Source organism: Rhinopithecus roxellana, chromosome 2, assembly GCF_007565055.1.
Source record: "Rhinopithecus roxellana isolate Shanxi Qingling chromosome 2, ASM756505v1, whole genome shotgun sequence".
NCBI classification, from domain to species: Eukaryota; Metazoa; Chordata; class Mammalia; order Primates; family Cercopithecidae; genus Rhinopithecus; species Rhinopithecus roxellana.
In genome coordinates this window covers 192,866,027-192,938,115 of record NC_044550.1, presented here as the reverse complement: position 1 = coordinate 192,938,115, position 72,089 = coordinate 192,866,027, and positions in this window count along the sequence as shown.

Genomic DNA, 72,089 nt, shown 5'->3' with positions numbered 1-72,089 from the left:
AGGAACAACAGCAAAGTCAGTTGCTTGCATGACTCAGCTTTCAGCTTAATTTTTCCCTTTTGGCATAGTGAATTGGGGTCCCAGTTTTTATTTTCCTTTCGCAATAGAGATTATAGAAATACCTCAATTTTACTTTAGATTATCATTAATCCAATTATTCATTTATTGTGTCAGACATTCGGTATTATAGGCAGGATCTTGTAGTTCAGTCAGAAGATACTCTACAAATAAATAATTATATGTAATGTAGTAGATGATGCATTAAAGACAATTTAGTATGCTGAGTAAGAGCACAGACTCTGGAGTCATTCAATCCCTATGTCTGCCAGCTACCTGCTGTGTGAACCTGGTCAAGTTGCTATACTTCTCCAAACCTCAGTTTCCCAAAATGGGGATAATAATGATGATTAAATGAGACAATTCTTTGTCTCATTCTTAAGAAATATTTAATACACGTTAAGAATTGAGCTCAATTATGCTCTTAGATTTGCTATAGGAACACAAAAGGGAAAAGCCAATTGCTATCTGCTTAATTCCAGGAAGAGGAGGTCCAAGGAAGTGTGATATTTGAGCTGGCTTTGAAAGAAGAGAGGAAGTTAATTGTGTAGATTAGAGTCAAGGGAAGTGCGACCAAGATAAAATACACACACATTTACTGAATTAAGAAGAACGCATTCTAAGTTAAGGGAATGTAAATGGTTCTTTGGCTGGAGAAGTACGTATGTATGTACTGGTATAAAAAGAGAGGGTTTGGAAATTGAGGCTACCGCTTTAACATAAATGTGAAATGCTATGAAATACCTTGTGTACCAAGAATTTGGAGTTTAATCCTTCTGGAAACATCAGTGAAGCACCCAAGGTTTCCACATAGTAGTAGGATGACAGTATCAAAAGACTTACTGATGTAGAAAGGTCATGTTCAAGACAGTACGGAAAACCGATGAATGGAATTGAGATTGGCAACAGTGAGACGCCAGTTAGAATATTCCAGGCAAAAACTGATGGAGGCCAAACCCAAGGTTGAAATAGTAGAAATGGAAGGAAGAGAGATTTAAGAGAGAGTTCTGAGGTAAATAGATGCATGTATTAGGGTTCTCCAGAGAAACAGAAGCAATTGTATGTGTGTGGGAGGCAGGGAGAGAAAGAGACAGAGGGTGGAATTTATTTTAAGGAATTGACTCACATGATTATGGAAACTGTCAAATCCAAAATCAGCAGGGTGAAATAGCGGGCTGGCAACTCGAGAAAGAGCCAGTGCTGTGGTTTAAGTCTGAAAGCTCTCTGCCAGCAGAATTTCCTCTTGTCCAGGGTAGGCTGGACTTTTGTTCTATTCAGACCTTCAACTGATCGTATGAGGCTCACCTACGTTATGGAGGGCAGTGTGCTTTACTCAACGTCTACTGACTTAAAGGATAATCTCCTCCATAAACACCCTCACAGAAACACCCAGAATAATGTTTGACCACATATCTGGGCACTGTATCCCAGTCAAGTTGGCACATAAAATTAACCATCATGGGCATGTATTGATGATTAATTGGAGAAAACAAAAATGAGGAGAACAAGAAGCTGAAAATGAATAAGGTGTCCTTCTTGGTACAGGAAGAAGTATTATCTGAAGTAAGAGAAAAGGAAGAGACAGACTGTGGATGGAAGAGTTAGAGTTGAATAATTTTGATTGATTATATTGAATTTGAAATGACCGTGGATAATCCAAGTGAAATGTTTCTTAGAAAATTTGAGGTATTGGTCTGAAGCTTAGATAAGAAGCCAGGGTTAAGAATAAAGACTCAGACTAATACCCAGCATCTATATGAAACTTAAACAAATTTACAAGAAACAAACAAACCCATTAAAAAGTAGACAAATACATGAACAGACGTTTTTCAAAAGAAGACATACATGCAGCCAACAATGCTACAAAAAAAAAGCTCAACATCACTGATCATTTGAGAAACACAAATTAAAACCAAAATAAGATACCATCTCACACCAGTCAGAATGGCTATTATTAAAAAGTCAAAAAATAACTGGTGCTGGCAAGGTTGTGGAGATAAAAAGGAATGCTTATACACTGTTGGTGGGAGTGTAAATTAATTCCACCATTGTGGAAAATAGTATGGTGTTTTAATGAGCTAAAAACAGAACTACCATTTGATTTATTAGTGGATATATATGCAAAGGAGTATAAATCACTGTATCATAAAGACACATGCACACACATATTCCTTGTAGTACTATTCACAATAGCAAAGACATGAAATCAACCTAAATGCTCATCATGGTAGACTGGATAAGGAACATGTGGTACATATATACCATGGAATACTATTCAGCCATAAAAAAGAATGAGATCATGTACTTTGCAGGAACATGGATGAAGATGGAAGCTATTATCCTTAGCAAAATAATGCAGGAGCAAAAAACCAAATACTGCATGTTCTCACTTACAAATAGGAACTAAATTATGGGAACACATAGACATATAAAGGGAAACAACACACCCTGGGGCTTAGTGGAGGGTGAAGGCTGAGAGAAGAAAGAGGATTAGGAACAATAGCTAATGGGTACTAGGTTTAATAGTTGTGTGATGAAATAATCTGTGCAGCAAACCCCCATGACCCAAGTTTACCTATGTAACAAACCTGCACATGTATCCCGAACTTAAAATGAAAGTTAATAAAAAAGAGAGTAAAGACTCAGAAACCAATGGTCTATTCAGCTGAGAACATAGATAAAATTTATGAAAGTAGTGATTCTCAAACCTAAAGCTCATAAGAATCATCTGTGAAGTATTTTAAAAATACAGATTCTGGTCCCCACCCTTGGAAACATTAAGTCAGAATTTTCAGAGCTGTAGCTTAGGCATTCAAGTTAGCAAGTCCCATAAATGTAGCCAAGTTTGAGAGACTGAGAGACTCTAGCTTAAAATTTGAAGACTGCTGGCTTAAAGAACAGATCATGAAGCAAAATAAGAGACCAAGGAAAAAGGATAAAATGTAGGGAGTAGCATATTTTAAAGAGAATAGATTAGGAGAACCCATAAAAGTAATCAGCAGGAAATCAAGGAGGAAGAACGTTATCTGGAAACCAGATTAAGGAGGGCTGGGCTAACAGTATCGAATGCGGAAATTATGTCAGTAAAGATAAGGAATGTGAAAGACATTCAACTTAGTTTTCTGCAATTAAAGCTCATTTTGATCTATTACTAGCAAAAAGAGTATTTGGGTCTTAGGAGTAGTAAACTCCATTTTCTATTTCCCAGTCCCACTTTCATGTTCCCCAGAACCAAAGGCAGCTTTTTTACCAGATGGCAGCTGGCCAGGACAGGTTTTTTTTGTTCCACTGAACTAGGAAGTAAGACAGGCACAAAACAAGATATAAAATCAAAGAAAGAGACTAAGTAAACCATGTCATAGACGTCAGCCTGATCATTATGTTTAGAAACCAGCAGGATGACACAAAAAACTCACTGTATGTATCTTCCAGCTGGAAAATGTTTCTAAATAAAGAAAGGAGGCCAGAGAATTTTCAAAAGAGTTGTTGAGACTATAAGCAGTAAAGGGAATGTCACAAGTCCTACCTCAATGTCACTACAACAAATATCAGCCTTATGTCAAAAGCATCCTGCATTCACTTTGCCTTACATTAAGACTTTGCCTCAGAGCCAAGTCCTAAAGGGAAGATGCTATGGAACCACAACTACGATATAATCAAAACTTGGCTCTGAAAACTTAAGTCCATGCAATTAAACTTCCCAAAGTCAACCAGGCCATTGTCTCCTCTGCAGGAGAACAACCATTCATAACATTTTGCCCTCACTCTGGTAGGCCAGTAGTGTCTGCATTACTTCAGTCAGGAAATTAATAGAAATTCACTGGAATTGAACACATAATTGCACTCTGATCCACCAGGTCCTACCCACTGAAGTAACTAGTACCTTTGAAACATAATTGCGACATTCAGAAAGTCATCCCATACAGAAAGCTGGGATACCTGTACTTTACTAAATCTTTAATTTGCTAATTTAGAGGCATATATATAAAATATATAATATATACTATATATACTATATATTATACATACTATATATTATATATACTATATATTATATACTATATATCACACTATATACTATATATTATATATATACTATATATCATACTATATACTATATCATATACTATATCATACTATATATACTATATGATACTATATACTATATCTACTATATAATACTATATATTACACTATATACTATATCTACTATATAATACTATATATTACATATACCATATATGACATATTATACTCTATATTATATATACTATATATACTATATATACTACATATTATACTATATATTATACATACTACATACTACATACTATACTATATATTATACATATTATATACCATACAGTATATTGAATGTATATATTATATAGTATATATAGCATATATAGCATATCAAATGTATATATTATATAGTAGATCTATAGTATATAGTAGATATATAGAATATAGTAGATATACTATATATAGTATATACATTTGATATACTATATATGCTATATATACTATATAACATATAGTATATATATTGCATATAATATATAATATAGTATGATATATAATATATAATATATAGTTATATGTGTACATATAATATATAATATGTGTATATATTATATAGCATATATAATATATAATATGATATAATAGTATATATAATACATATATTACATATGCATATTTTATATATGTATATATTATATGTATATAGAATACATATATTATATATAATATATATTATATATACAGTTGAGAAGTCTCTTGCTTGAAAAAATGAGTGAAGAGAACCAATCCTGTCTTCCACCTTTTGTGATATATATATTTTTTAACTGAGAGGAGTTTCGCTCTTCTCACCCAGGCTGGAATGCAATGGCGCAATCTCAGCTCACTGCAACCTCTGCCTCCCAGGTTCAAGCAATTCTCCTGTCTCAGCCTCCCAAGCAGCTGGGATTACAGGGGTGATCCACCACATCCAGCTAATTTTTTGTATTTTTAGTAGAGATGGGCTTTCACCATGTTGGTCAGGATGGTCTTGAACCCCTGACTTCAGGTGATCCACCCTCCTCGGCCTCCCAAAGTGCTGGGATTACAGGCGTGAACCACCACACCTGGCCTGTGATAATTAATTATATTGGAAACATTTCCTGCTTTGGAAGACCATCTGAAACAAAATTTCACCAATAGTAATATATTAATGAGAAAACGTGGCTGGTTTTAATTCAGAAGACTCTCATTACTGTCGATATCTTTATTATATCGGTCAAATTAAATGGTTCTGGAAAGCATCATCAATCCACTCTTTCAATATTTCTCTAAGTCAGTCAAATGTCTATTTCCTTCTAATTCAGTTCTTCTCCTATGTAGTAGAGGCATAATGCTGAAGCTAATGCTTTCTGTATACCAGAGTTTAATCAAATAAGCAACATTCAGGTACTGATTTGAAAATCGGGATCTTGCCTGATAAAATGAGCTCCTCCTCACAATTCAAGATTGCATCATTCACTGTCTATGTTTTCCTAAATTACTAAGAGTAAGACCCATACACATGCAGTAAACTCCTACACAAATGGTCTGTTTATTATGCATTAATGACTGCCTTAAATTTCAACCCACCAGGATGTCACTGCAGATTCAAATTGATAGCCAAAGGGGGCTTTGGTGTTCAATTCAAATTTTTGAATTCATAGATTTGAATGAGAGAATTGAAATAGAGAAATAACTTGTCCAGCATCCCACATCCAGTAAGGGATAGAGCCAGGACTTGAATTCAGATCTTCTTGAGTACACATAAGCTTTCTTTTGCCTACTATGTCAAGGTACTGCTATAATTCTCTAAGCAATTTATGACTTCATGCTTCTTCCCTGTCTGACAAGTTCACACTGCCCCAACTAGCATACATTTTTTCTTTTTTTGCAGTTCCTTAGCATCTGCCTTTTCATTTTGCCCCTCCAGAAACTCCATTCTCCATCTCTTCAATGTGATTTATTTCTCAGTATGTCTGAACACATTTACATTTCTATCCTGAACTTCAACCCTGTCATCAAAAATAATATTTTGCCTAGTTCTTTTCTCAGAGGCAGATCAGTTTTGCAGGGATCTGAGGTAATCTGCACTTAAAGTTTTACTCTGAGGTGACCCTAGTCTCTGCAAAAACATATTTTCTATCTTGGTCTTTGGGTTATGAAATTCTTAGTGGTATGATGGAAAGATTCAGGAGAGCTCAGAAGTTATCATGGATTTTATATATTTTTGCATGCCCAAAAATGCAGAGCCATGTTATATTTAGACTATTGGGATATAAAATAGTTGTTTATTGCCTCATATAATGTATATGTTAAATGCCAACTCCGATTTGAATGGAAGTGTATTTGTTCCGTGATAGATGTTCTCCTAATTCTAGAACTCTAAGAAAGAGAATATGACATGAGCAGTCACTCACCTCATAACTTCCAGAAACTTGTTCATGTGTATTACAGGGTTCCGTTGAGCTTCAAGTAATGGTAGAGACAGACATATATATATAGGTTCACCTAGATATAAAAAGTAAGCAAACAGTAATATACATTTATACTATTTAATTATAAAAGCAGGCTTTTTGTTAATTTTACATTAACTATCCAGAAATGTCCAAAGTATTGTTACTGAAATCTCAGTTTTAATTACTAAATAGTTAAAAAATATAAGGTTTATGTATTTACACAATTTCATTCCTGTAATCTAGTCAGAAAAGGATAAGGGAACAATGGCTGAAAGCTTGGAAACCCTTGCATCATCCACAGCTGGCTTAAGATAAGAAATCAAACAAGGTAGCTTATAAAAATCAAGAGTGGAATTTTAAAACTAAAAATAAGTAAGTTAAAAATATATTCCTTTAGAAAAAAGATAGACCTTCACATTCAATAAAATTCACTTACAATACTTTTATCCAGTCACTTGAAATTCGCTGTGGGAATGTTTCACGTGTAAATCCTCACACTCTCTCTCACTAGATACCTCATAAAAGAAGCAAAACAGCAACAGCAAACAGGCCATGTGTGCATCCTGGAAAGCAGCCTTCTCCTTGGCCTTGATTAATGATGACAGTTCAAATCTACCTCAATCTCTCCCATTGCCTTCTTAATGCTGAAGAGCTGCTTGTATGTTCCCTTAACCCAGCCACAGGGGATTTATGGGTGTGCACACATACCGGGTAAGAAAAACAGAAGGTTGGCAGACCCGAGTAAAGGCAGCAGATGCAGTTGTAGACACCATGGTTAGCATTAACAAGCACAGAAAAAATATTTCTATTTTCCTGTGAAGCTGAGCACAGACTGAACAAGATAGACATACAGATAAAGAAGACCAACCACAATAGCAGTGTACCAGGAAATATAGTAGATGCCCATCCAGTTGTCTTACGTGGTCAAATACAAAAGTAATCTGCGTACAAGGTCAATGGTGGCCTTCATTCCTGACTTTTTCTGGTGAGATTTTCATTGAAACCTGAGTACTCTTCCCACATTAAAATGTCTGCTTTTGAAACTAAATTACTACTTATATGGAAACATCAAAGAGGCATTAGCATGAAAGAGGGAAATATCACTATGTCATCCAGCTCACTTCCTTGCCAAGTAATGAATATCGCCCTCATTCTTCTTCCCAAAGTATTGGTCAAATCCTGTTTTTAAAGCCTCAGAGATGGGCATCCATCCTCTCCCTCAGAGGATATTTATTCCACATTTTAACAGTTTTCACAATTAGGAAACTTTTCCTGAAAGTCTGTCCAATTTTTCTTTGCTTAATGTCTTTCCATGGCCATTTAGTAATGACTTAGAGTTCTGAAAATCTTTCAAAGGCAGTTGATCTGGAAAAGGGTGACTGAAAGTGTGCATGATGAGACTGGGGGAAGCAAGCTGATCAGGAGCATCTGAAACCGCTTGGATTTCCACTATGACTTCTGTGTTTACCTTATCACATATCATATCTACATATAAAACCATGAACTTGAGTTTGTAGAAATTATCAGAAATCTTCCACAGAACACTGTTTTTTGGTTTGAAAAAAAATTAACACAGGTCATAGAATAATACTAGGGAAAAAAATCAGTTATTTGTAGCCAACTTATCCAAGTGTGTGGTGCTGTTTTTTTTCCACTATAGTGGGTGAAGGTTGGTGAGGGCATTAAAGGAACGAGTAAACCAGAGAAATAATTTACTCCTCAAAACAGTCTTAAATACCCAATTCAAGGAAATCAAAATTTGGTCATCTAATGAGAAAAAAATGGACACATTTTGAAGAAGTCATAACTTAACGCTCTACATTGTTGGATTTTATCTCTCTAAGCCCTTCATTTATCCTAGCTTCTAACCAACTAAAGACAAAAATAACAATAAAAACTCAAAGCATAAAAATGCCTTAATTGAAACAACAAGCATTTCTGGTCATTTATAAAAGTATAAATGCCTAGAATACAATTACAAATCAAATTTAATACTTTGTGTCATTTTATGTTTGCCTTTTGAGGAATTAAAAGATATCCAATAATAGAAAAGATATCCAATATATTTGGCCATAGAGCGTCTTTGGAGGGCATAGTGTTATTTTCTGTATTGCGATTTTATCTGTTATATCCATGTGATTTGATATAACATGTGTTTCCACCAATCCCTTAATAAATTTATTAATTTAAATGGTCCCTTGAAAGCAATTCAAGTACATAAAATTAGTTTTAAAGTAATTTTGAGTGCTTCTCATTATAAACCATTGAAAATGTAATAGAACTTTCATTAACTGCAATATCAGGATCCACAGTCTTGTTTTCCTAATTATGACGTTTATTCACGATGACTTCAGATACTAAAAATTCTTTTTCATTGTTTGCTGACCTTTGCATAACCTTTCTAAAGCTTATCAATGAACATTTTCCAATCTCAGGGAGTTCCTAGGAACAAGGGGATTCATCCTGGTGCAACATTCCATGCTCTTGAGGATGCCAATATGCAAAAAGTGTCAGGGTCTGTTAAAGTTGCTGCTAACACAGTTGGCAAGTCATTGTGCAGCCTAGAAAGGGGCACTTTCCTGTGGCACAAATGAGAAATATTGCAAATAAGTACCTCATCTGAGCAGACCAAATAGAGAAAAATGCCTGCTCTTCTGGGCTGAGGCAGAGTCCAGATAGGACACAGAGCATGGTGAACAGAGTGCTCCCTGAGTTTTAGCTCATCATACCCACTTGGCCAGGTGCCTCTGTTCAGGACATAGGGTACACAGCCTATGCAGTGGCTCCAGATTCCACATATCACCTGAATTACAAATCAATCTGATGATAGGCAATTTCAGAATGCTCAAAAAAGACTTCCAAATCCTGTGTTGCCTAGATTCTGTTTTGTAAAATAGGATCTAGTTCCATTGTAACTTGAAAATTGTGATTTTTAAACTGAAATAATCAGACACAGTCTCTTCTCTGAAGGCTTTTATCAGCATAAAATAGTGGAACAATTAAGTGCTTGGAAGTTAGGTAAATTTGTAAACCAAACTTTAATATGTGTGGTGAGATATTGGTCAAGTTACTTAAAACTCTCTTAACCTTTCCTGATACATAAAATTGAGATAATAATGGCTGATGGGAGGACTAAATGCAATAAAATATGAAATGCTTGTTAAATAGTCCATGGAACATAGTTGTATACAATATCTGGCTTCAATCCTACATGGAATAAAGATAGATATATAATCATCTGGCACATAAAGTTGACTGTTCCTTTCATTAAAGCCTAATTTTGAATGAGTCATTGTGCAGTTGCTATGGAAATCAGTGAATAGTAAAGGTAATTACTTTAACAAATTCTTTTGTAGCACATTCACTGCAAAATGCTTCTGTCTCTAAATAGTCTGAGGTATTTGGTTTCTCTTGGAATGTTCTCTTAAATGTTCTAAGTATTTAAATTCCTTCTCTCTTGTCCCCAACCCTCACGCTGGACATGATATTTATTAATAAAAACAATAAATTAGATATTCTCAGAGATTCACAGGTAAGACTAAATGAACCCTGTCCTTTTATATGTATGTTTAACTCTGAACAAACTATCTAATACTTTGACTCTGCTTCTTATATATTCTGCAGCACAGTTTAATACGTCTTCCCAGTCAATTCACTGATATTGCTGAGTGGATGGGGTTGAGGTAGGTGCACATAGTAGATATTTATTGTCTGCAGGAAATTAGCCTAGCCAAGTACATAGTACTAACTAGTTATTTAGTGTCTTCTTTTTATAATTTGGTTTTATTGTTACCTTTCTAAAAAAATACTTGTTCTTTCAAATTGAGTTTATATTATAAACACATAAAGGTTGAAGAGTGTTTTATGGGCTTCATGACAAATAAGCTATATTAATTTTACACAATATCTTTAAAAGTCATATCTGCTTAAATGTTTCGTGTTTTTTTTTTTTTTTTCCTACTAAATAGAAAGGTTAATTGGTTAAAAAGTTCTGATAGAGGAGAACCCTACTGAGAGGCTGGCCTTAGAGGTAGAATAATAATAGCAGTAGTCTGAGAAAGCTATAAAGAAAGCGAGGTATTTTCTTACCTATACCTCTTGGTCCACAGCAATCAGTCCTGCCGTGTACATGTAGAAACCAATATGTTGTGAGAACTATCAATGATCACGCGAAAAGTAAGCATTTATGATGATTCACTTTTTTTTAAAGCGTGTTCTAACATTTTAGTTTACAAATATAAAGAAGGAAGAGCTGGATGTTTCTGTTATTCTCTAAGATTTTTTTAGTTGTGCCAATATAATTAGAATATGGAGTTTTAATACATAATTACAATACATATTTAATACTTCTGTCAAAGATTCATTATCCTCAAGATCCTTAAAGGAATTTTATAGTCATATGTAAAAAAAAAGAATTACAAAACAAGTTGTGTTCATTCACTCAAAAAATATTTATAGAGCCCTTATAATGCATTGTGACATTTGCGTGAGGACATATGTTAAGTAAAGTCATCATCCTGATGTCCGCCTTCCTGGGGCTTTCAATCAGGGAAGATCCTCATTAATTACAGGATCACATAAAAACGTACAATTGCAATTCTGTGAAATATTCTGAGTATGTGGCATGCAGTTCAAAGTCCCTGGGGAAGGGAGAAGTATAAGGAACTAAGTAAACCAGTGAGGCTGAATCCCAGAAGGCAGAGTTTTGGAGAACAGGTTACGGCTTTACATAAAGATCCTGTAAGAGATAAAAAGCCACTGGAATTATTAAGCAGCAGAAACACTGGATTTTTCTTTTGAAAAAGTAATTCTGGCTGCAGAATGGAGAATGCCTTGGAGAGAGAAAGACTTAAGGCTAATGCAGTAGTTCAGATAAGAGACAACCAGATTTTAATCTACACATCTCCATCAGAACTCTTTTTGCACATAGCTCCATGGCCTTGCTGCCCTAGGCAATAGTCAGCAGGCAGCCAAACATGTGAGTGAGCCACAAGAACAACTTGGCCCAACCCCACATAAATTGTTGACCTATAAACATAAGCTAAATAAACACATTTGTTTAGCAATAAAAGAATAAAAAGAAGTAACTCCTCTTTTTAAGGTCACTGATGACTACCACATTGATTAATCACATGGTCAAGCATTTGTTATATTACCCAACTGCTCAGGGGCATTTGATGCAATTGATCACTCCTTCCTTCTTCTCCTTCTTCTTCTCCTTCTTCTCCTTCTTCTCCTTCTCCTTCTTCTCCTTCTTCTCCTTCTTCTCCTTCTTCTCCTTCTCCTTCTTCTCCTTCTTCCTCTTCTTCCTCTTCTTCTTCTTCTTCTTCTTCTTCTTCTTCTTCTTCTTCTTCTTCTTCTTCTTCTTCCTCTTCTTCTTCTTCTTTCTTTTTTTTTTTTTTTTTTTTTGAGAGAGAGTCTCACTCTTTCACCTGGGCCAGAGTGAACTGGCCACAATCTTGGCTCACTGCAACCTCTGCCTTCTGGGTTCAAGTGATTCTCCTGCCTCAGTCCCCACAAGTAGCTGGGATTACAAACACCCGCCACGACTCCTAGCTAATTTTTTGTATTTTTAGTAGAGACGGGGTTTCACCATGTTGGCCAGGCTGATCTCAAACTCCTGACCTCATGATCCGCCTGCGTGGGCCTCTCAAAGTGCTGGGATTACAGGCATGAGCCACCGTGCACAGCCCACTCCTTCCTTGTTGACATTACACCCCCTGTCCTGCTCTGATCTTCATTGTTGTTCCTCTCAATCTTCTTGGCTTCTGCTTCTTGTTGTCCATGGTAAACTGCAGTACTTTAGGGCTTTTTTTTTTCCCCTCACATATTTATCTTCTCTCTTTATACTTTTCTTGGTGATCACATCCAATCCCATGATTTTTAATACATCAACACACTGAAAACTTAAATTTTAACTTCATTTCTAATGTTATCTAAACTAAATTTGTATCATATGCCAACTATGGCAAAATATATCTTGAATCTGATCTCCACTGCTGACACTTTATTTCAATCATTCAATTCAGATAACTTCCTACACTGTCTTCCTTTTCACTCTTGCTTATATTCTAATTTCAATACAGCACCAGAATGAGTCTTTTAAAATATAAATCATCAGGCAGGGTCTTCCCCACCCTCCCCACCTAGTGACCCTCTGGCGGAAACCCACAGCGCAGCCTTCTCTCCTGCATCCGTTGTGCTGATTGGTTGTAGCTCCGCATCTCTCTGGGGTGGAGCCCCAAGAGAAAAGTAAAAGACCCTTGGCCACAACCACTGCTAAGGTCCCTTCCTCTGCTGTCTCCAAGCTGGGGAGGGAACATAAACCCTGAGATTGCCCCAGAGTTGTGGTGGGCAGGCCAGGAGTGCCAAGCCATGAACACAGCCAGCTCTCAAGTGGGGAAGGAACCCACATTTTCAGATCATTGATGGGGAGCCTGGCTGCAACTGTGGGGAAATGTAAGGGAGCCACAAGACTGAGCAAAAGCCTGCTGACTGACCATTATGCCTAAGCACCACCTAGTGAATCACACCCCAAAGCTTCAACACCAAAAGTGCTTCGTTAGCATACCAGCCTGTGTACCAAAGACAAGAAGTCAGCTACAAATGAAGACCCTGCACAAAGCTTTGGCCCTCTGGAACATCTAGAAAAATATAAATCAAATCATATTACTCTTTTGCTCAAAACTTCCTAAAGTCTGTTAGTCTTCTGTTTGTTTGTTTGTTTTTTCTTTTTTTTTTTCTTTTTTTTTTTTTTTTTTTTTCCCTTTTGAGACAGTTTCCCTCTTGTTGCCCAGTCTGGAGTACAGTGGCTGAGATCTTCACTCACTGCAACCTCTGCCTCTCAGGTTCAAGTGATTCTCCTGCCTCAGTCTCCCAAGTACCTGGGGTTATAGGCATGTGCCACCACACCTGGCTAATTTTTGTATTTTCGGTAGAGACGGGGTTTCGCGATGTTGGTCAGGCTGGTATCGAACTCCTGACCTCAGGTGATCCACCCTCCTTGGCATCCCAAAGTGCTGGGGTTACAGGCATGAGCCACTGCGCCCAGCTTTCTTTTACTTACAAGTAAAATCCAAAATTCCTACCACAACCCACAAAGTCTTAAAAGCTGTGTAATCGAATATCCCTGTATCCTTTGTATCTCTTCCTTGCTAACTCTATTCCTTTCTAGTTCTGAAAAAGCTAAGCAAGCCCAGGGGATTTTGCATTTGCTGCTCCCTTTACCTAAAATGTCCCTTCCCTCCAATGTCACAAAGTCATTTCCTCCAATTCTCTCATGTCTTTCCTCAAATGTATTTACATGTAAACTTTATCGACCACTCTTGATAAAATCATACCCCATCCAAATCACTTCCTAATGCTCTTACTTGTTTTTTTCATGAAATTTATACCACTATTTATCTCACATGGAATTTATAACTCACTTTATTTATGTATTTATTTGTTTATTTTATGCCCCCTTCCTTAAAGATTGTGAGCTCTATAAGACCAAGGAGTTCATTTTAGTTGTTACTGTATGAGACAATATATATTGCAGGCATCTAATATAATATCTGTTAAATGAATACATGAATAAATATATAAAATCAGGTTAAACATAAATTGCTGAGGATTTTTACACTTGCATAAAGTGTACACTCAAAAGATTACAGTTATAAATAATTATCCATACATATTATTATATTTAACTTTCAAGAGTCCCCAGTAGGTAAAGAATATTAGTCTATTTTGCAGATAAGAAAATTGAGGCTCAAGAATAATTGGAAATGTGTCCAAGATTCCACAGAATGCATGTGTTTGAGTATAAGACCTATGTCTTACAGTTCCTTTTCACACTATCTCCCATAAACAACCTGAATATTGCAAGCAGTTTGATTGACTTTGTGTATTCAGGTACTTACATTTCAAAATCCCGGTACAAAAGTAAGGTAATCGCTTGTGGAACATGAGAGGGATAGAGTCAGAAAAACTTCCCGTAAAATTCTGGCTCAAGCAATAACCCGGTTTGTGACCTTGAACGCACCTTTCACCTCTCAACTTCAATATTTGCCTCTATAAAATGATAATCTTAAAATGTGCATATTACACAGTGGGATACGAATGATTAATGGTTACTGTCTGCAAAGAATTATCTAAGTGCTAAATAATATTATGGTTACTAACAGGTTTGGAATTCTGGTTCGGAACTTTTGGCTGCTTATTCAAACCTTATCTAAACTATCTTAAAATCTTGAGTCTTTAAGACTGGCCTTACTAAAGCTTTTTCCTTGCTTATAGTCTAAAATGATTTCTTAAGAAAAGAATTTATCTTATGAATCTTGTGAAATTTTCAAATTTCTGCTTTTAAAGTCATCCTTCAAAAGGAAGATTAGAGGCATTTACTAGGAAAACAAAACAACCTACTGAATAAGGGATTGCTTTTGACCTTGACATTGGTGTCAGCATCCCGTGGTAAATGCTGCTAATTTCTTGAATCAGTGGTTGAGCCAAATTTCACAGTGTCAGTAAAATTTATGAACACTTTCTGCTTAAAGGAATATAAAATCCAGGTACAACAAACAGGAGAAGAACCACTAGGAAATGGGAAATTTTAAAAAGCGTTCAATTCAGTAACTTTCCTTTATATGGATTTTAGATAATTCATTATGATGTCAGTCTAAGTACTATTTTTCTCAATGCAGAAATTATTTTGACAAGCATATCATATCACATAGATCACATATCATTTACTTAGATATTTACTGATTGCTTAATGGATGGCAAGGACTTGTTAGACATTGGACATATAGAAATAAAGACATACCAAATATTACATAAAAGTGTCAATGGAAGTAAACACAGGAACTGGAATGAAATTACCCAATTTAAACTGAGAATATAACTCCTTTGGCTTTTGAGAAACACAATAGATTTAAGCAACAGAGTCAAGCCAAATTGCCTAGTTCAAGTTCCAGCACTGCTACATATTAGCTGGGTGTCGTTGGACAAGTTATTTAATTTCTCTGTGCCTCATTTCTCTATTACAAAACAGAGATTTTAATAGAATTTACCTCATAGGGCTGTTGTGAAGATCAAATTAATTAATATGTATAAATAACTTGGAAAATCTAGCAGAAAAAAAGACTGTATATGGCTAATGGCTTTTATTATTATTTCAAATATAATGGTCTTTCCATGGTAGCAACATAAAATCCAACATCTTAGTTAAATATAAGTTGGAATAACTATATAACATCTCTAAGTAATTGATAGTGTTAATAAATTATTAATATGATTGAATATTTATGAGTTTTATTTGGGACTTAACCACTTATTAGTTGTGTGAACTTGGACAAGTTACTCAACCTCTCCATAATTCCATTTTCTCAACTGCAAACAGGGGGTGATATTTGTACTTAGCTCCCAAAGTTCTGATGCAGGAGGATTAAATTAATTAATAAAGTAAAGCACTTTAAGAGAACCTGGCACATTGAGCCACTGTGTTAGTTTTTGTTATTATTGCTAATATCAGAAAATATATTACAATCAAAAGGAAAGCAATCAGAGTTTGATAAGTAATTAATAATAATCATCAAATATCAAAGTATGAATCCTTAATCTGAGACAAACATAATTATTAGTAAAGAATGATGAATGAAAAATAAATATTTGTGACCCCTATAGTCAATGGAGTAATAAAAAAAAAACTTACCAGCTGACAGTTAACAGATAGTATGATCTTTTTGGAGTATCTTTTTGTAGAAGCTTCTCTGGGTAGACATCAGTCTTTTCACATTACCTAGCACCTACCAACTAGCCTGAAGCCCTTAACAAGCTGTTACGTGGGGTGGTTTAAAGTAGTAACAAGAAAAGGAAAAAATTAAAAGCCAGAAGGAAAAAGTGCATTCTGTTTTGCTGAGTTGCACAACCTGGCTGATCGCCTAGGAACTACACTGGAAGTCACTGAGTCTGGTTTAAATGCTTAACTCTAAGTCCCAAGGAAGTTAGAGAATCCAATGTCTACCAATATTTTAACATAACTTACATAAATCTTTAGTAAACATCAAGTATGTTTGGGGGAGATAAGTTTGATTACTTACTGGCAATGTGTAATTACAAATTCTCCTTATATTTTCACAAATAGAGTTATTAGAATGATCACTTCCCACGTTGATGTGTGTAGAAAATACGACTCCACTTATCTCCCTATCCACTCACCTCTCCTGTTCTTTCTAAACTTACTATATCGTTGTTTATAGCCTCTCATGCTCCAACATATTACTGGCCTACTTTCAGCTCATTCCTAAGAGGAGATAGTATTTCCAGATCTGTGCATACTGAAGATATTCCAAAAAGATTTCACCCTTGTTAAGTCCAGAATGATAGGAAATTTCCTAATACTGTAGTAAATGCACAGGCTTTTATTTACTCATCATGCTTGTTGACAGCCATTTCATGCTGGAATGGACAGTCTAGGGGTGGCCTGGCTCAGAATCTAAACGCAGAATAGCTTTTGTGGGGCAGCACAAATCTTGCCAAATTATGTGTGGTTTCCCCTTAAAAATTGTTTATTAAAAGTCTTACCAATAGTGAGGTGTAACCCAGAGACTTTGGCAATGAAATTCTACTCATACAAATCATAGAAATATGTGTCTTTAGGATTTTTGAAAATAAAAATCTCAAATCAGTTTATATATTTTTGTCGCATTTACACTTGTTAAAAAATTTAAAAAGGTAATCAGGGCCTCTTTTTTGTTACACAGCCAATAACGGTTACGATCAAAGTAGTTTTGATTTGGATAAAAGGCAAATTGCGTCTCCATGTCTGCAATAAGCCTGTAAAATTCATGAGTGAAGCAGAAACTAATCCTTGATCTGCTTCTCCTCCTTTCTTGTACTGCTGGGGTGAGAACATAGCAGCAGTTATAGAATCTGCCTCTATGTTAAAGAAAGCTGTGAGAAGTTGACATAAAAACTGCTAAAAACCTCATATATATATGTTTATAAAGGTATATAAAATTATAAACCTATATACGTACATATGTTTTTGGTTTTTTAACTTTCTTGTTTCCTCAATTTCTACAAACTCTCAGTTTACTTTAAATTAAGAGTTATCAACAACAATAACAAAAAAATGGTAACCCTGCACTCCTAGCTAAGTAGGTTTTTCTACTCCCAATATTATTTTGTCAGTATAACTCACATATTGCTGCTTGATAAAATAATTTTCAGACAGCCACTTGGTGACAATGAAATCATTTGGAAAGAACCAAGTAGGTATGTGGAAAAATATTCAAGAAAATGTTTAAAAGAAAATAATTGGCCGGGCGCGGTGGCTCAAGCCTGTAATCCCAGCACTTTGGGAGGCCGAGACGGGCGGATCACGAGGTCAGGAGATCGAGACCATCCTGGCTAACACGGTGAAACCCCGTCTCTACTAAAAATACAAAAAAAAAAAAACTAGCCGGGCTAGGTGGCGGGCGCCTGTAGTCCCAGCTACTCGGGAGGCTGAGGCAGGAGAATGGCGTAAACCCGGGAGGCGGAGCTTGCAGTGAGCTGAGATCCGGCCACTGCACTCCAGTCCGGGCGACAGAGCGAGACTCCGCCTCAAAAAAAAAAAAAAAAAAAAAAAAAAAAAAAAAAAAAAAAAAGAAAATAATTAATGTTTCTTAGTAATCAAAAAGTTGACTTTGAAAAAAAAGATGAACACATTATTTTGAAAATGTAACTTTAAAGTGTCTAAATGCAAGCTATCATTATGGAAGATATCTAATTTAAAAGATTAATGTTTACAGTGATCCATGCAAAAGGTGCCTTGCTAAACAATTGCACATAAATTGAATTTCTAAAAGTTGAGTTAATGTATAATTTCTATTTACGGCAGAGATCTTTTATTAAAAGAAGGATCTTTATTTGTTGTTCTTGTTTTTGTTATTTTCTGTGATAATCTTCTATCAGAATATTTTAAAAGTAGACATTTCTATAATGTAAAAATAATAAAAATTATGGGACAAATCCATGTTGTAATATCCATAACCTATCCAGTGATTATAATAAAAGGTATCTAAAATTGGAAATGGCTGGAAAACGTTTCTTTGAACTTTTGATCTCATAGAATTTTCCATCTTCATTCACAAAAGGCATTTTGAAGTTGATGTGGTTTTGCTACCTGTGAGCAGCTCCAAATTCCGCATGACAGTCCCCAAGCTGCTTTCTTGGAAGGGCCTTCAGAAATGGTTTCTGAATCAACAAATGTTGAATCTCCTGCGAATAATGGGCCAAACCATTATTCTCACCTGCCTGCAAATAGAAGTTAATGTATTTTCCATGAGGACTCAGTACAATGTCATTTAAAAAAAAAATAAGCCAGCATTATAGGGAGTATTAGGAAAATACGATATTTTTCAACACTGGTAATGTTACTGTTACTTAGATGCTTTTTTCAAATAGTGACAGAATGTACTTTTATTCCAAGAAGGATTCATAAAAGTGTAACAGGTACAAATAATTATAAAATACTGTATGTTTCTCAGGGTGCAGCTTTTACAAGATTGTGTATACTAAGGGCATTTAATCACCATTAAGTATAGAAGTACTTCCTTTCCTCCTGGCAATTTGGGCCAGAAAAACTGTAATAGTAATTGGAATATGAGTCACAGGATGTACTTTAGGTCAAGACAACACTTTAGGAAGGCCAAGTCAATACTTTTCCGACTGTGAATGTTTGGGGATTTCCTTTTTTTTTTTTTTTTTTTTCTTTTTCTTTTTTTGGTTTGTTTTCATTTTTTAATGCATTGATTTTATGTTTTGACTCAAAGTTCTTCATATTCCTAGAATTTGGGCTAGCACACACACACACACACACACACACACACACACACAACCCAAAAAATGAGAAGAAAAAAAAAAAAAGGCCCTAACCTTTTTTGCTATTAATTTTTGTAATTTTAGAGAATCCCCTTATGTGTGCATATGGTCTAGTCTCTCCTTGATCAAAGGACCTCATCCAAAGTTCAAGATTTTTTAAAAAAATTCCAACTTGAGCATATTTAGGAAATTGTGGCCACAGCATATTTTATGGAATAAATTTTATTCAGCAGTTCCAAATAACTTAAATTATGTTTCTAGATATCTTTCATTGAAATTTTACTTTGAAAATCAGAATTCCTGAGATTGGAAAGCCTTTTAACTCATCTTACTGATCTGAGTCAATGTGAAATGAACTTTCGTGGTAATTGTCAGGACATGTATTATGTTTAGAGGCAAGTATTGATACGATATGTTGTTGGCATAATAGAGATTTGAAGTCAGGAATCAACATTATGGCTGGTAACATCTCCTTTATTTTCCAAGGCACCTATCACCATGACGATAAGATCTGTAAACAGACATATTAACTTAAAATCTATACATAATATAATGAATCTTGTTGCTGCAGGATGCAAGAACAGGGAGGGAAAGGAAGAATATGCCATAATTGGAAGAGGTGACTAAGAGTGAGTGCTTTCCTCGGTCCCTGGCTTCCCCATGATGGTATATTTTCTCTAAATAGCCTGATCTTGGTTCTTTGGAAAGGGTTGGGTATTGGCAATCAGAACACAAATGAGCCAGGAATTCTAAGTGCATTCAGTAAAAATTATTGCAATTAGTGGTAGTGGCTCATCACTTTATTTTTCAGCATCTCTCATTTGGCAGACCAGGGTCAAGCTGGAATGTACAGAATAACACATTTTCAAAAATTAAAATACGGTGGACTTAATTCTATTTTAGAGAAAATAAGCTCTTTTCACAGGGTATTAACAAGAAATTTAGGGTATGTTATAAAATCTGTATCAGATAATATGAATTAGTAGTATCATCTGTATTAGTAGTTTATCAATTATAATTCTAGAGTGGACAAAATAAAAAATTGTATTTAAATAAGAAATGACTACAGATTATTGTTTAGTCTCCCATAAAGAAGAAAATAAAATGTGCCCATGATTATTTGCTTATCATGAATATTTAGTGATTGCTAAATTATGTCTCTCTACTTGTTCCATAATGTCTCCAGACATGTGGTGGCAGTATGCATTGAAGGATTGCCTGAATGGAAAAAATGTTCGTTCATAAATGAATAACCCAAAGTAAGTCGCTTGATTTTCTCATCCCTCAGCCCCAGGGAGAGCCATATTGAGTTTCCTAATCTCCAGAATTTCCTTATCATCTTATTTTGAAAAATGCACTGTCTTTAATTTCTGTGAATCTAATATATAACAAATACTGACCTTTGTTTCAAGTTGAAGGAAATGAATTTAGATTGGCATTTTTGGTTGTATTCATCCCTGCTGAAGGCAGAGAAAACTTCTCTATTTTCCTTATGATGTTCCTTTTTTCATTTTCTTGTCCATAGAATGATTGAGGGAATCTGCCATTGTACCCAAAATTCTAGTTAACAAACATCCTATCCAGAACTTTGTAATCATCTTAACTCACTGATTATAAATCTTCCCTAAGCATGTCATTTCAACAGTTTGCCTCAGTTCTTCTTGCTACCATTTAACACAAGAAGACCCTGCTCTTAACATTAGTCTTGGTAGAATAATGATGGGGATTTACTCATTATTATGAATATTTCTATTTTATATGCCCAAAAAATTTCCTTTCCTCTAAAAAATCATTCCCCTCATTAAGAAATAATGGAAACTTTGCTTGTAAAAGTAATACAAACTCAAAATAGAAAATCTGTTTTAAAAAAGTAGAAAAAAGAATTTTTTTTTAAAACCCAAGTAAGTCTACCTAGAGACAATCTTTTAATTTGTACTTTTCAATGGATCTTTTTAGATAAAAATAAAAATATTGTGTTAATACAAAATATGCAACATGTAATTTTGCATCTTTTATTTCTTAATTTATGTTATCTTCTTTTCTATGTTGTTAAATATTCTCAGAAAAGATATGTATATATATTTATATATTTTATATATATATAGTGACAGGGTCCTACTCTGTTGTCAGGCTAGAGTGCAGTGGCACAATCATGGCTCACTGCAACCTCAAGCTCCTGGACTGAAACAATCCTTCGATGCAGTTAAAACTACAGGCACATACCAACCACACCCAGCTAATTTTTAATTTTTTTTGCAGAGATGGAGTCTCAGTATGTTGCCCAGGCTGGTCTCAAACTTGTGGCCTCAAGCAATCCTCTTGCTGAGTCTCTCAAGGTACCAAGATTACAGGTATGAGCCACTGTGCCCAAACAGGAAATATTATATTTCGTTATATTTGAATGAATATAAAATGACATTGTTTAGATATAGCATTCTTTTACTATGTTTTAATAATTTAATTTTTGCATTTTATTATTAATATATTTGAGATTGATTTTGTTGTATAATGAAGTGAGAATCTAACATGAACTTAAAAAAAAAATGTTTTCAACCACTTTCTTTTAAATATGCTCTTCCTAAGTGGTTTCATACAACTTTCTTATCTTTGTATCTGACATTCTCAAATCTGCACTTATTCTTCTTTAATCCAGGGCATTAACAGAGTGATCTTTTAGAAATATAAATTTGATTATATGCTACATTGTCTGAGCAATTCATGTGATATAAACAAGATGGCAGAAGGGGTGGACTTTGAATAGAAAATAAACCAGTATATCAGCTTTGAAATTTTGAGTTGCTCATTAGATTTCCATATAGAGATGCTAATGTTGGTGTTAAGGAATGGGTAACACAGATAATTCTTAAAATGCATTACTGTATTGAAAACTTTTTGGACAAGTTCAGGGCCTGAGTCCTAGAGCACTGCACTGCTTAGAGGTAAGGCACTTGAGGAAGAGCTGACAAAGAGGTTGAGAAGGAGCAGCCCAAAAAGTAGAAAGAGCGCCAACAGAATGATGTCCAGAAGCCAATGACAAAATGCTCCAAGAAAGAGAAGGTACCAACTGTGGCTGCTTAAGGTAAAGCATGATGAAGTCTAAGAACTGACCCTTGGATATAGCAACTGATAGCTGATGAGCTTGGGGCATTAAGCATTTTGGTAGAATGTCTTTGAAAAATCAATTGGAGTAGGTTTAAGAGATCAGGGAAAAGACTGGCAAAATGAGTACAACCCCTTCCAAAGAGTACTGTTGCAAAGGTAAACAGATAAGTGGAGTGATAACTAGAGTTGGCTATAGAGTCAAAATAAAAAAGCACTTTCTTTTTTTAAAATGAAAAATAAGGCATATATGTATTCTAATGGGAATGATTCAATTAAAGGGAGAAAATTAGGATACAGAAAACTGGAATGAGTAAAGGGGCACTTTGCTGGGAAAGAGACCTAAAATAAGAGAGAAGACATAGAATCTATTATACTAGTGAGGAGCTTGGCCTTAGATGAGGAAGAATAGTTTACATAATGTAAGGAGGGAAGCAGAGCATATGGGTGGCACAGGCAAGTAAGTGTGAAGATGTGCTGGTGGGGCGCGTGGAGGATGTTTTATGATTACCTAATTTAATTTTGGTCAAGTATAAATCAAGGTCATCAGCTGAGAGTGAAAATAGTGAGGACCTATTGGAGATTAGAGAAGATGTAAGGTCCTGAGACTGACTGAGAGAATAGAACAAGAATATTCAGCCAGTAGCTCTATGGGTATTCCAAATCTATGTCAGCAATTTCAAGTAAGGCCATTCAACATGGTTTTGCATTTTTGCACCATTCTATTGCATGGCTATAGAAATTGAGTAGGCAGAGAGTTGGATTTAATCAGGGTCTAGGTTTTGCCAGGCAGTTGTGGCAAAGGTATAGGGAAGACAGGAGTTGGTGGTGTACAGGTGTGATTATAATGATTGATGCTAAAACATAAGCTTAGGAAGAGGGAAAGTGGTACTTGGAGAGGGTAGCAAAAATGTTTCATGGACCATAAGTTGCTGGAGAAGCAGAATAATTGTCTACATGTGTTGGAGAGAGTGAGATAGAGCAAGTAGGGAGTAGGCGGATAGTGACATTTCTAAATCTGAGGTCCCACAGGGGATGTTGTTTCAGTAATTTTACATCATTATTTATGAATATTGGAGTGGATGCTTGATAAGGAACTAAGAGGCCAGGGTGTGAGAGGTATCATCTATGTGAATTTCCAAGAATCAAGAATCATGCGAGGAGAAGTATTGAAGAGAATGGTGGTAAGCCAGCTATGATTAATTCTCAAGGAGTCAGAGAGGGGTGACCTAGAGATCTGTTGAGATCATCTGAACTGTGTCATTTGAAAGGTTGTTTAGATATTTTTCTTAACTATGTATTTAATTTTTCCATTGGCTTCAGTCTCTTTTTCCAATCTTCATAAACCATTTTATCATTAACATTTTTGTTATTTTCTAATAAATTCAAGGAGAGTTTCTTGCTATTGTTCTTCACTTTGTTAGTATCCTGTAATGTCATTTATGTTTTTCATTACCTCAAATGGAGATTTTAATTCTCTTAATCTTGAAATATTACCCTTATGAATTATCATCATTTTCTTCATTTTTTTCTCACATTTTCATTTCAACTAGTCCTCAGATTACAGTTTTCTGTTCCTATTTCATAGAGTCCAGGTCATCTTGTAAAATACTGAAAATGAAGAACAGCTTCTGAAATATCATGCTCGTTTCTATCGTGAATCCTTTCTGGAGGTAAACTCCCCCTTGAAATGTTTGGGTGATGTTTCTTTTGCTTCCTTCTGTAGGACAACATCATAGGCTCCAGGCAAGTTTTCTTTAATCAACTTGTCCTCATTGAGAAGAGAAGTCCTATATCCAGTTTTGTCAGCAGACTATGTGACTAATTGAATCTGTCTTATTGAGTAAATGTACTTGAATCACTTTCATGTCAGCTGGATCAAAGACCAAAATGTTTGCTCTAATTGCCAGTTTAAGACATTCTTTAATAAGCACATGAAAAGTTGCTCAAGAGTATTAGTCATTAGCAAAATGCAAATAAAAACAAAAATTAGATAGCACTTCACACTCGCTAAGATGGCTATACTAAAAAAGATGGATGATAACATGGCACATGTATACATGTGTAACAAACCTGCACGTTGTGCACATGTACCCTAGAACTTAAAAAAAAAAAAAAAAAGATGGATGTTAACATGTGTTGGTGAGGATACAGAGAAATCAGAACACTCATACCAGCATAACTTGTTTTATCTTGCTTCATTTTATTGCACTTTGCAGATAATGTTTTCTTTGGATTTTTTTTTTTTTTTTTTTTTTTTTTTTTTTTTTTTTTTTTTTTTTTTTTAGCAAATGAAAAGTTTGTGGCAAAGGTGTCAAGCAAATATGTCAGTGCCATTTTTTTCCAAAAACATGTGCTCAGTTTATGTCTCTGTGTCACACTTTGATAATTCTCACAATATCTAAAATTTTTTCATTATTACATCATGGTAATTTGTAATCAGTGATTTTATGATACTATTGTAATTGTTCTGGGGTACTTCAAACTGTGCCCATAGAAGACTGCAAACTTAGTTAATAAATGCTGTGTGTGTTCTGAGGGTTTCTCAGTCTAGCTGTTGCCCCATCTCTTTCCCTTCTTGGGCCTCCCTTTTCCCTAAGATACAACAATATTGAAATGAAGCCAAGTAATAACAAGATAATGGATGCTAAGTGTTTCAGTGAAGGGGAGAGTCTCAAATCTCCCACTTTAAATCAAAAGATAGAAATGATTAGGCTTAGTAAGGAAGGCATGTCAAAGGCTGAGATAAATAGTTTAGATGAAGCTAACACAATATTCATTCTGCAGCCCATGAATCAGGAGTCTTATGATTCAAGAAATACATATTGTAAGGCTATAGCTGTTATAGACTGTGATTCCACTGATGAATCTGAGGAGAGTAAATTAAACATCTTCTAGAAAGAATTTACCATTCTAGATGCCATTAAGAACATTCATGATTCATGAGAAGAAGTCAAAATATCAGCATTAATAGTAGTTGGGAAGAAGATAATTCAAACCCTCATGGATGACTTTGAGGAGTTCAATATTTCAGTGAAAGAAGTAACGGCAGATGATGGAAAGAGCAAGAGAACTAGAAGTGGAGCCTGAAGATGAGATTAAATTGCTGCAACTTCATGATTAAACTTTAACAAATGAGAAGTTGCTTCTTATGGATGAGCAAAGAAAATGGTTTTGTGAAATGGAATCTACTCCTAGTGAAGATATTTTTATAAACATTGTTGAAATGACAACAAATGATTTAGAATATTACATAAACTTAGTTGATGAAGCAGTGGCAAGGTTAGAGATGACTGACTCCACAATTTTGAAACAGTGGATAAAGTCCTATCAAACAGCATTGTATGCAACAGAGAAATATTTCATGAAAGAAAAAAATCCATTGATGCAACAAACTTCATTGTTGTCTAATTTTAAGAAATTGTTTGTTAAGACTCACTGAAGGCTCAGATGCTGATTAACATTTTTATCATGAAGTATTTTTTGATAAAGGCATGTAATCTACTTTTTAGGCATAATGTTATTGTACATTTAATAGACTATAGTATAGCATAAACATAACTGAGAAGCCAAAAACATTGTGTGACTCACTTTATTATAATATTCACTTTTTTGCAGCGGTATAAAACTGAACCTGCCATATCCATGATATATGCCTGTACATTACTGGTGGGAAAGCAAACTGATGTAGACCCTTTTGCTTTTGACAATCTGACTATAATGTGTTTCAGTGTGGATCTCTTTTAAATTTATCTTACTTGGAGTTCTTTGAGCATCTTGTATGTTTAGAGTCATGTCTTTCATCAAATTTAGAGAACTATGACCGTTCTTTTTAAAATATTCTTTTTGCTCTTTTTTCACCTCTTCCACAGAACTCCCATTATGCATATGTTAGTGAGCCTGATAATGTCCCAAAAATCTCTTAGATTTCATTCATTTCCTTTATTTTTATCTTTTTTGGCTCCCTGGAATAGATAACCATAATTAATCTGTTTTCAAATTTGCTGATTCTTTCTTCTTTTTTTTCAAATTAGCTATTAAATTCCTCTAGTGAACTTTTCATTTCAATTATTGTATTTTTTGACTCCAGAAAGTTTGTCTGGCTCTTTTAAAATAATTTTTGTCTGTTGACATTTTCTATTTTGTGAAGCATTATTTTCCTGGTGTCCTTTCATTCTTTGTCCACGGTTTCATTTAGCTATTTGAAAATATTTGAATAGTTGATTTAAATCTGTCTAGTAAATCTAATGCCTGGGATTCTTCAGGAGCCTTTTCTACAGTTTATTTTTTTCCTATGAATAGGTGATACTTTCTTCTTTCTTTGAATGCCTTGTAATTTTTTCTTGAAAACTAGACATTTTCAATATTATAATGTGACAGCTCTGGAAATCAGATTATCTTCACTCTCAAGTTTGTTGTTGTGGATTTTTTTTATTTTTTAGCAACTTTTCTAAATTATGTTTTTATAGTCTGTATTCTTTGTCTTGTGTGACCACTGAAGTTTGTGTTTTATTAGCTTAGTGATCAGCTAGCATTTTCACAATTTTCTTAAACAGGAGCTGGAAAAAAAAAAAAAAAGAATATATATATATATATACACACTTTTTTAGTCTTCACATATCACCTGTTTTTACACTTTTTCAACTCTTTGACAAACTGTTTACCACTCAGATTCAGCCATCACTTCCTGACTGTGTGGTGCCTGAAGGTGAGCCAGAGGTAAAAACTTAGGGTTCTCTCAGACCTTTTGCCTATGATATTTCAGACTGACTAATGTAATAATTTAGAAATCAATTTATTGTTAGGACTAAAGAACCTGATCATTACTCAGCAAGCCCTTTTGCTTTTTTGCTGCATAAAAACAATCACCTCGAATCTTAGTGGCTTAAAACAATTTATTATTTCTCATGAGTCTCTTAATCAGCTGAGTGATTCTGCTGATCTGAACTTGTCTCGACTGATCTTGTCTGGGTTCACTCAAGTGTCTACAAAAAGCTGACAGGTAATCTAGGGTTGATTGGTTTAGAAAGTCCCAGGAAGGGAAGCCTCGCATCTACTATAAGTAATCTGTTACTCTAGCAGGCTAGCTCAAACTTGTTTTGGAGGTTTATGGCAGGGTCAGGAGAGAGAGAGAGAAAGAGAGAGAGAGAATGTAAAAGCAAGCTAATTTTCTTGAAGAGTGAAAACTGTGAGAGCATTCTATTGGCAAAATCAAATCATAAGGCCAGCCCAGATATATATCTGGAGATATACATATATATATGAGGGAAAAATGTGCCATTTCTGTAACTCAGGGTCTGTAAAGTCATGCAGCTGAGTATAATGCTCAGGGGGTGGAGAATATTTTTATAATCAATTTACCAAATAAACTGGATAAAGCTACATGCTGAACCTGCAAAATACATTATATTCAAGTTGACTAGTATTTTTTTTTTTTGTATCCAGTGATACTCTAGAAGATTCTGAATTCCCTTTGAAAGATATTTTAGAAGACTCACATTAGAGCATTTAATACTAATTATATATCTCACAATGAATAAATCATGCTGCAGCTGAGCACAGTGGCTCATGTTCATAATACCAGCACTTTGGAAGGTGGAGGCAAGAGGATCACTTGAAGCCAGGAGTTTGAGACCAGCCTGGGAAACAGAGTGAGACCTCATCTTCACAAAAAATAAAAGATTAGCCAAGCATAGCAGCATGTGCCTGTAGTCCTGGCTACTCATTAGGCTTAGATGGGAGGATCTCTTGAGCCCGGGAGTCCAAGGTTACGATAATCATTGCGTGCACCAATGCTTGCCAGCCTGGGCAACAGAGAGAGACCCAGTCTTGAAAAAAAACATGTGATGACACAGTCATTTGAAACTGGCTAATTCAGGGTTAATTTCCAAACAAATACTTGGTAGGAAAAAAAAAAAAAAGTGTAGGTTTCATAAAGAACAAATATTCTGAGTTTTTGAGAATTCAGTCTGTCAATCCTGCCAAATTTTGCTCTGACATATTCCATGTAAACAGACAACTATAGCAGGCTTGAGCAGGTGCTATTTCTGAAATATAATAGGATTAATTCTTTGTAGTTTAACCAGCACACGCCATATTACAAATCAAGTCAACTCAATGTCAGTCTTCTAAGGAATTATTTAGCTTTAACAAATGATAATCTGTTGCTAAGAGAGATAAAATAATAATAACAATTATAGCAGTGAAATGTTTTAACCTTCTGACAATGACCTTATTGACATTTCGGTTTCTTCCATGAATTAAACTTGTCAAGTTTATATAGACAGCATTTGAACGGACTACATTACACATGTGCTATTGTAAAGCTTATGCTGTATTTTTTAAATAAAATGTAAAGAAGTGTGTCAAACAAGGTGGAAAATCCTGGAAGGATATGTGGTAAACACTCATAATAGGTCAAAACAACAGCTTTAACTATGTCATTTTAGTGATATAAAACTCAAGACTTAAATGGAAGACAGTTTATGATATAGTTCAAGGTTATTTATTTTTTCCAGTTTTAACCAATGTTAAAGATTCAACATACTTAATTGAGAAATAAGCTGTATAGTATATCCTATAGCTTTACAGAGCCAGAAGTATGCTCAGAACATTTCTCTTGTGGAAAATAAAGAAAGTATACATACTGAAGGTGATTAAATTGAAGACTGACAGACCTGCAGCCTTCAAGAACAGATGATTGACCACCATTTACCCTTGGTATATTACACACAGGATATGCTTCAAGTGTTGTCTAAACAAAGAGAAATTTCACAGTGCTCAACAGTGTCATATTAAATACAAATCTTCTGGGGTAGAGCCTAAGCAATTGGATTGCTATCAAGAACAGAATGTGTTACCTCTAATGAATGTCCTAGCCAAGCACATGGTTACAAATGGAACCCAAGATTACTGTGTTAGGATTGACCAGAAGAAGATGAGGTTTCTACCAAAAGTCAGAATGATTAAGTGAATAAATTAGAAATAGCCTGAAGGATTGGTGAGTTTCACTTTTAAAAGCCTTCTTAACAATAAATGCAATCAATACATTCCATGCATTAGTTACTCTTCTACACAGTTATGCCAAATAACTAAATGGTCTTATGACTTTGAAAATGCTATTGGTTATACTCTTGGCACTATCAGAGGTTGTACCCTTTTCCTGTTAAATACTACACAAATTGTCTATAACCTCAATACCAAGCATGTTTTCCACTTATTTAAATAATTGTTCTTCACTTTGATTTACCACTGTGTCTCATCTTTTCTGTTGACTTACAGTTGTCATGATTGAACTACAAAGGGGCCAGGAAATTGTAATAAATAGGAATACACATGCAATAAATAGCATCTGTTTTAGAGAACTACCTACCACTTGGCTAGTTTTATTTCCTGAGAAAATAACTATAATCTCTTTATTATAAACCTTACCAAACTCATGTTTAAGCAGCTATGAAATCTGTGTATTTGCTCCACTAAGGGATGACTTATTAACTATGTAATTCATCTCCTTTCTCTAGCTCTTCCTGGCAATAGAAAAGGTTTCAACAAAACACCTAGTAACATAATGTTCAAGTTTTAATACTCAAGCCTGAAAGTAGTCACAAGAGTCTGCTGTGCGATCGTTGTGAAAGCTTGTCCTTGGCTGCTTGACTTTCAATTATACATGTGATCTATAAAAATACAGGAATTTTATTTGAATAAAGAATTGTAAGGTCATCCAGATTTGTGTATAGGATTCTTAAATACTTCCACTTGTTCTGTGGAATTGAAAGGTAAGTGAAAACAGGACAAGATTCTAAAAATAGCACATCATATGCCCTTGTACAACTCCTATTTTTGAATGCTGTCCCCCAAAATACAACCAAGTCTGTATCAAAGTAATATGGTTGAACTAGTAATTTTTTTATGTAAGAAAATTTGTAAGAAGATATTCTTGTGTGCATTATAGTTCACTTAAGTTTGCTTGTACCTTAATTAGTAAACTGAAATTGAACAACAGTATTTAGTGTTGATTAAGTAGCTTTGTAATTATGACATGTTTTATATACCATAGTGCCATAGTTTCATAGTACTTCAGCTTGGGGCATCCTTAATATGAACACCAGGCCATTTCAAGAAACCGTTTCGGCCTTCAGTTATGAATTATATGTTTTAGTAACTCGACTCCCTCTCTCTTCCTAGTAATTCCCAACAATCTGGATACTTACTCAAAGGTTTGTTCAGGAAGAGTCCAGTTATGTTAGTACTCTACTTCTCTCTGGGTTGTACTCTGGTCATCATTCTCGCAGAGTACCACTGATGAACAATTGTCTTTCCCCACAGTCTGAAATTGGCTGACCATGGAACATCTAACCCGAAAACATGCATATCCCTTTCGGAGGGCAAAAGTAAGTACAGGGTCTTATATTGTCTGGACTGCTCACTAAATCAATTTTAACTTTGATTAGTAGAATGGGATATCATAGCAAAGAATCATGGTAACGTACGGCATGTAAATGTTAGTGTTTAATTAGCAACGAAATTACTATTTCAAAAGCTTCTAAATGTGGAAGTATTGTCATTTTAACAGACAATATACTGATTTTCCACTAATATATTTTGATATTTTTACTTCCTTTATTATTTTAAGAAAACTGGTATGTTGTGTGATTACTTTTAAAAATTCAAACCATAATTTTACTCAATTTGAAATTTACTTTCCTAAATGCAATTTGCATATCAAAGTGATTTCCAGGGATAAAACAATTCATAAATTAAAGTTTTGTACTAACACCTAATAAGGAAAATTGTTTCTTCTAGCCTAACACTAAACTTACTTATTCTTAAAACTCACCACTACATATTTATTTCATATACAGTTGGGTCTCCATGTCCATGGGTTCCCCATTAATGGATTCAATCAACCACTGATTGAAAATACATAGGGAAAAAAATGAATGGTTGCATCTGAAGTAAACATGTGCAGACTTTTTCTTGTCATTATTTCCTAAAAGTGTAGCAAAAAAACTATTAACATAGAATGTACATTGTATTAGGTATTATAAGTAATCTAGGTGTGATTTAAAGTATATAGGATAATCTACATAAGTTATATGCAAATACTACAACGTTTCATATAAGGAACTTGAACATAGGTGGGTGTTGGTATCCATGGGAGTCCTGGAAGCAATTCCCCAAGAAACTGAGAAAAGACTATATATTGATAGATTTAAGTTTAAATGAGTGGAAGCATACTTAGTTATACTTACATACTAATTTTATGAAAATTATAAATCAGAGCTGAATTTTAATGACTGATTGATTTCCTTTTTCAATCATCTTCTCAAAATAAATACCTCAAAATCCATTTGCATTGCATACCACAATTTCTTCTTTATTCTATCCTAAGACTAAATCATTAATGCAGTCATTTTATTTTGAGGTTTTGAGTAACAATTAGATTAAAGGTTGAGAAACATAATTTTATTTTGCTTTTTTAATGAAGATAATTCAGTCTTTTGAAACTCAGTTTTTCAGATGGTTAGAAAGTATTTTAGAAAAAAATTTGAAAGCACATTTTCTCCCCAGAGTCGCTGCATTTTATTTATTTATTAGCATAACAGGATTTTTACATCAGTATTATAAAGTGAGAATGGGTATGTTAACTTTCTAAAAGCTAAACCAAATCAAACAAACAGTATGAATATCCCTTAATTTTTAGCATGAGGTCAAGGTACAAAAATAAAGATGCTCAAAATCTGGTCTAGGAAATCCTAAACTACTCTAACTTCTTGGTGATCTTCCTACTACTTGTATGAAACTTTTTTAAGGTAAGAAGCCATTTTCCTTATAGGAAAGAACTGTTTGTTCTTTATCATACCAACAAATAACCACCAGAACCAAGCTGTTAAACATTCAAGTAAATATGTATGTGTCAGTCCATTTTGTGTTGCTATAAACAAACACCTGAGCCTGGGTAATTTATAAAGAAAAGAGGTTTATTTGGCTTATAGTTCTGCAGGCTGTACAACAATGGTACCAGCAACTGCTTGGCTTCTAGTAAAGCCTCTGGAAGCTTTTACTTGTGGCAGATGACAACAGGGACCAGATGTGTCACATGATGAGAGAATGACCGAGAGAGAGAAGGAGGTTCCAGGATCTTTTAAACAACCAGCTCTCATGTGAACTAACAGAGTGAGAACTCAGTCATTACCCTGAGGACAGTACCAGGCATTTCTGAGGGACCCACCCCCGTGACCCAAGCAGGCCCACTGCCAACATTGGAGGTTACATTTCAACTTGAGCTTTGGAGGGGACATACATCCAAACCATATAAAAGTGAAATCTTTCTTCTGTAACCACGCCATAGAAAGGCAACCACTGAGTGGCAATCTGTTATTTCTGAGGTCAGCCAATTAGCGGTAAACTTACTGAGTAAATATATTTCTGCAAGTCAACTAATCAGTGATAGTCTCAATCAACCAGTTTCCTAGCCAAAAAACAACAACAACAACAAAAAACAATTCCTAAATATTTCTGCTTCTGACAGTTCATCAGTACTTGAACACCAAGCTTCCCAAGCCCCTTTGTAAGCTCTCAGTTTTCTCAGAAAGACTGTGCCTTAATAGTATAACTACATTCAGATTTTCTGTTGGGTACTGATTGATTGTCTTTTTTACACCTATAATTATGATAAGACAAGGTGGGAGGTAATATCACTGACCCTTTAGGAATAGTTATAATGAGACTTAAATAAGTAAAGGCTTTTCTATTTCTCTGGTAACAAGGAATCTCGAAGTAGAAAGAACTAGGTTCATAACGGGATCAATGAAATAATTAAAAGTCCAGTCTCCTTCTATTTCTCCGTACAGTAATCATTGCTGATATCTTAGTACAAAGAAAGAAAAGGATGAATTTGGGATAGGCAACTGGAATAGTAGTGACTGCCACAAAATTATAGTGGTTAAAAGTCTGGTCTCTATAGTTATATTCCCTGGGTTAAATTTTGGTTTTGCAACTTAAGTTGCATGACGTTGGATAAATTATTTAAGCTTTCTCTAAAACTTACTTTTGTTTGTGAAAGGACCTGCCATAGAGAATTGTAGTAAGAATAAATTACATAATACATGTAAGGCATTTAAAACAGTAACTTAATAATATTGATATTATTATTGCTATATAAATATACTTATGTTCACTTCTATTGGTTTTTCATGAAAAGTGGCATCACAGGTAATTTTCTGTTGTAAGTTTTCTATGTAGAAAAGAATATCAAACTAAGATTTTTTTTTTTTTTTTTTTTTTGCCTGCCAAAATGGACATAAAACTTTTTTTAAAAGTGTAAGGAAAATTTGCACCAGATCATACTTATAAAAAGTAAGCATAAGATTGTCTGCATTTTACCTCCTTGGCTTTCATCCGCATGTTTTCTTTTGTAAAGAAATCTAGTCTAAACACGGTAAAAATTATTGGATAGTCCTATTTCCCACCCTCTTTCAAAAAAATCAGCCCACACTGATGAAAGTTTATGAACCTTGACAAAACTTTTGCTGAACCAGTCTGAGTTTCACGTTTACTTGAAACTGAAACCAGGTGAGTCAGATTATTTTATGAATGCTTCACAATGTTCTACAAATAAAACATGATTTACGTAACATGAAGTATTTGATCCTTGCCTGTTTGTAAGTCTTCAAAATTTCTCAGTACTTACAGCTGAATTTTATGCTTTACATAGCATTTTTCAGCCTGAATTCTTCTTATATATTTTTAAGCCTTATCATTGGAAACAGTGATAAATATATTCTAATACAATAACTATATTTTTGTAGTAAATGAGTCTTTGACAATTCCTAGAAATTCACTCTTTTCTGAAGAAGTGTGTCATTGAGTAAGGGTTTCTTCCTCTTAAACAGCCTTTGATAAAATTTTATATAATGTTTTTCAATCTTTATGCTTAGAATTCCACATTTATTAATCTCAAGTTTATCAGTTGAGATTAATAAAAGTGTAATTCTAAGGATAAAGATTGAAAATTATTTAGGGTTGTTAATTCTCATGAGCTCTCTAGACTTTAGTTTTAAACATTCTTGATTTCTTGATAAATATCATACTGATTATTTACTGACACATCTTTTCTTGTTTTAATATGAAGGGAAGAGAAATAGCAACAAATGTGTCATAATGTATATTTCTATTTGTTCAGTAATCTTGTATTATATAAGACCCAGAGACAAACAATATTTTATTTTTTATAATAATGTGTTTCTTTTTATATTAGAACAAATTAATGAGTAATCCTTGTGAATACAGATTTTATAATTATGTTAGGTGAGTACCTAAATTTTCATGGGCTATAAAATTTTCCTCTCCTAAGTAATATGATATAGGCAGGAAGAGAGCATGCTTTAGTAATTTAACAGCTATTCAGTGGATGGTTTTTCTGTTGTAAAATACATGGTGAGAAGGACAGAGGCTCATTTAAAGGCCTTGAAAGGCAATAGTATAACATGTATATTAGAAAATAAATCAGTGAGGATGAAATTGTATAATACAAATTAGATATGTACTAAGAAAATATAGTCTAAAAGCAGGAATAAAATCAGTTTGATTAGGTTGCATTAAAAAGTTATCTGTCACATTAAAGAGTGTTCCTGTATTTATTTTTTCAATGATATAATCTAAGGCTTTTTATTGAAGGATATATATACACAGAAAAAAGAACAATAAAAAAATGTAAAGCTCAATGAACCCTCACAAGGTGAACACTCCCACTTACCAAGCAGTGAAACAGAAATAGAAAGGTACCAGCTTCTTTGAAAGTCCCCTTGAGCCTCCTTCTGATTAGTGCCCATCTCATTTTCAAAGAGTAATTACTGATGTGATTTCTCACATCACAGATTTGTTTTCTCTGGTTTTGATATGTACATATGTGGAATAACTCAGCATGGATACATTTTGCATCTGATTTCTTTTACTGATCATAGCGGTTTTGAGATTTATGTTTGGAGTGTGGCAGTAGGTTTCTTATTCTTGTTTTTGTATAGTATTCCACATTTGTTTTATCTATTCTATTCTTGATGGACGTTTGCATTGTCTTTTGATGTATATTTATGACTCTCTATTGTGTACTTACCTAAAGTAGAATTGCTGTCATAAGGCATGCATATATTCAGCTTAGGGAATATTGCCATGCAATGCGTTGGTAGAAGTGGGTTTTACCAATTTTATTCTCACCAACAATGTATGAACATTCCTCCTGTTCAGTGTCCTCTCTCACATGGTCTGGAATTTTCATCTTAGCCATTCTGATAGATAGATAGCAATAGTCCATTATATTTTTAACTTGAGCTCCCTTTCATATATTTATTGGTCATTAAGATATACTTTGTTATGCAACACCTGTTAATCCTTTGCCTGTTTTATTAATTAAGTCGACTACCTCTTAAAATTAAATTTTAAGAGAACCTTTCATATTTTGAATATAAGTCCTTTGCCAGAAATATTAATTGCAAATATCTCCTCCTTTGATGTGTCTTGAAGTTTCACTCTCTGAAAGTTGTTTTCTAACAATTGGAAGTATTTAATTTTAATATAGTAAAATTAAGCAAAATTTTCTTTATGATGAAAGCTTTTCTATATCCTTATTCATTTGTTTGGCTCAAGCCATACAACATAAAATAACCTGAATATTAAACAAGTGGGCAGATAGTTTGTGAGTTCTGCTAGGCAGTTAGCAAAAAGATTGAAGTGCATTTAAGAGAGAAATATAGTCAACATTTTGTTTTAGACAGACTCATGATATTGACTAAAAGAGATTTGTAGGAGAGAGACTTACATCTGGTAGATCGATTAGAGACTATTTCAGTCACTTGTGTGAAAGATAATAAGGCTGCAAGGTAAGGCAATAGCAGGGAAATAGGGAGGACAGAATTAATTCCAGAATAATGTAAATAATCAAATTAATAAGACCTGGTGGTGACCAAGGAAAGGGAGAAAGAAAAATCATGAATGATCCTGGGTATCTGGCCTGAGTGATTAGTTAGACAGCAGTATGGTTAACTAAGACCAGAGCCTATATTTTGAAGAGAAGATTTCAGAATATTCATAGCTTAATGTAGGCTATATTGAATTTGAAATGCCTATGAGATATATAAGTGAAGATATTCTATTCAAGTATGAAATGCCAGTGTATTAGTCCATTCTCATGCTTCTAATAAAGACGTACCTGAGACTGGGTCATTTATAAAGGAAAGAGGTTTAATGGACTCACAGTTCCACATGGCTAGGGAGGACTCACAATCATGGTGGAAGGTGAAAGAAGAGCAAAATCACGACTTACATGGTGGCAGGCAAGAGAGCACGTGCAGGGGAACTCCCATTTATAAAACCCAGATCTCATGAGACTTATTCACCATTACCACAGCAGCATGGGGCAACCACTCCCATGATTCAATTATCTCCACCTGGCCTCACCCTTGACACATGGGGATTATTACAAATCAAAGTGAGATTTGGGTGGGGGTACAGAGCCTAACCATATTAACCAATCTAGGTAACTGCTTTTTCTTCTTTTTTCTTTTCATTTTCTACTTTTAAAAAATAATTAACATACTAAATTGGTAATAAGACCAACAAAACAACAAAAATGCATCTTCCTCACTCCTCCTTCCATCCAGATAGTAGAATGTGAAAATGAGTAACAGCTCACTGTCCCAGCATCCTGCTATTTAGTTGTCACTTCTGGAACCCGTGTGCCTGAGGCCTACTCATATCTTCTTCATGGATGATCAGATTCAGGATCCATGGCCCAGCAATTGGTCGTTTCTATGCAGTTTGTAAGGCTAAATAATCAGCAAATCTTTGTTATTTTCATACACTAGGAAAGCTTTGGCCTCATTCTCCTGGTCTGGTCTGCTCTGTTGCCTGGTCAATGTTTCCAGCTCTTTCTAGGTCTGCGGCTTCTTCATGAATTTGTTTCCATATGGCTCATTGTCAACTTCATTCTTATAAGCTCCCTCCTCTGGGGTTTAGGATTGTCTCTCATCTTCATAAAACTTTGAAGAAGTCAAAACTAAATATTTGCCTACAAATGGACATTTTGTTATAACTCCCTGCCTACTGTTTACAAACCACAATGTTGAGTGTTTAATGTCTTTTATGTGTAGCATTTCAGTAATAATTTACGTTAGTTGCTTGTACCCTTTAGCCATTTCGATTTCTTACTCCATCAAAGCCAATACAATAAAGAAAAAGAACCATTGCAGCATGAATTATAAATTTAGAGAAAACTGTCCAGTATTGTTAGCACATGAGTTGTCCAGTTACTAAGTTGACACTGTTGCATTGAGCAAAACCATATTTCCTGATGAAGCTGCACAGAGAAGGAGTCAGATTCAATTAGTTCTCAGAAAATGGTCATTCTCAAGAGAAAACTGGTGATCTATGTAGCCTCAGAAATACTAATTTCTTCCTGCAATAAAAATAAATATATTTCCTGACTCTCGGAAAAGCACAAAATAGAGGAAACAAAAAAAGAAATTTGGAAGAATCTGAATGGCCCTGTGGAGGAGTATTTCAGTGAAAAAAATGTTGAGAGAAAATGATAAATAGTTACCTGCATTTTAGGGTTGTGATACCTCCGCCAAGATATTTTATAGTAGGTATGTTACCCTCAAAACATTGGAAGAAAACAATGCCCCAGATTCTCCCTTTATTTCATGTGTCACCCCATTCCACCCCTGACAACAGACAGAGAAAAGCATTATCCTGTGATCTTGATACATAAGGATTCCAAAAATCTTGACCCTCGACTGCTGGTGCCCTGGGCTACTGCAGAGATCTGTGCAAGTCATGCCCTCCCCAAGTCTAGAAGTGCCATTCACCTGGCCTAGAGAAGGGCAGTCACTAACCTGCCAACTCTGCAGCCTTGCCAGTGTGAATTAACCCACACTTTTAATAAATGACATTAAATCAAAATTCTTCTATGGGGTTGTCATTTTTTAGTAGTATGAGAATATAATTCATTGATTATCACATAGTAAGAAACATTGCAAATAAGTGCTTAGGCCAGTTGAGTTGGCAATATACTCTTTCTTAGTTTCCTTCTCCCAACTTCTACTTTCTTAACTTCAGTATTTTTATTCCTTTCTCATATGTTTCAATTAACAGTAACAAGAACTTTGAAGCAAAACAACTTTAGGCTTCCAGCCACCTCAACTTACAGGAAACACTTTTAACCAAGGTTTCCCGGTGTCTCAGAAAAAAAAGCCAGCATCACACACCCCTCCCCGCAGGCCGTTCTTTTCTCAAGGGTTTGGTCTGGCTGGAAGGCAGCACCCGGCATCTGACCTTCATACTGCACATCTACACAGGTGAGATTGAGAAACAGAAGAGAGTAGACCTGCAGACTGGATCAGAAGAAGGAAGAGAAAGAGACAAAAACAGTTTGGGATCCAAAGAGCCTAAACCCTGTTTGGTTTGGCCTTCAGTCATGGCAGCTCAGCAACAGGAAATGCCAGCTCATTAAAGCCTTCACATGGCATCATCAGACGACAGCCATCAGCCCCCTTGGCAAGATTCTCAAGATCACACAGAAGAGGAAAAACAATAGGAACCAACATGAATGTCTAGATTTCCCTTCTAAGACAGGAGTGTTTACTAGGCTGGCTGACTTAGCAAGCTGTTAGCAGAATGAATTTGATTGCCTTGGCAAGGATGAGAGGATGCAGGAGATCTCCCAACTTTGACGCCAGCTTTGAATTCCAGTGATTATCATGTATGCCGTGGACCTAATGTCATTTGAAGGATGAAGGTGGCTTGGGTTGGGGATTGCAGAAACATCACCAAAAGTAACCACTACTGATTAACATTGGTCATTTATAGGTGTAAGGGGAACAGGGGTTAGAGGCAGGCAGTAGCCACCCCTGGACACATAGCTTTTTGGATCCAGTTTCCAAGAAGGTGTATTTGTCATGCTTATCACATCTTTGAATATGTCACTTGGGTTATCACCTTCAGTAGGGGATCACTTTGCTCTGAAAACTTCTGGCTAAAAGCCTTCCCTGTGGGGGGATGGACTCTACTTATCTACAGCTCAGAGTCTGTTGAAGAATTTGTTGCATTAACAGAACTTCAGTTTTTGTTTCCCAGGGGAAGAGGAAGAATACTCACCTGTGGTGCTACTTAAATGGCACCATGTGGCTTCATCCTCTGGGAAGGAACAGGACACTGAAGTAGCGACATATTTGTAAACTGCATGAAGCTCACCACTGACTAATATGTGTGCTTTTGTTTCCCTTGGCCCACTTGATCAGCAGCTTTGCTAACCAGTTTCCACAGCCTCTGAAGTCTTGTTGATATCGAAACCCGTAGCCAAACATGAAATGAAGGCACAAATAGAAATCACTACAGTCCTGTCTTCTGGAAGATTTTTATAATATTCCCCAAAGAGCTTCCCCAAAGAGACTAAACTTCATTGTGAAATGCATGGCAGCGAAGCAGCAGACACACAGATTCATTCACCATTAAAGAACTTGCTTTTGCTTTCAACATCCCAGCTGGCACCCTTAACTCCTCTTGGCACCTGTCTCTTTTAATCACACCATGCATGGGCAGTGAGGCCAGGCAGATTTAGGCATCCAGAAGGCCCACTGGGATCTGCTACATGCACGTAGTAGGAAACGGAGGGTGTGTATGATTAAGCAGGGACCATTAGCCTCAATTGTATCCCATGTGCGTGCAAAGACTGTGGTCCACTTGTGAATTTCTCAAAGAGGCTAAACTTCTCAGGCTTTGGTTATTACTGCACAAGGCATCCTAGGTTCTGAACTACATTTGAAAATACGATCTGCTCCTCCAAGGGAAATGTATCTCCTTTGTTTTACACTGGTCCACCTGTCTAGGGATACCTTCTCAGTGCTGTAACAATGGCTACCATTGTAAATCTGCTCAAATACCCACTACTCCTTATTTGTTTATATAGTATTGGTGGTAAGGCAAGGATTTAGGATATATTAAAATGGATGATTTACTTAATAGTATGAGTCATACTCATTGTTGTTCACTCAGCAAGAGTATTTATGTCATTCATACTATTTGTGCAAGTCACTATGCACAGGCAAAAGGAAGATCAATTAAGAAGTGCTTGACTAATGTTTCAGGCACTGTTTAATGGAAAAGCTAAATTAAATATATTATCTCTTAAAAGGCTAAACTACTGAAGATTAAAACTGATGTTTATTCTTCATTTGGTGGGATCTATACATTGGTAGATGAGTCAGGTCTGTTAGTTGTGAGTAACAGAAACAATCTCTGGGTAACTTAATCAGAATAAAGAAAGTAAAGTACATTGGATAGCTCACACAACTTCCGGAGGGGGCACATAACTAGGTTTGGAGGCTATGCAGCCAGATATGACAGTATAATAATGTGCAGAATTGTTCAGTGAAACCACCACTGTTGCCATTACTGAGCAGACACTGGTGCTGTCACTAGAACTCCAGCTACCCCTGGGCACTAAGGAGCTACTTCTTCCCACAGAAGAATGACTTGTGCATGGTAGCTGCTTCTTTTGATCATTAGATTCTAAACCAAAGTCTGCAATGGAACATATCTGATATTGACAGAACCTAATTTATATGCACACATTCTAGCTGCATATAGAGGTGGAAAGCCTCTATATAGTACTTCAGTCTCTAAACTGGGAGATGGACATTGCCAAAATTAAGAGAAGAAGAAGGAGAGAAAGATGGTTATTTGTTTCAAAACCCAGAGCCTGTGCTGCTATTCTCCCATCAGAGTTTGCTGCAATCTCCATGGATATCCTTATCTGCCACAGACCCATTAGTAATATTAATTCCCTAAAATATAAGTAGCATGAATAGCTAGAACCAGGTGGAAACACTTCTCCTGCTCTGAGCTTGACTGAAAGCTTGGTACCTTTGTGGGTGAGTAAATCATCAGAGAAACATCCCCGAATGAGGTATATGTGCCCTCCAAAATCTACAGATGTTATTTAAATGTTGTGCTTCTTTCTTAGTTGTAGTATTAAGTGCTGCAACTCACCCTTTACTGGGAAAGGAATAGTTTGAAAATCCCAGACCACCGGAGCAGAATTACTGATTTTTCCTTTTGCCTCAGTCTCCAATGTGACTCAGCATGGTATTATTACTGATCTTATCTTTAGTTAAAATTTTGATTCTGTTTTCATTATGGATTTTTCACATGAACTTTTTTTCAATTATTGCATTTAAATATTTTCTACCTTGATCAAGGTTTTTAAATTGTGTGCCCTTGACAAGTACTGTACTACTGCTGACCCAAGTTCAGGTCTATCCTCGGGTGTTCAACTTCCCTGTTTTCACAGGCCTCTGGTTATATTAGGGGAGACAGAGCATGCAGTTCAGAGAGAATAAAGTTCTAGGTAGTAGTATGTGCATGTGAAATGGGTTGGCAGGAAAAATCTCACAGAAAATGTAACATTTGAGCAAAGCCTCAAAAGAGAGGAGAGAAGCCTAGATTTGAGTGTACACAGATTAGGTAGATCTTAGAGGAGAACTCCTCGATATGGGCTTTGGAACTTAGTGATTGAGTGACCATTGCCAAACATCTCTCAGAATCACACATTGGGATTATTATCAGCTTTCCCTCCTTGCCTCAGCAACTAAGGTCTCTGCCTCATTGCTTGGCCTCCGATACTCTGGAATTCTTTTCTCTCCACTGAAATTCAGTAGCCAATTTAATACACAAACTTTCACCAGCATCTCTGGCCAACATAAAACACCCATACCCATCCAGAGTTAGTTTCCAGAACACCCTGAAGGTCAATTACAAAGTTACATCTGAGAGAAAGGGGCTTAAGTATTCAAAATAACAACAAATTTTATACTTGTATATAATATAAATATTATATATATGTAAAAATGCTAATATCTGAAGGATACTTGTGAGAATAGAGTCTTAGAGAACTAGACTAAATAGGGAAGAACATAAATTCAGACTGGTCTGAGTTTATCAATATATGTGTGCACGTACCAGAGTCTGAATTCAGTGTGTGAACTCGAGCACTTAGAAGTGGTTCTAATTTGTTTGCCTGAATGCTTTTCATAAACTTGGGACTCAAGAGTGATCTCCAATATAAAAAGTGGAGATGTCAAAAATACCTTGAAATAGTGTGAGAAAAGAATCCAAACACTTAGGGATTCTACATATTGGAGTGAATTTATCATATGTAATGTACTCACCCACCTCTAACATTTTCCCTCAAGAAGGCCCTGAACACTGTCCTTTAAGACATTAAGAAACAGATTTTTAGGAGACATATTGTTATTGTATTATGTATATATATCCGTGTTATGTGGATATGTTCAATAGACTTGAATAGAATTACTATTGTCTAAAGAATGTCCTTTGTTCCAAAACTACATTCAAGTTATATCAGAAAAGTAGATACAACCACAATACGAAAGAATTTGTCCCAGGACACAACACTGCAGAAAGAAATCAATGTGGAAAATTAACTCTCTGCCTTTAAGAATTGGTGAGATCTCTCCTGATAACATTTTACGTACCTTAGTACTTTCATTGTAAAACAAGATTAACTTGTTTTAATTAAACAAGATTAATGTTTTATTTTGCAAAATAGCAGAAATTGAAAGGATTCTCCTTGCAATGATTTCCAAGATCTTAAAAGAATGAAAAGTTATCCAAATAAACAGCTTTTAGAACTAAGAAAACATCTATGTCACAAGACAGGCATTTAAATGCTAAAATAAATTCTAAATAAATTCGTTGGACCAGTAAGAAACTTAAGTAAAAAATTCCAGTTTTCTGATAGAGGTATTTCTTGAATCTGTCTTAAATTATCTAAGACTGCTTACTCTCTGCTCTAATCGTTTCAAGAGTTCACTACTGGGATGCCCAATTACCTCCTCAACACCCCTGACCTCACGTCTTCCAAAGCTGAAGCTAGGCTCTCAGAGCACACATAGGTTACCTGGGTCTAAATTCCTCATCACCTTAAAGGCTGTTCCCATAATTTTGAATCACTGGGCTTATATTCATGTTTACCGTTTCATTTTTTATAATGCTTTGGCACATTCATCCTATTACTTGTAATCATATTTTTAATCAGCAGTTTTTCTAATTCTGCTGACACAATCACCACCCCATGTGCCCTTGTTTCACATTTCCCTTGGCAATTAAAGTAGATTTTTATATAGTCTGGTGTCCTCACTCTTTTCCTTGTCTACACAGAATTATCTTCTTTAAAATACATCTCAACATCAAATCCTTGCACTTTAGCTACAGTGACACTCTACTGCCAGGCAATTAAATTAAATACTTCTGTTTGATATTCAAGGAAATCCAACAACTTGTTCTCTTTATTCTTTAACATGGTTTCTTGCTTTGATCAAGAATGTGTCTGTCAACTCTCGCAATAGTTTTGAGTTTTTAAAGGTTCACTTGCCTGTTCCTCATTGCATCTACTTGAAATGTTTCCCCTTCACTTGAATCTACCTGTATCCTTTTTCTCTTGACCACCAGTGTGGCTGTTCTCTGTTCCCTGATATGTATAATTTGCACTTGAGCTCATGATACACCACACTGAAGCATTCTTAGGTCTTTTCTGTATGAGTGTATGCTGTGCCTTCCATATAAGATTATCACTTTCCTAAGAACAGATATCTCCTATTTATTTTCCTACCACTCTAGTAATGTTTAAGATGTGTGAATCAAACTTCACTATGTTACCTTAGAAATCACTGATTCTAGTATTTAATGTAAATCCTGTGGACCCCAGAGAGTTAATGGATGAACTTCAGAAAATTGATGACATCCCGTCCCCAAGATTGTGGTCTACACATAAAATGTTAAGAATACTGTTCTATTTGAACAAGAGTAACTTCACAGATGAAGAAACTGAAATCCAAGGTCAGAAAACTAACTTGCTTGAGGAGAATAGACTTTCAAGTCCTTGTGCCTTTTAATTTCTGAACTCAATTACATATACTCTTGGGGATATAAAATTCCATGAAAGGTCTTCAAAATCCATTACTCTGCCTGCAGGCAGAATTTGTCATAAAGATTGCAGCAGATGCAACCCATGACACTATTAAAGATCTCCTGGGAAAGGAATTTTATAATTTCCTTCAGTTTACTTTCATGGAAACATAAAACCAACCTCTTACAGCAACCGCTACATTATATTACTTCACTTTCTTATATCCTGAAACACACACACACACACACACACACACACGCCTTCTATTTAGGAGGAGATCAAACAAAAAGTGTAATTTACCTCACTTATACTCTCTACCAAATATTATTTTAACTTGAGCTTCATTTGAATATGAAAATTAAACAAAACGCCGGGCACGGTGGCTCAAGCCTGTAATCCCAGCACTTTGGGAGGCCGAGACGGGCAGATCACGAGGTCAGGAGATCGAGACCATCCTGGCTAACACGGTGAAACCCCGTCTCTACTAAAAAAATACAAAAAACTAGCTGGGTGAGGTGGTGGGCGCCTGTAGTCCCAGCTACACGGGAGGCTGAGGCAGGAGAATGGCGTAAACCTGGGAGGCAGAGCTTGCAGTGAGCTGAGATCCGGCCACTGCACTCCAGCCCGGGCGACAGAGCAAGACTCCGTCTCAAAAAAAAAAAAAAAAGAAAGAAAAGAAAAGAAAACAAAAGTAATACCAAATTAGTTTTTTAAAACTTTTTGTTTTATTTTATGTTAGGTTCTGAGATACACGTGCAGAATGTGCAGGTTTGTCACATAGGTAAACGTGTGCCATGGTGGTTTGCTGCACCTATCAACCCATCACCTAGGTATTAAGCCCTGCATGCATTAGTTATTCTTCCTGATACTCTCCCTCCCCCAACAACCCCAAAATAGGCCTCATTGTGTGTTGTTCCTCTCTCTATGTCCATGTGTTCTCATTGTTCAGATCCCACTTATACATGAGACTATGTAGTGTTTGGTTTTCTGTTCCTGTGTTAGTTTGCTGAGAATAATATCTTCCAGCTGCATCCATGTCCCTACAAAGGACATGATCTCATTCCTTTTCATGGTTGCATAGTATTCCATGGTGTATATGTACCACGTTTTCTTTATCCAGTCTATCATTGATAGGCAATTGGGTTGATTCCATGTCTTTGCTATTGCAATAGTGCTGCAGAGAACATATGCATGCATGTATCTTTGTAACAGAAAGATACGCATGCATGTATGTTTTATGGCTGCATAGTATTCCATGGTGTATATGTACCACATTTTCTTTATCTAGTCTATCACTGCTGGGCATTTGGGCTTACTCCATGTTTTTGCTGTTGTGAATACTGCTGCAATGAACATATGCATGCATGTATCTTTGTAACAGAATGATTTATAAGCTTTGTGTATAAACCCAGTAAAGGGATTGCTGGGTCAAATGGTATTTCTGGTTCTAGGTCTTTGAGGAATGACTACACTGTCTGCCACAATAATTGAAGTAATTTAAATTCCCAAAAACAGTGTAAAGGCATTCCTATTTATCCACAGCCTCACCAGCATCTGTTGGTTCTTGACTTTTTAATAGTCACCATTCTGACTGACATGAGATAGTATCTTATTGCTGTTTTAATTTGCATTTCTTTAATGATCAGTGATGTTGAGCATTTTTCTCATACGTTTGTTGGCTACATAAATGTCTTATTTTGAGAAGTGTCTGTTTATGTCCTTTGCCCACTTTTTAATGGGGTTGTTTGGTGTTTTTCTTGTAAATTTGTTCAAGTTCCTTGTAGGTTCTGGATATTAGACCTTTGTCAGAGGGATAGATTGCAAAAATTTTCTCCCATTCTGTAGGTTGTCTGTTTACTCTGATGACAGTTTCTTCGGCTATGCAGTAGCTGTTCAGTTTAGTTAGATGCCACTTGTCAAATTTTGATTTTGTTGCAATTGGTTTTGGCATTTTTGTCCTGAAATCTTTGCCTGTGCCTATGTCCTAAATGATATTGCCTAGATTTTCTTCTAGGATTTTTATAGTTTGGGGTTTTTAAATCTTTAATCCATCTTCAGTTAATTTTTGTATAAGGGTAAGGAAGGGGTCCAGTTTCAATTTTTGCATATGGCTAGCCAGTTCTCCCAGCACCATTTATTAAATAGGGAATCTTTTCCCCATTGCTTGTTTTGGTCAGGTTTGTCAAAAATCAGATGGTTGTAGATACATGGTCTTATTTCTAAGGTATCTATTCTGTTCCATTGGTCTACATGTCTGTTTTTGTACCGGTACCATGATGTTTTGGTTACTTAAGTCTTGAAGTATAGTTTGAGATCAGGTAGTGTGATGCCTCCATCTTTGTTCTTTTTGCTTAGAATTGTCTTGGCTATATGGGCTCTTTTTTGGTTCCATATGAATTTTAAAGTAGTTTTTTTTTCCTCTAATTTTGTGAAAAATGTCAATTCTAATTTAATGGGAACAGCATTGAATCTATACATTACTTTGAACAGTATGGCCATTTTCATGATATTGACTCTTCCTATCCATGAGCATGGAATGTTGTCCATTTGTTTGTGTCCTCTCTCATCTCCTTCAACAGTGGTTTGTAGTTCTTGAAGAGGTCTTTCACTTCCCTTGTTAGCTGTATTCCTCAGAATTTTCTTCTCTTTGTAGCAATTGTAAATGGGAGTTCATTCATGAGTTGGCTGTCTGCTTGTCTATTGCTGATGTATAGAAATGCTTGTGATTTTTGCACATTGATTTTGCATCCAGAGACCGCTGAAGTTGCTTATCAGTTTAAGAAGCTTTTGGATTGAGATGATGGGGTTTTCCAGATATAGAGTCATGAAATCTGTAAACAGAGACAGTTTAACTTCCTCTCCTCCTGTTTGAATACACTTTATTTCTTTCTCTTGCTTGATTGCCCTGGCCATGACTTCCACTACTATGTTGAATAGGAGCAGTAGGAAAATGCGTCCTTGTCTTGTGTTTGTTTTCAAGAGGAATGTTTCCAGCTCTTGCCCATTCAGTATGATATTGGCTGTGTGTTTGTCATAAATGATTCTTATTAATTTTAGTCATGTTCCATCAATACCTAGTTTATTGAGAGTTTTTAACATGAAGCGATGATTAAGTTTATCGAAGACCTTTTCTGTGTCTATTGAGATAATCATGTGGTTTTTGTCTTTAGTTCTGTTTATGTGATGAATTGCATTTATTGATTTGCATATGTTGAACCAGCATTGCATCCCTGGGATGAAGCTGACTTGATCATGGTGAATAAGCTTTTTAATGTGCTGCTGGACTCAGTTTGCCTATATTTTATTGAGGATTTTTGCATTGATATTCATTAGGAATATTGGCCTGAAGTTTTCTTTTTTTGTTGTATCTCCGCCAGATTTTGGTATCATAAAAAGAGTTACAGAGAAGTTCCTCCTTTTCAATTGTTTGGAGTAGTTTCAGAAGAAATGGTGCCAGCTCCTCTTTGTACCTCTAGTAGAATTCAGGTATAAATCCATCTGTTCCTGGGCTTTTTGTGGTTGGTAAGCTATTTATTACTGCCTCAGATTCAGAACTTATTATTAGTCTATTCAGGGATTCAGCTTCTTCTTGATGCAGTCTTGGGAGGGTGTATGTGTCCAGAAATTTATCCATTTCTTTTAGATTTTCTAATTTATTTGTATAGAGGTATTTATGGTATACTCTGATGGTTGTTTGTATTTCTGTGGGGTCAGTGGTGTTATCCTTTTTAACATACTGTATTACGTCAATTTGATTCTTCTCTACTTCCTTATTAGTCTAGCTAGCAGTCCATCTATTTCATTAATTTTTTCAATAAATCAGTTCCTGGATTCATTAATTTTTTATGTATTTTTCATGTCCTATTTCCTTCAGTTTTGCTTTGATCTTGGTTACTTCTTGTCTTCTGCTAGCTTTGTGGTTTGTTTGCTCTTGGTTCTCTAGTTCTTTTAGTTGTAATATTAAGATGTCAATTTGAGATCTTTCTAGCTTTTTGATGTGGGCATTTAGTGCTATAAATTTCCTTCTTAACACTGCTTTAACTGTGTCCTAGAGATTCTGGTTCATTGTCTTTTTGTTCTCATTGGTTTCAAAGAACTTCTTCATTTCGGTCTTAATTTCATTATTTACCCAGGAGTCATTCAGGAGTACATTGTTCAATTTCCATATAGTTGTGTGGTTTTGAGTGAGTTTCTTAATCTTCAGTTCTAATTTGATTGAGCTGTGTGGTTGGGAGACCATTTTTAATGATTTTAGTTGTTTTGCATTTACTGAGGCATCTTTTATTTCCAATTATGTGATAAATTTTAGAGTACGTGCCATGGGCCACCGAGAAGAATGTATTTTATGTTGATTTTGGGTGGACAGTTCTGTAGATATCTATCAGGTCTACTTGAACCAGAACTGAGTTTAAGTCCTGAATATCTTTGTTAATTTTCTGTCTTGATGATCTTTCTAATATTGACAGTGGGGTGTTAAAGTCTCCCACTACTATTGTAAGTCTTTTCATAGGTCTCTAAGAACTTGTTTTATGAATCTGGGTGCTCCTGTATTGAGTGCATAGCTCTTCTTGTTGAATTGAACCCTTTACCACTATGCAATGCCTTTCTTCGTCTTCTTTGATCTTTGTTGGTTTAAAGTCTGTTTTCTCAGTAACTAGTATTGCAATCCCTGCTTTTTTCTGCTTTCCGTTTGCTTGATCGATTTTTCTCCATCCCTTTATTTTAAGCCAATGTATATCTTTGAACACGAGCTGGGTCTCTTGAATAGAGCACACTGATGGGTCTTGACTCTATCCAGCTTGCCATTCTGTGTCTTTTAATTGGGGCATTTAGCCCATTTACATTTAAAGTTAATGTTGTTGTGTGTGAATTTGATATCGTCATCATGATGCTAGCTGGTTATTTTGCAGACTCGTTGATGTAGTTGCTTCAAGGTGTCAATGGTGTGTTACTTCAATGTGTTTTTTTAGTGGCTGGTAATGGCTTTTCCTTCTCATAGTGAGGCTTTCTTCAGTAGCTCTTGCAAGGCAGGCCTGGTGGTAACGATTTCCCTCAGCATTTTCTTGTCTGAAAAGGATTTTATTTCCCCTTCGCTTGTGAGGCTTAGTTTAGCTGTATATGAGATTCTGGGTTGCAAATTATTTTTATTAAGAATGTTAAATATTGGCCCCCAATCTCTTCTAGCTTTTAGGGCTTCTGCTGAGAGGTCCACTGTTATTCTGATGGGCTTCCCTTTGTAGGTGATATGGTCTTTCTCTCTGGCTGCCCTTAATATTTTTTCCTTCATTACGATCTTGGAGAATCTGATGATTATGTGTCTTGGGTTTCATCTTCTCATGGGGTATCTTACTAGGTTCTCTGGATTTCCTGAATTTGAATGTTTGCCTGTCTTGCTAGGTTGGGGAAGTTCTTGTTGATGATATCCTGAAGTATGTTTTCCCACTTGGTTCCCCCTTCCCTGTCTCTTTCAGGTACCCCAATCAGTCATAGGTTTTGTCTTTTCATATAATTCCATAGTTCTTGGAGATTTTGTATTTCCTTTTTATTCTTTTTTCTCTAATCTTGTTGCCTGACTCATTTCAGAAAGATAGTCTTCAAACTCGGAAATTCTTCCCTATACTTGGTCTCTTCGGCTATTGATACTTGTGGTTGCATTGTGAAGTTCTCATGTTGTGTTTTTCAGCTTCATCAGGTCATTTATGTTTCTCTCTAAACTTGTTATTCTGGTTAACTGCTCCTGTAATGTTTTATCATGGTTCTTAACTTCTTTGCATTAGGTTTGAACATGCTCCTTTAGTTCAGAGAAGTTTGTTAATACGCACCTTCTGAAACCTACTTGTCAGTCCATCCATCTCAGCCTCAGCCCAGTTCTGTGCTCTTGCTGCAGAGGTGTTGTGATCATTTGGAGGAGAAGGGACACTCTGGCTTTTTGAGTTTTCAGCATTGTTTCATTGATTCTTTCTCATCTTCCTGAGTGTATCTAGTTTCGATTTTTGAGGCTGCTGACCTTTGGATGGGATTTTTGTGGAGACTTTTTTGTTGATTCTGTTGTTGTTGCTTCCTGTTTGTTTTTCTTTTAACGGTCAGGTCTGTCTTCCGTATGGCTGCTGTGGTTTGCTGGGGGTCCACTCCGGACCCTATTCTCCTGGTGCCTTCTACTCCTGGAGGTGTCACCAGTAGAGGCTACAGAATAGCAAAGATGGCTACCTGCTCCTTCCTCTGGGAGCTCCATCCCAGAGGTGCACCAAGCTGATGACAGTGGGACTACTCCTGTATAAGGTGTCTGGTGACCCCTGTTTGAGGGTCTTACTGAGTCAAGAGGCACAGGATCAGGGACTCACTTAACAAAGCACTCTGGTTGCCCCTTGGAGGAGGGAGTGCGCTGTGCTGGGGGAATTCCACTCATCCAGACTGCCTGGATTCCTCAGAGCCAGCAAGGAAAAAGATTAAGTCAGCTAATCCGCAGAGACCATGGCCACTTTTACCCCCAGGGGCTCCATCCCAGGGAGATCAGTGCCCTGTCCATAAACCCCTGGCTGGAGTTGCTGAAATTCCCACAGCGAGACCCTGCACAGTGAGGAGGGATGCATCCAGGTCAAGCCTAAAGCAACAGTCTGGCCACAGTCTGCCACAGACAGTGTGCTGCACTGTGGGGAATTCCTCCTGGGTCCAGACTGCCCAGTCTCCCCAGTATTGGCCGGGGAAAATTGCAGACTGGAGCTGCAGTGATGACTGCCAGCCCTCCCCTCTGGAGCTTAGTCATCTTAGGCAACAGGCAGCCAAAGTGATGGCGGCTACCCCTCCTGCCAGAACTCAGTAGTCTTAGGCAGTCTCAGCCAAGCAGCCACTGCAAATCTGCACAAGTTTGTGTTTGGGACCCAAGCTCCTGGTGGCATGGGCTCATGAGGGGATCTCCTGATCCACAGGTTGCACAGATCCATGTTTTAAGCATGATTTCCTAGCCAAGGTAGCACAATCACTCACCACATCCCTTGTCTGGGGGTGGGAGCTCCCCTTGCCCCATGTGCCTCCTGGGTAGGCCATCACTCTATCCTGCTTCTCCTTGCTTTCCGCGGGTCACTGCAACTGCCTAGTCAGTCCCAGTGAGAGAACCTGGATACCTTAGTTGCCAGCGCAGGATTCACTCTCTGTTTTTGTTCTCAAGGGGAGCCTCTGAGAGCTGTTACTAGTCAGCTATTTTCCCAAATTAGCTTTTCTTCTTACATAAAAACTCACAGTTATCCAAAACCCCTCAGCCAAAGAAACAGCTATTTATGCTTATTAAAAGAAAAACTTCAGCTGAATTACATTTAAAGGAGTTTAATTGAGCAATGAACAATTCACAAATTGGGGCACCCCCAGGATCGCAGCAGATTCAGAGAGACTCCAGGGGTACCTGATGGTCAGAACAATTTTAGAGACAAAAAAGTAAAGTGATTTACAGAAATCAGAAGTAAGGTACAGAAACAGCTGGATTGGTTATAGGTTGGCATTTGCTTTATTTCAACACAGTTTGAACACTCAGCAGTATAGGAATGGTTGAAGTATGGTTGCTGGGATTGGTCAAGACTCAGCTATTGTTACAGGTGCATACTACTAAGTGAGATTTTCAATCTTGTCTACCCCGTAAGTTACGCTGCAGTTCATCTAAAAGGATTCAAATATAGAAATACAGTGTCCTTCTCATGCCATATATAAGCCTCAACTTTAACATGCTGTTAGCATGTCATGTTTGTTCTTTCTTTGTGGAATTGAAATTAGAAATGAAAATCCCTGCCTTGACCTATGCTTGCGGAGAAATAGCTGGGTAGTAGAAGAGTCTCTGACCAAGAGATAGCACCCTTAAGCCATCTGAGGACTACAAAGGACTTCTTATTGGGGATGGAACATGATTTTTCTTTTTCTTAAGTTTAATGCCTCCTCTAGTGCCCAGGAATCTCTTTCCTTCCCTCGTAGCCCCTCAAACAGTGTTTTGTCCTTACTCTACAGCAAGAGCAGGATTTTGAGTGATTTGCACTTTCTAGGTTCAAGTGAAACTATTTCAAATAATCCCCGTTTCCATCTCCAAGTATCTGTGGTGCTGGGAAACAATAGAAAAGATTGAAAATGATGGTTTCCAAAAGCAATCTCCCAATAGTGTTCTTCTTCAAAATAATATTTTATGAAATAGGTTGCTATTTATAGGGCCATTTATGTACAGAATCAAAGAGCCTTAGTATAAAAGTAGCTTAACCATTTTTGCTTTCCTTCAGCTGAATTATTATTGATATTAATGGGAGAAAAATAAACTATTTAAACAAGAGTGATCCTCAATGCACGGGACTAAAGTGAAAAAATAGACAACTTAGGAATTGGAGAAATAAAGGCTGAGGAAGATGGATCAAACAAGTTCTAGCTACTGCTCAGAAACAATCCAGATGACTGAGAAATACGAAGTTCAAAAGAGGAATTCAAGCTTGACCTGTAATAACTTTGGGAAAGGATGTAGAGCCAGCTGACAGCATCATTGTTAGAGAGGTTTGCTTGAATATGGATATGAGACCAAGAAGTTGAATAAGAGAGTTGGCATGGATAGATGGTTGAAAATAAAATCAAATTCCCCTTCAGCAAGTTTCACATGCAAGGAGAAAGGTGCGTGAGTAAAGATAAAGCAGACTTTTTTCCTTTCCAAAGGGAGATTCTTCTTTGAGAGATCTGCCTGCCTGCCTGCCTGTCTGAGGTCCTGACTTCCCTAGGAAATTGTTTAGGGTCTGCATTGTTATATTTTGGAAGATTGTCTATATTCTGAAAACACATGATGGAGTGCTGCCCAAACACTGAAGATTGGATAGTCAGAAGTTGCTGCTCCTTTACCAGGGTTATTTCTCCACAGGGAGTGCAAAAATAGCCATTTCCCTTTTTCAGTGGCACTGTGGTTGACTGGACACTTATGACATAAGAACTATACTTCTTTGGCCAAATGCTACTCTTATTTCAAAGTGTTATTTGAATAGGGCTTGGTCTGAAAAAGGGAGATAGAGAAGTCTTAGTATGAAGAGGCAGTCTGTGTTTTGATCATTCTTCCTAGTTCTTGTTTTTCATGGGGTGAGAAGTCTTTTCGTAATAGAAAGTCAAAAGGCATTATTGTTTCTTCCTCATGCATCAGTCCCTTACCAAATTGTATAGAAAACTGGTAGCAAAAGAGAACTGTGGGGGAGAAGGAAGGAGGAGGGAGAGAGTGACATTCTTGTATATTGTCAAAGACATATATGCATCGCAACGGGAGGGCAATGATTCCTCTGGGGTTTGAAAGATAAAAAAGATGGGTTTTTTTGTTTTGTTTTGTTTTTTATTGAAATGTGACTTGTTCTTGAAATTTCTCAGAATACTTTTTGTACTCTTTATTGCTTCACATGTGTCATTTCTGTCAATGTAAAATTACCAGAGTTTCTCTGAATTTTAGCAGACTAGGTAGCACACAGTATGTCAATAAAACCTTGAAACTTAAGACTACTCTCTAATGAAACTGGTTTTCCTAAGCCATTTATAAATTAAGCGGAAAGAAAATGACTTAACAAGTTTTTACAGACAGGTAGGCTTTTTATATTCTGTTAAAGCTCTGGTGCTAACATAAAAATAAGTTAAAACATATTCTATTAATATGTGTTGGTTTTTGTTCATTTTTTCTTCATTGTATATTGAAGGTGAATTGAATTATTACTACATAATAAAACATACAATTTTCAAATGAAGCTTTATTTGTGAGTTTAATGATTAGACTTCTATATGTGTTTTTGTCTTCTTGTCTTTAAAAATAAATGACTGTGATAGGAAAAATAAAGAAAATTTATTCTTCTTAAATTGCTTAAAGTAAAGGAATATTTCAACTTTCAACATGAAACGTGGTCTGAAAGTTAAAATGAAGAAAGGCGAAGAAAGAGATAGATTTAAAATGATGGTCTAGAATTTATAATTTTGTCTTAAAAGACAAAAATGGTAGAAAGAGAAATAAAAATGATGCTTTTGTGACTTTGCTAAGCAAAACTCACAATTCTATAATTACAATTGTAGAAAAGAGTTATTACAAGAAATAATTAACAAGATAAATACAAAATATAAAGTAATAAATTACTCAAGAGCTTCTGAATAATCCTACAACTAAGGAAGAGTAATAAGAATTTGCTCTCTATCTTAAAAGATATTTTAAAAAATAATATACATGACAAATACCTGTAACATACTGCTTTTTAATGGCTTAGAGATGAGTAAACGTAATTTTTAAAATCCAAATTAAAGCTTGATAAACTCAAACTCATTTTTTATATATACATAGCTTTTCCCTACTAAATCGGTGTGCTGAAAAATATATTTCAAGTCACACATGTATTATTTCCATACCACCTAAGTGAAGTACTTTACAGAATTTTTTTTTTTTATTTCAAAAGTTTTGGAGTACAAGTGGCTTTTGGTTACACTGCCGAATTGTATAGCAGTGAAATGTTAGTGTGCATATCACCTGACTGCTGGACATTGTACCCAATACGTGTTTTTTTTTATTCATCACCCTCCCAACCTTCTGAGTCCTCCATAGTTCATTATATCACTCTGTATGCCTCTACACACCCATAGCTTAGCTCCCTTTTATGAGTGAGAACATACAGTATTTAGTTTGTCATTCCTGAGTTACTAAGTTTACTTTAAAGAACAAGTGACAAGCACTTCAGCTTGCACTAACACTAAAGTTTAGACGAATCATCCACATGTAGGAAAATATTCATAAAAGATGACAAAAAGATTACTGAAGGTGGCTCCCATTAGATGTCTTATTTAAATTGAAATCAGTCCACCAAATAAAGTTTTAATTTAATCTGATAGCCACTACACTCTAAGAATCATTCATTAGGGAATGATTTACCATCTAATTAACTCAAAAAGGCATAAGTCATAAATGTACATCTATTTATTAATTAATACATTAGTTGTGACAGGAATCCCTGTATGTTTCACATTAACATTTACCAATATAACCCAGGGGAAATGATTTTAATGAACGTGTAGTAATAGCCTTTTGAACATAATCTTCAATGGAGTAGTTCTAACAAAGCAAATGACTTAATCATCTTCAACATTTTTAATTACTGTTTTTGAATTCAAAGAGAAAGATTATTTAAAGTTATGTCTATAGTTTCCTTCTAATTATATTTTTCTTTTTCTTTATTTCTAAGAGCCATGGGATATGAGAATCTCTGTTCTAGAAAAAATATTTCTTTTTGTGAAAATTATCAATTTTAATGAATATTTTTTTGAATGACTTCTGTGAGCCCAGAACAAAATAGCACTTTTAGTAAAATGAAAAGTATAAGAGCAGACCAGCATATGGTCACAACGTAAGAAGCTTAAAATTTATTTTAGAAAACAAGTCTACTTGTATGAAAATACTTTATAGTAAAAAGTAAATATTACATGAAAAATTTTTAAAAATATATTTCAAAATGTAAAACGAAACAACATACAAAATGAAAAGAGGAATAAATTCCATGGCTTCAGATAAAAAGTATTTCAAGGGAACTGGAAAGACTTAAACTAAATTGATCCCATGAAGAAGAAAGGGGAATGTCATATGAAAATAGAGAAATGATAGAGCATGTTGTTATATCATTTTAACATCAGAAGAGATTATAAAAGTGATCTGAGATACCTACTCAATATCATGCTGAAGGTCAAATGCTGATATCAATCCAGTATGAGTGCTTGTGCAAGAGAAAGAGAGAGAGAGAGAGAGAGAGAGAGAGAGAGAGACAGATTTACTAAAGGCTAATTATATGTCAAGGACTCTTCTAAGCATTTTAAATATTATTTTATTTAATCTCTTCAAAATTCTATGAAGGAATTATGTTTTTTTCCATTTGACATTAGGTTTAAGAAAACAAAGATTAGCAAGGTTAAGTAGCTTATTCGGGTTACACAGTGAAAGTCTGAGCCAACATCTGAACCCCAGCAGGTTAATTCAAATAACATAATATTGCATATTGCCTATAATATTGCAGGGCCATATGGGATGGTCTGAAGGCATGAGCTCTGGATCAGGGCTACCTGGGTTTGGATCTCTGCCCCATTTTTTCTTGCTCTGGGTCTTAGAATGAATCACTCAAAAGCTCTGAGCCTCAGTTTCTTTGTCTGCAAAATGGGAAAAATAATGATACCTAACTTATTGGACTGGTAACTGAATAATATATAAAATAATAAAATAGTACCTAGTTTATACTAACTACTTAAAATACATTAATAGTAGTGGTAACTGTACTACTATATTAAACCTTTGTAAAAGGATATGTTCCACCTATGAAGGAATTAATTGAAAATACAGTTTTGCTCCTAAAGTGAGCAATGTTTACCGTGCCCACAGAACATGTAGTATTGTTCCTATTTGCAAATCTGTCTATCTTTGTTTATAGGAAAATATTCATTAGCCAGATCCAGATGCCACAGTCAACTCTACCATTTAGTAAGCTCAGCTATCTTCATTTGGACCAAATGGTGGGCAGCATACTGGAAACCTTTAGTGCAGCTCAGCTTGAGTCTATTAGTACCAGATGACAAAGACCATTTTTTTTCTTTTTTCTTCCCCATTATTTTCAACTTTTATTTTATGTTCCGGGATACCCGTGCAGGTTGGTTATATAGGTAAATTACATGCCTTGGAGGTTTGGGGTATACATTATATTGCCACCCAGGTAACCAGCATAGTACCCGCTAGGTAGTTTTTTGATCCTCACTGTCCTCCTACCTTCCACCTTCAAGTAGGCCCTGTTGTCTGTTGTTCAGTTTTTTTGTGTTCATATGTACTCAATGTTTAGCTCCCACTTACAAATGAGAACATGTAGTATTTGGTTTTCTGTTCCTGTGTTAGTTTGCTTAGGATAATGGCCTCCAGATCCATCCATATTGCTGCGAAGGACATGATCTCATTCCTTTTTGGCTGCATAGTATTCCATGGTGTATACGTACCACATTTTGTTTATCCAGTCTACCACTGATGGACAGTTAGGTTGATTTCATGTCTTTGCTATTGTGAATAGTGCTATCATGAACATACGCGTGCATGTGATGACAAAGACCATTCTTGCAGGAGCCTTTGTCTCTTGTTTCCACCCAATGGCATCTCACATGTCCATGTCTATTCCATAGTATAGAATTGATATAGAAACTATACCCAATCCTTATAGTCCTGTTTATTCTAATACACATGAGTCACAAGGGGATTTGGTAAGGAGGAATCCCAGCAATAGTTGCAATTCTAACTCATACCTCACTCACTTCTGATGGTCAGCCCCAATGTTTATCATAAGGCCAAAGCCCCTCTTTTTTTCATGACGGTCTCTCTTTCAGAGTTCCCTGAAATCAGGTTTTCATGTTTATTTAGCACCAATCCTGAGTTTCCTAATGATACATTTCTTTGTTAGTTTGTCTGTTTTACTTGTGATACCTTTATATTTTATTTTACTTGTGTCTCTTTCTTCTTTTCTTCAGCCTTAGTTGTTCCTTATTGACACAATATGACTTAGATATGTGTGAATTTAAAGATTCTATTTTTACATCATAACACCAGCTAATTATGAGTAAATTGTACTGAAAATCAGATTTTTCCAGCATAATTTTAATCTTTAAAGGAAAGTTTAAAATCTTAATATGAATAAAGCATATCTTCCTCCAACTTCTCATAGTCTGCCAGTATTATTACATTTTCTCAAAAGAAAGCAGAGCAAAAGCTAATGAAATAGTCTTGCTAACAAAGTGTCTTTGTTAGGGTATTTGAAGGTAAATATCTTTTGGAAAATGTATAGGCAAGAGGAAAAGTCTTTTTGTTTGCTCTGTCACCCAGGCTGGAACGCAGTAGCGCGATCTCAGCTTACTGTAACCTCCATCTCCTGGGTTCAAGCGATTCCCCTGCCTCAGCCTCCCAGGTAGCTGAGACTACAGGCACGTTTCCCCACACCCAGCTAATTTTTTATATTTTTAGTAGAGAAGGGGTTTCACTGTGTTAGCCAGGATGGTCTCAATCTCCTGACCTCGTGATCCGCCCGCTTCAGCCTCCCAAAGTACTGGGATTACAGGAGTGAGCCATCGCCCCCCATGGAAAAAATGTCATTTTTATACTTTTTTCTAACTGTATTTATTATGGGAAGAGATATTGTAAGCACAAAGCAAAAACAAAAAGCAATTACTCATAATATAATCACTTAAGCTAATGAACATTTAATGTTCATATATCTGATCCCAGTTCATATCTGTGATATATACACAGATTTATATGTGAGAAAACATAGTATGCATAATATTATTAAGATGTACTGAATGTTTGTGCTTTACCTGTCTCTGCTATGCCTGTGTGTTACTACTTCTACCCAACGAGGCACTGTTTACCAACAATTCCCAAAAGCGTTCATGTGAACTGTAAGAAAATTGTTGAAAAACAAGTGCAGCCACGATAACCATAAAAATTTGGAGTAGGGTTTATACAAATCTACAAGGAGTCCATTTTCTTTCATGTTGCTCTTCTACTGTTTTCAAGTTTTTTCTGTACTTTAGAAAAACATTGTAAGTCTTAGATGATGAATTTGTTCATTCATTCATTCAGGAGTTTGATCATTTAGCAAATATTTATTGTGCACTTCAATATTTTTGGAACATAAGTCCTGATAATCAGCAACAACCGAGGTCATCGAAATTCTAGCCCTCAGGAAGCTTGCATCCGAGTGGGGGAGATAGACCATGAATATATAAATATCTAATATATTTGGTAATGAGGTAATGAGGTAAAAATCAGTGTCAACCAATAAAGATAGATTGGAAAGATGTGTTGTTCACAAAGTGTGCTCAGTAAAGGCCCCCTGAGAAAACTGTATCTCAGCAAACATCAAAAAAAGAGGGAAACTAACCATGTGTCTCTGTGAGGGAAGATCTTCCCACATCAAGGGGACGCTGTGTGCAGGGTGCCTGGGCTGTGGGCTTTCTGGGTATATTAGCCCGTTCTTATGCTGCTAATAAACACATACCCATGACTGGGTAATTTATGAAGGAAAGAGGTTTAATTGAGTTACAGTTCACCATGACTGGGGAGGCCTCAGGAAACTTATAGTCATGGTGGAAAAGGAAGCAAACACACCCTTCTTCACATGGCAGAAGCAAGGACAAGTGCTAAGCAAATGGGGGAAAAGTCCCTTATAAAACCACCAGATCTAGTGAGAACTCACTCACTATCAGGAGAACAACATGAAGGTAACTGCCTCCATGATTCAATTACCTTCCACCAGTTTCCTCCCATGACACATGGGGATTATGGGAACTACAATTAGAGATGAGATTTGGGTGGGGACACAGCAAACCATGTCACTGGGCCAGGGAAGCCAGTGAGGCTGGAGAGCAGGGCAGAGGGAAGTGGGAGGAAGTGAGGTCAGAAAGCCAGACAGAAGCCCAGATCACACACAACTTGGCAGAACACCAGAAGGAATTTCAGTATTATTTTGCATGAAGTAAAAGTCACTGGAAAGTTTGAGCAGAGTGGCCAGATCTGACCTCCTTTTAAAGAATCACATTGGCTGCTGGGTAGAAAAGAAGGGTCAAAGGTGAAGGCCAGGAAGCGAGTTAGTGGACTAAAGTGGTAGAGATGAAGTGGTGAGAAATGGTTGAGTTCTGTATACATCTTGGAGTTTTGCTGAGGGACAAGATTTAACAATTACTAGCAAGTTTTGTAACCCATGGCAAAAGGAATATAGTTTGTATTTTTATTGTTATTATTCAGAAAGGATGAAACAGAAGAGGTCCCTACTTAGAAAAAAATGATTCCATATCAAAATGTTGGTGAATAATAATACATTTCAGGCTTATAGTGAAAATTACAATTTTAAAGCAGATTATGTCTTTTTTAGCAATTACTAGAGTTGGCTTAGTCACTCTCATTACCTAAATCAGAGTTTCTCCACAATAGCACTATTGACATTTTGGTCTGGATTATCTGTTGTAAGGAGCCACTTCCATTAGAATCCAATCCCATTAGATAACTATTTTCCATTATTTATTCCTACTTATCATACAATGTAGAAGGGGGTACATTGTTAGCATTGTATTTGTGGAGCAGATGTTATGTAACTTCAAAATGAGTTTGTTTAGTAAAGTTAATATTTTTCTAGCTTTTTGTCACTTTTTTTCTCTTTCCTCATGTAAGGAAAAATATCACAAAATAAACATGCTTTACTTTTCCATTCCTGAATGCTGCCTCACTCTGCTCTTGTTGAAAAGTTACAAGACCTTATTATCATCAGCCCTTAACTCACCCTTTTTACCCTGCTCGTCCTCCAAACCACACTAAAATCAGTGCAGATACATGTTGTAAAACTATACTTCTATAAAAGAGTAAATTAAATTAAATTATATTCAGGTTAAAAAAAGTGTCCAGGGCCTTCTGTCCTCTATGGGGATGAGGTTGTTTATATCTCACAAACACTCAGGAATTTGCACAGTGGAAAAAAGGGTGAAGATTTAGAAGGTAACTGGGCAACTACTGGGAAAGGGAATAGAAAGGACAGCTGTCTGTACGAGACATCAATAGCTTCAATAATTCCCTGTGAATTCCTGAAGGCTTGGTACACTCCAGACAGGGTGTGAGAGCACTGCAAAGTCATCTGAAGGTCAGAGTGACAGCACCAGAAGAAGAGAGTAAGGAATGAGAATGATCTAGAGAAAACAGTTTCTAGTATTAACCTTCCCTGATTCTCTTAGAACATTATTTCCTGTCAGGTAAGTTTTAGTTATGCAGTTATAGCAAACCTAAACCTGAAGGAAATAAAAGTCCTGTCATCACTGTGTTATTTATGTTCACATGGACAATGGCTGAAACACTGGCCTTTAGGATAAAGTTGATGAAGCCACAGGGAGCAATATTGAAACTGATCCACTGAGAAACATATTCCTATATAAATTGTTTTTGTTGTATTCATTTCCACTCTAGCTGCCATAACTTAATAACTGTAACAGACTTATAATATCATGTTGTTTCCAAGAACTGCTTCCCTTGAAGGTTTACAGCATACAACTAAACTATTGAGTGTGTGAGAGTCATGCATGAGCTATAAAAAGCAAAAGGGAATTAGCATCAACACCAATATCTTGGCTGAGTGTCTAACTGTTATCATTTGACAGTGGCAGCCTATTAAACAATTTTAAAATAAGACATTTTCCCACCACAATGAAAACATTCATTTATAGGGATTTTATAACTTGGGATTTAAGACTTTTAAAGAAAATATGCTGTCTGTACCATGAATTATCTGAAGGCATTGGAGAGACCTGCCAATACAATTGGTTTGAGGTTGGAAGATTTGAACCTATTTTTAAGTAAAAAATAATGTCTAAAAACAAATGAGTCACAGACAAAAAGCAGAATCATCTTATTCTGAAGAAAGTAGGGAATGTCAAAAACCAAAGACTGCATGAGAAAATATAAATAAAAAGGAAGCAAATGAAAGATTACTTTATCCCATTTACCTTTGCTATTATGTAATATAATCTTAGACACTTCAATTATATTTTATTTGATACTAAGATTCTAGTATTCTGTGAGCCAAGCTATTCTTCCATGACTTCCCATTAGTCTGCTAAATACATTTTACAAAATAATATGTTACCAAGTGTTCTGCTATAGGTAGAGCACTTACAGTCCACTCTCACTACCTAAATTAGAGTTTCTCAACAGTGGCACTATTGACATTTTGGTCTGGACAATCTGTTGTAAGGAGCCACTCCTACATCCTTGTAGAATGTTTAGCAGTATCCCCAGCCTCTATCTGCTAGGTGCCAGTAGCCTCCCCAACTTGTGACAACCCAAAACATCTCTAAACATCATCATATCTCTTCTAGTGAGTAAATTCACTCCTAGCTGGGACCACTGATACAAATCAAGAAGTTAGAAAATAAAATTTGCCATGTATCTCTTTATACAGTGTGAGTACTTGTCTAATTTTACCTCTTCCACAAATGTTTAAGATTTCATAGCTTAATACAATTAATTCATATTGTACTAAGTACAACTTAGTATCATATTAAGATGTCTTATGTGGTCACACAGTTAAATAAAAGAGCATCTCTGTTCTAAACAAATAGAACTTTATAAGTTTTCTATATTAAACTTAGGTTGCATAGGCTCAAAATGTCTCCAAATAACTATCAGCTCTAGAATCCTAAGAAAGATAAGATAGTAGGATAAGATAATAAGAAGGAGATGGAAGCTATGAGAGCAAATAAAAATAAAATTTTTATTTTTTAAGTAAGAATTTGAAAGGGTGATAGAACTGTTAAATCAACAGATTGGATGGTAATCACAGGATAATGTTGGAAACCTCTTCCTGGGATGTAAAGATGCAGCAGATTTAACATGACCTAGAAATATTGTCCAAGTCTTATACATGTTTCTCTAAAGATACTGTGAGAAATGTTTATCTGCAATAAAACATTTAAAAATAAAAAAACAGAAAGGTTTTGCAAGAGAATATGGTGCCTATACACATGGCTCATGATGCAAACTTCCAAGAAGTCTCTGGGGATTAAGGATCTTTGTCCTTCTGAGAGAACTCTGCATAGATTAATAATCTTTGATATAATTTTAGTATGAGAATAATTTGGCTAGTATTTAGAGATGTAGTGTGAGAGAAAGGATAAATGATGTGTAGAATTTGTTTCTCCATCTGTCCATTGGTCTTACACTCTCAAAGTCAAGGGTATGACAAATAACACAAAAACAAAGACAAACTGTACTCAATAGGCATCATTCCCAGAGACAGAGGCAAACTAATCTCTTGGACACCAGAAGTAATACAGGGTTGTGGTAAGCTATATATAATGGAGACTGCTCATTCAGACCAAATACTTTCTTCAAGCACAACTGCATCCCTTGATTGAGATCTACTCCATTCCTTCCATCCTCAGTCATTAATCTTCGACTTGAGTAAACTAAGCCAAATGACAGTAAAAAGAGATCCTATTTCTTAGATTTATAGAGGACTTTTACAAATGAATTTTACGACAGGGTACCACATGGATGAATTTAGAAATAAATAAAAGGCATCTAGCTACAGAGTAGATAGAATCCATATTGAGTTTGGAAACAAAACATTAAACAGAAACATTGAAATGTGATTTTCTCAAAACTGCGAAAAGATAATTCACAGGAAAATTGAGAGCATAAGAGATTATGATCAGTTTAAAAGGATGTCCCATGAAATGGCCCACCTATGGAAACTGAAGCTGTCAGTTATGTTTCAAGCAGGACACTTTGAGGTTTATTTTGATATGGTGGATGAAGGGAAAATCGGTGGGGGACAATTTTCATGCAGACTTCACATTAGGACTCCAGGGTCATCTTTCTGGGCCACAGTTTCCTTATCTGAATAATGAGGGTGGTAGACTTGGACCACTATTTCTTAATGTATGTTCCATGGAGTAGTATCCTCAGGAGAAGCTCCATGAAAGTGTTGCTAGGAAAATAGACACACACTACTTTCTCTATATCCTTCTTGGAAATTTAGTGAGCACTTTAGAGTACTACAGAGCTTTTATACTCTTTTAGTAAAGAAACTTGTTTAATTTCTAAATCCCAACATTTCCCAAATTTTACCCCCCAAGGAAATATTTTTATCCTCTGACAGCATATATTTAGGTTCTGCAGAACACTCCGAAAACTGTAGGTTCAGTTACATCTAATATCTTTTCAAGATTTATCATATTATAAGATTAAAAAGAAGTCTATCAAGAAGCATTCTTATATAATCTGTTCAGAGAAAGTAAATAGATCTTTCATTCTAGCCATGAGTATGTGGTTCTTCAGCCTTGAAACTGGATATCGAGAGTGAAATGAACACACTTCATGTCCAGTAGAATAGTACTGAAAAAGGATCAGTTAAATAGTAATGCAGCATGTGTCCAAGGAAACCCGCACAAAGGACTGTGCTTACAGATGCCAGTAATTATGCAGCCAGGGGGAAAACCCTCATTCTGTGGTCGACAGCTCTTCTGGCCCTCTGCTGACTTCCCCGATGTTGCCATGCTTTCCAACTTCGTGGTTGAAAGCACTGAAGTTTTAAGAAAAAACTGGACAAATTTTGCTTCTGCTAGCTTTTCTTACAGCTAACTACCATTTAGCTTAAAGAGTATATAGCACATGTAAACCCACAATGTAAGTAAGATATGTAAAGCACTTGTAACTATATAAATGACACCAAACATGGAAAGCCCTTCAAATAATGCTAACACACAACTAGAGCTATTGTGTAATTGTATGAGGTAGTGTTGTATGCTTATATATTACATGGTTTTTTATCCACCCAATGCAGTGGTATTATTATGCACATTTACGTATTAGCAACCTGATCAAGACCACAGTATATACGAGTGAGGAACGGACCCGGTACTGACCGAATACAAGTTTGTTATTCTGAATCACTACCCTCTTTGGAAAAATCTACCTGATGAAAGCTCAGTTCCAGCTTGAAGCCTAGTGACTCTCCCTCACCCTCTTTATGTCTGGCTGCTTGAGGGCATGGCAAAGGAGTCTGCTCCCTTCCTATTCAGGGTCTCAGTGATCGGTTATCGTTGATTCTGTTTTCAGTTCTTCTAAGAGGAAAAAGATTGAGGTGGGGTGATTTTTTAAATTACTTCCAAAGCCTACTCTTCTTCTTTGCGGAGTCACTTTTATACACAAATAAGTTTTGAAATAAATAGAACCAAAAAAGAAAACCCCACTATGCCATGTTAGCATTTTGCAGTTTATTAAACAATTAAATATCCATCTTGGTTTTTTTAATCCTAAAAACACTGTAATATTCATATTAGTAGGGCAAGCATGCATATTATTCAAAATATGCAGATATTAAAGCTAAAGAGACATCTAATAGTACACAAATTACATTTACAAAATGGGGGCTTAACCTAGACTACTATGTGTCATGAAAATTAGTGAAGATCTGCCATAAAAATAGGTTCCTTTTTAGAGATTTTAAGAACTGAGAAAATCTGTTTTGAATAAGTCTTTCATTTCCCCATTCATTCTTTAAAAAATATAGACTTCCAAGGAAATTTTAAGGCAGTTGGTCAGAATTCAATGTCTTAGAAGTTGGCCATTACCACCATAGCTGTTTTCTGAATGAATGAATCTTTTACTAATATAATAGGATGTTAAGCGCCCTGAATTTGGAAACTAAGGCCATGAACTGGAGACAACACTTGCTAATTATTCTACAATCTACAGAAGGCCACAAATAACTTCCTCCTTTAGGGCCTCCAGCCAGCACATCAACCTCCATGCTCTTTTCTCCATTTATAAGACCATCACCTGTAAGAAGCTTTGAAAGAATGACTCAGCCTGTGGGAAAGATTGCAAATCCAAGACGAGAGAGTACTTCACAAGGATCACGTGTAATCTTCCCTGCACCTCAGAGAAGGGGAATAAAAGATTGGACTGATTTCAGGGTGGAGAAAGCTGCCCACTTCAGAGCTGGCCAGCAATATGGGAAGGGAAAAAATGTAGTCAGTTGCTCAGTGACTAACTTTAGATTATGGAATACTTACAACTTTTTGTTTCCAGTAATGGACAATTATATATCAAATATAATATTAATATTAAATATAACAACTGAAGTTATAAATTAGAAGACACTCTTTCATTCTTTCTTTTTAATTTATTTTTCAGTGGACAAAAATTGCATATATTTATCAGATACAACATGATTTTTAAAATTTGTGTACATTATGAAATGGCTCAATTAGATAATTAGCATATTCACTAACATATCATTTTTTGTGGTGACAACACTTACAATCTACATTCTTAGTTATTTTCAAGAACAAAATACATTGTTATTAACTGTAGTCACCATGTTATACAATAAATCTCTTGAACTCATTCCTCCCATGCAACTGAAACGTATCCTTTAACTAAAATTTTGATTACTAAAATTGCCTAAGAGGTCATCAAATCTTCCCAAAAGGTTTTCCAACAGAGAAGGGAGATTTTATAGCACCTCCAAAGGTGGTAAATGGTTAAAGCATAAAATAATCTTATGTTTATTGAGTCTCCTCAGTAAACAATGATACCACTTAAGGATCCATGCCCCTTCTTAAAGGGTCAATTTCTCTTCCCTGTATTTATCGCAGTGAGAGCCCTATTTTTTCCCTGGAAATTCATAGTGCTTTGTTTTCTTTCACTACCAAAATGAGAAAGTAAAACATGAGAAATTGACATTTTTGACAACACTCACTAATTTCTATGTGTTTCTGTCAATTGGGATTGAAAGCATTCAAAATATTGAATCAACATAAGTTCAGTGATCAAATTCTAAGCAGAGAGTCATTAAGAAGGGTGATTTTTAACTTCTTCATTAAAGCTAATTGTGGAACTGGGTGGAGTAATTTTCTAAACCAAAGGAGTGACAGCTAAAACCAATGCACACCAGGGAAAAAGAGCAGGTGATGTGAAACACATGTGCAATACATATTTAAACATTTAGATGCCTGGAAAATCTGAGTCGGGTTAGTCCTTGCCAAATCTGGTTCAATTGTAACTAAGATTGAAACTTGTTATTGGGTAGATTTGGGGTCTGTTTTGGGCTGAATTGTGTTCCTTCTCCAGATTCCTATGTTGTAGTCCTAACCTCCAGTGCCCTAGACTAATGTGACTATATTTGGAGATAGGATCTTTAACGAGGTAATTAAGTAAAAATGAGGTCATTAGGGTGGACTCTAATCCAATCTGATTGCTTCCCCATAAGAAGAGAATCTAGGACACAGAGGCACACAGGGAAGACCAGGTGAAGGCACAAAGAGAAGATGACCATCTTCAAGCCAAGATGAGAGATCTCAGAAGAAACTGCCCTGCCAACTCCTTGATCTCAGATTTATAATGCCCAGAGCTGGGAGAAAATAAATTTCTGTTGCTTATGTCACATAGTCTGTGATACTTTGTTATGGAAGTTCTAGCAAACTAATACAAAGTCTGTACCATAATATTCTCAACACTTCATAGACTTGCAATTTTGACAAGACCAGATCATCCAATCACACAGGAATGCAAAAATGTATTACCCTGGGAATTAAATATACATCAAACAAAGTGTTAATAAAAATAAGTTTTCTAATACTCTTCTGTCTGCAATATACTTTAAAATTTAGACATAAAATTTATCTTCTTAATATTTTAGTGTTATACTGTCTTCATGCACTTTCAGCATTTAGAAGTTTATTTTCCCAAGCATGATAAAACTTTTGAGACGTAGAGATTTTCGGGAGAACAAAGAATAGCCAATTCAGACAATTGCCAAATCATCAACACTTACATTAAATTTGTGGGAAAATTAATCCAACTTTTTATAAAACCTTATTTCTTAAAAAAAAACCAGATAGCTACTTATGACTTATGTTTATGAATCTAAGCTGAGATACAGAAAATGGTTAAAACCATTTGGTCAATGAATTGACCTTACAAACAGACTATTTGGTTTTAAGATCTTAGCACTGGCATGGGTAAAATTTTTCATATATATCAGGTGCTCATTATTAATATTATATGTATTTAATAACAGCACTTCTCCAACATTAGTTAATAACTTATCCAAGTTCAAGATGCAGCAAGGAATTTTTCCCATACATTCAGGGAAATGCTGAGCTTGTTCTAGTGGTTTGGTTTTTGGTCTCCTGGAGTTCTTTCTCTTAATGTTATATGAAAGGCAGTTTAGGATAAATTTAGAGAATCTAGATTCATATTTTGCTACATAAATTAGTATTAACAGAGACACAGCCCTTTTTACACATTTTTATTTCCTCAGACTTCCTCCTGGATTCAGCCCCACCTTCTATGGGAGTTGGGAGTTGGAGAGTATCTCTTATTTCCAAGCACAATAAGTCTAACTACTTAACTTTTTCACTGCCAACGAAAGAAAGATATTAAATAAATAAATAAATACATACATAAATAAATACATAAATAAAAGAACAAATAAAGAGAGAGTAAAGGAAGGAATGAAGGGAAGAGAAAGAGAGAGGAAGGAAGGAAGAAAATAAGGGAGGGGGAGGGAGGGAAGGAGAGAGGGAGGGAGGGAAGGTGGAAGGAGGGAAAGGGAAGGAAGGAAGGAGGGAAGGAAGGAAGGAGAGAAGGAAGGAAGGAAGGAGAGAAGGAAGGAAGGAAGGGAGAGGGAGTGAGGGAAGGAAGGAGAGAGGGAGGGAGTGAAGGTGGAAGGAAGGAAAAAGGGAAGGAAGGAAGGAGAGAAAGAAAGTGAGAGAGACAAAGAAAGGAAGAAAAGAAGGAAGGAATGGCCTTTTACAATGAAAAGGAATGTCAAGCTCATAGCTATCTCTAATGAAGTTCTTTCCCAACATGGTGGCCCATTTTGTCCTTGATCTGTATCACAGCTCCTTCAGAGAAGGTACACTGAACAGAGAACTCTCCATTCTTCCACATCAATTCTAATTGTATCCAAGATCCAATGGTAACTTCATTGCTTATGGGAAAAGAAGAACATGTTTACATTTCTAAATGTGCTTGGCCATGTATCTCACTTATCTCACAGAGCATGCTTTAGAAATATTATGCTGCACTTTGGGAGGCCGAGAAAGGTGGATCATGAGGTCAGGAGTTTAAGACCAGCCTGGCCAAGATGGTGAAACCCCATCTCTACTAAAAATACCAAAATTAGCCAGGCATGGTGGCAGGCACCTGTAATCCCAGCTGTTCAGGAGGCTGAGGCAGAGAATTGCTTAAACCGGGAGGCGGAGGTTGCAGTGAGCCAAGATCATGCCTGGGCGACAGAGCGAGACTCCATCTCAAAAAAAAAAAAAAAAAAAACATGCTGGAAATAATGTGAAAATGTATCAACAAGGTACAGCAAACAACCTGAGAGACTGGAGAGAAAGTCAATATTCCTAGCCTTGCGAAATTGTGGTTTTATTTTGTAAAGAAAAATTATATAAAAGTTGAAAATAAAGCAGAAAAAAAAATTACAAAGTGACTTTTTTCAGTGGCACATGCAAGAATTATTTAAATGCTTATGAGAACATATTTTTTTCAACTCCCTGTTTATAACTGATTAAAGTCTCAGACTTGCTAAAGTTAACTTCCACATTTTGCCTGGTAGATATACAAACAATTTCTATAAAAAGAAAAGATAATCCAAGAGTTTAAGGATGTTTGTTCTTTAGGAGATTAACCAGCATTGTACCTAAACTTTCAATCTTATCCAAACTGTCCTTTATTAAATTGTTTTTAGATATTCATCTTCTCAAAGCTTTTTGAACCAGTCTTAGTGTCTCACTGGTTCCCTCATTAATTAATGAGTTGAATACAATTGTTGACCTGTGTTTATTTTTTATTTATGGAAGAACTGTGTTTTACAGAAAATTACATTTTAACACCTCATAAAAAATGGTCCTGTTAGAAGGAACAAGTATTTTATGAAGTAGGACTTCACTTCTAAATATATTGCCTTTGAGGTGTTGGAAATATCTTTCTTTTGGACCAATGTCTTCATCATGATAACTCTCTTTTGCTCAAAGCATGCATGCCTATAAAAAATAGACTTTAAAATTGTATCTAAATTTGTTTGAGAAATGTAACAATCCACATAGAGAGAACTGCTGTGACATCCTTTGTGATTCTGCCTTTCCATTATCTTCTACTTATGTTGAAGTTTGTAATTCTGTATCAGTTCAAAACCTTCAGGAGTCTCATAAACCTCTACACTAAAAAAATTATTGGTCTTACTTGCTATATAAAAATGTATTCCAAAGCTTATTGCCCACTAAATTTCTCACTATAAGATCTGGTTGGAAACAAAATAGGTCTCTCATCTTCCTTCACTGATATTAAACAAAAAAGAACTCAAAATTTATAATGACTAGAAGTCACTTCATTGTTTTTCTGTAAATTAATTTTATTGGCCAGTGCTAACCCTAGGATTATATATGTATTTTAAACTTCAACAAACAGTATCTTGCACAGGCAAAAAGCAGTAACATGGTTTTCTCAAAGCAAGTTGTTGTTTTTAAGAACTTCCTAGCTTAATAAATGAAATAACCAAAGGCTAAACACATGCCATACTGATTACATTTTGCCAGAAAAGTCCAGTGCCTCTGGCTTTTTGTTTCAGAGCCAAAAGTAGTTCTATTTCTGGGCTGTAGTTGCAGCTCTGAGCCATTTCTTCTACAAGAGATAAGAAGTAGAGATCATAAAATAACGGACATATAAAAATAACTAACCGAAACTACATGAAACTGACCCAGTCAAGTAATAGAAATAATCTATGATTTACAAAACAACTATTTTTTAATAATATAGTGAAGACTGGTGAATAGTTTCTCATGTATAAAGCTGTTTCTTAATTTAATAAAGCCAACTGTATTAATCTAGCAATACTACTGGGCTGAACTCAGACTCAATTATGAAAGTGGCTGTGGATCCCTTTTGGATGTCCTTGGTAACGGCAGGGATGTCGTCTTCAAAGCCTGAATGCATACAATATGCACACACACAGGCACACACACACATAAGTACACACACAAGTGTACTAATTAAATAAAAAATTTATTTTTGGTGCTAAAACCCAATTGTAGTTTTGTTTCTACCCTTCGTTTAGTCAAAAAGCAGTAAGTATAAACCAAAAGTAGAGAGTTATGTTAAAATTCTGATTCTACCTCAAAGCAGTATCAGTAATGAACAGTGGCATCCATGTCTAGTTTGCAAATCATTTGGCATTCGTAGCCAAGGATCACAAAGTACTTGACCTGGCATTTGAATTTATCATTTAAGATAGTACTTCTAGAGACTAGTAAATGAAAAATATACCTTAGATTGTAGTAATAATTACCATTAACATTTTTGAATGCTTCAACGTGCCAGGTACTTGTTTAAACACTTTATATCATTATCTTATTTAATCTTTATTCCAACTGTAAGAAGTAGTCTTATTTTATTCCAGTTTATAATTTAAGATATTGAAGTCTAGAAAAATTAAGGAACATCCCTAAAATCACACATCTGCTAAGGTAAAAGTGGGATAGAAACTGAGAGTCAGATTCTAAAAGTAGATCTCTGAACACTAGGCTTTGGCCTTTGGAGAAGGATAACCATTTGGTGCCTGTGGACACTAATCTGGGTTAAGAAATGCAATTAACATTTAGTTACCCTGTTAACCCACATTCGGTCTCACTGCAAGGTTTGTGATAACTACACATAATTAACCGAGCTCCCGTTCAAGCCAAAAGAAAAGTACAATTAGATAAAGAAGCCTAAACTTTACCATAATTAATTTACAACTAGTCATTTCTTATAGACATCTATATAATTGTTTTTTCTGTTTTTAAGTAACAAAAGGAAGTTCAAAATTCAAGATTTTTTTCCTTACCACACCCATACTAAAGCCCTACGCCTTTAAGAAATTAGTAGTAATTTTTTTTTTTTTAATAAAAACAAGTATGTTTTAAATTCCAAGAATTCTTCTAGGGTCCAATTCTCAGTTTTATTTACGTTCACCTATTACAAGTTCCATTGCTCTCTATATTTTTTTAAGATGAAAGATAATTTAATTATC